Below are 72,089 nucleotides of genomic sequence, written 5' to 3'. Positions count from 1 at the left end.
CTAATTAACTTTTTAATCGTTTGGTTTTTTTTTTGATCATTAATTGAAATAGTCGATATTAACGAATAAAATGATCACATAGGACGGTTGGCCAGTCTCTAATATATATATCTTTGAGTTTGTAATTTTTTGCTAAAAGGTTACTGTTCCGCTGTGGTTAGAATTTAAATTTTAAACATTTTGTCATGTCGCGCTGTGGCTAACCACCCCCTCTCCCATGTGATATTTGGTGACACTTTCAAATACCCCTTTCCCATCCTATCTAAAAATGTCACATATTATTTTATTTTTTCCGTTCAAGTTAACGGCAAAACTCTGTTATTTCAGCAAATAGACAGTTACTCAACTCATCTTACGCGAAAGTCAAAAATAAATGAACAGAATTTATACGTTGTCATAAAAATGTAACTCGACTAATAGGAAACTACTTGTGATATGGATAAAGTTATAATATAATACACATCAAACACGAAATAAAAAACTCAATAGTTTTTGAATACTTTACTTGTGGCTACACACAAAACATTTAAAGAAAATCTATTTTAATAGTATAGTTGTTCAATTTACTTTGACTGAGCGCATTTTCCAGGTAGACTCCTCATACTTTGATGAAATAATTATTATATTAATAATTGTTATAGTTAATATAAACAAGTTATATTTTATTATTGTAGGTATTATATATATCATATTTTAGACAAGATATATAATTGCAAATAATATTATATTATAACAAGTTATATTATATTATAATGCATAATAATATATTATATTATAACGCATAATAATCGCAAACAATATTATATTATAACAAGTTATATTATATTATAACGCATAATAACTTCTATGTTGTTTAGATTTTCTAATAAATGATCCGTCAGGTGTTTTATTAAAAACCCTACAAAATCTACTTTTCGGCTATAAATTAGGTATAAAACTCAAGGTTTTATAGCTAATTTAACTTCTAAGACAAAATCTTCTAAAACACAAAATAGAATTATCAGTGCACTCTTCAGTAGCGACATCGTTTGAACATTTTTCTATACCAAGCAACATAAATTATATTGTATTTTTTGTGCTTTATATCAGGTTGGTAATATATTTGATTTTGTTTCCATCAATGTAACTGCAGGTTTTAGTAAGTTAGGAATACTTTCTTTCCTCAGTATTTTTAATAAGACTTCTATTATTTCACTAGTTAAGTGGCTTCTTTGTTTTACAGCCTATCTTTGTAATTTTTTTGGTTGCTAGTTTCTGTTGAATCAGGTAATTGCTTATTGAGAGATTCACCCTTTGAAAAACTATTATTGAAAAATGTATCAGAAAAAGCGTTCTGATTCAAAAGAAAACTTTCAAATTTTATTGTGATCAGAAATATCAGTATTAGCTTCTTCAACTAATAAGGTTACTGAATTACTTGATGTATCAGTTTCAATAGATGAATTGATGACAGTATCTAAACATTAAGAAAAGTTATGCTTAGAATCCAATGTTTCTAAATCATTTTGGTGTTGTTATTTAAAATAACAGTGTTACCTCAATCTGTAATATTCAGCCTTAGATCAAAGTTATTAGAAATTATCCACACTTACAACAGCAAGAGAAGCCTCGTTAAAGATTAAAGACCCATTAAAGTCATCAACAGGGTGATGATAAAAATGGAAACAAACTAACAACTAATGGATTGCTAATTAAAATAGAACTGGCTAATGTAAATAATAAATAAAACCTAAAACTAATAAAAGTATATGACCACTGCGTTGTAGTTAAAACCTTAAGAAATAATTTAAATTTTGATCCGAAAGTATTTATGGCATGATCATAAAATGTCATTAGCCTTGTTTCAGCAAAAAAAAAAGACATTACTTTATGTCAAATTATCCATATATTTTGTTTTTTGCAAATACGAAAATGTTAATAATGCAAACTTTAAAACTAGTAAATAAATAAGTTTCACTTGTTAACTTTATAGGCAATAATCAGGGTAAATTTTTATCAATAGTTACTAAAAGTAATATTGCTTACTGAAAAGCTTATTGAATACTAATTTATATTTTTAAAATGAAAAACGCGCATCCTGGTAATATTTTAGAGCAAGTACATGCATAACTTTTCAAAATAAAGATAACTTCATATATTGATATTGCCTCATCATAAGCCAAACCTGGTACTCTCAAAATCTTGCAATTCTTAAAGCAGTATGAAAAAACTCAAAAATTAGCAAAAGTAAGGCTTAAAAAGCCATATTTATTGGCATCTCATAGCAGCAGTAACAAGTGGTTGTTGTATATTGTATAGTGTTGTTGTATATATATATATATATATATATATATATATATATATATATATATATATATATATATATATATATATATATATATATATATATATATGTATATATATATATATATCCGTTTTTAACTTTTTATTACCTGTATAAGTATAAATATAAGTGTTTTATAAAAAGGAGATAGTCCACTGTTATTCAAGACGGTAATCCTCTTTTTATGTAAAAACATCCTGGTGGATCTAAAAATAGTTAATGTCCCATCGGATGATCCAGCCAGAAATATGGAAAATGTTTTTGTCAAACTTTTAGATGAATGATTGTTTGAGTTGAAACAATGTGTGGTTGTACTTAAATCTTTGTTTTTGTAAAATTCTTTTTGGTGAATCTTAAAGTTTTCGTAGCGGAAACGCAAAGAAAGATAATATTATTAGTTAACTAAACGATTACCACAATCAACACGACCTTCATATAATGATATTGCCTCATCATTAGCCAAACCTGGTACTCTCAAAATCTTGCAATTCTTAAAGCAGTATCAAAAGACTCAAAAATTAGCAAAAGTAAGGCTTCAAAAACCATATTTATTGGCATCTCATAGCAGCAGTAACAAGTGGTTGTTGTATATTGTGTCAATAAAAATTGTTTGTATTGGTTGGCTTGGTCCATTGATGATTGTCGAATAGTAATCATTCAAAATAATTTTAGGTTATAGTTAGGGTATCTTCGCCTGTGAGTAACAGTCCCCAAAAAATGTTTCTGTCGATAGATTTTTCGGTTTAAGTTATACAATTATTAATTTCGTTCGTATATATTTCTATTTATATATATATATATATATATATATACATACATATATATATATATATATATATATATATATATATATATATATATATATATATATATATATATATATATATATATATATATATATATATATATATATATATATTGTATGTATGCACTAAAATTCCAATTTCAATCCGTTTTCACAATTGAAAATGTAAAAACACTACCGCATTTCCCTAACAGAAATTGAACACAATTAGTTCATTAAAAATAGATTAATCTCGTTCACTCAAACCAGATTCATACAAATTGTATGGTACCGACTTCGCAATTTTATTAGTTATACAAAAGTATGTAAAATCATTAGCTTAACCGTTACCATTTATATTTCAACATTTAATACACCAGTTCGAGCCGCGTTACGGAGTATTTAAAAAAACGACTGGATCAAGTTTAGAAGAGGAAAAATTTCGTTGCTTTTAATTCTTGAATAAACGAAATATAAACATGCAACTAAAACAAAGCCAACTACCATTGAAACAAATATATAACATATACAGTGGGTGCTCATATTATTAGAAACACTGTCTTTTTTTTGAAAATTATGTGTTAAAGGTTATATATTATAGAAATAAAAAGGTTGCAGACTATTTTTTCGTAACTTTTGAGTGTTGCGGTCTATATTTATAACAAAAAACATACTTATTTATATTTTTTTTTAAATAATTCCACTATTGTACAAGCAAAAGATTACATATTGGTGATTTATTTTAGTATTTTGTTATCCCTCCCTTGGCACTTATTACCGCTTCTACACGTCTTGGCATACTTTCTATGCATTTTATTGCATTATTTTGAATAACTATGTTATTGTGCCAGACTTTGATCATCTTTTCAATTAATTGTATTTTGTTGGTGATCATTTCAGAAGCAATTTCCCTTTTCATGATCTCCCACAGATTTTCATTAGGGTTTAAATCTGGTGAGTTTCCAGGCCATGGTAGCTCTGGAATTTTCTTTGCTTTTAGGTACTCTGTAACCTTCTTTGCTTTATGGCATGGGGCAGAATCATGCATAAATGTAAATTTTTGGTTCTTTGGGAACCATTCCTTCAACTGTGGTACCAATCTTGTGTCAAGAACTTTTATGTATTGGTCCTGGCGCATAGTTCCCTCAACAATATATAAGCGCCCTGTTCCATGTCCACTAATGACAGACCATACCATTATACTTAGAGGATGCTTTACACGTTCTAAGATGCAGTCTTTGTGAAATTTTTCTCCAGCTCGTCTACGCTCAAACTGTGATTTGTTCATCAATATCTGGATTGTCGATTCATCCGAGAAACATACCTAAACAACATCAAAAAAACTTATAAGTCAAAGTTGTAATGTAGGCAAATCTCTAAATGGAATGTGTACAACTATAAATGAAGTACTTACATTTTTTCAGTCATCGACGGTAAAATGCCGATGACTTTTAGCCCAAGCAAGGCGTTTTTGTTGCATTGCTAGAGTGAGCTTAGGCTTTTTAGCAGGTCGACAGCATCTAAATCCTTGTTCTTTGAGTCGGCGACGAACTGTCATTGGAGATACTGGTATTCCAGCATCTTGTATTAAAGTGGTTAGTATTCGCCTAGGCTTATTCCTATTTTCTAGGCAAATATCTCGTGTTTTTCTATCGTCTCTTGGCGTTGTTAGCCGTTTTCTACCACAATGTCCTGTTCGTTGAGGAGTATAATCAGCATTTTTGTCGAGATTTTTTTTTATTCGGTTGACTGTTGCCACTGAAACCTTTGTCATTAATGCTATACATCTTTGAGAATAAGAAGTATTCTTCAATAATACTCCAACTTCTCTTTTTTTTGAGGATGAAACATCTTTTGCCTTTCCCATATTGAACAAAACACGTGATTCTAGTAAACCGTTATAGAAGTCAAATTATATGTAAAAATATTGATTTAATCATGTTTAACTGTAAAAAATAGACACATAAACAGAACTCAATAACAAAACAATAAAAAAATCTTTGAAAACTTTAAAAAGAGAGCAATACACAAACAGCACTTCACGCGTCAACAACACAGGTATAATTGCCAAAATTGTCAAAATTCGGGAAAAACCCTATAACTTCCTAATGAGATGAAATGCAATGTTGCCAAACTCCCAGATTAAAGTAAAAGGTACATACATACTATTTGTAAAATAAAAAAAATTATTTTGTTAAAATGTTTTGTTAATTTTGAACTTTATTCACAAAGTTTTTAAAATTTGGTCGTTTTCTAATAATATGAGCACCCACTGTATAATTCAAAATGGATTATGATATAGTATGTAGTATGAAAGTCAAGGAATTGATGTCTTATTTACGTCTTCGTGGTTTGAAAATATCCGGAATGAAAGAAATTCTCGTTGCTTAAGTCTATAGTTCAATAAAAGACAATGTTACATGAAACATGATATATGTACTGAGTTCAAAAGAAAACTTGTCTTATACGATGTTGAATTGCCTTATTCTTTCAAGCTCACTAATGGTTGGTTATCAGAAGACAAAGGTTAAACTTTTTGGCCTACATTATTAAATCCTGATAATTACAGTTACTTATTATTTAACCCTGTTGAAATTGCCAGCAAAGACTTTAGTGAATAAAGCTTACGGTTCTTTAAATGTGGTCGGCTTGGACCTTTATTTTACCATCAAGTTAAAATAGAAATTGAATATCGTTATTTAAAAATAAATTGTAGGAAATCTGAAAAAATAATTGATTCCTTTCACAAGCTATGGATTATTTAAAAAAAAAAAAAAAATGCCTAAATAACTTCTGCACATTGTACTTGTCTGGCTGGGTTGTCGGAGACGTGTTGTTGCAACCCTTTTTCAAATAGAGGTTACTGTTAAAAATGGTTTGACAAATGTAGCTTTATACTAGATAAAATCAGAGTGGCTTCCAAACCGTAGCATAATAGAACCATCAAAAATATGTGACTTAAAAATTAATTGTGATGAATTTGGTCAGCGGGGAAGGACTAGTATCAAATGAAAAGCATAATTACAACCCATTAGTAAACTGTGACTTTAAGCATTTAAATTTAACAAACATACCAAAAGCAATTCAAGCTGTTGCTCATCATAGTATTATAACTTTTTTTGTAGCTAAATCATACATTTATTATATTCAAGATTTAATTGTGACTGCAACTGTTACCAAACCTACAATTTTGACTATGGATGATATATTATAATGTCAGTATATTTTCTTTTAAATTTTCTTTTAGTGAAAACATTAAAACAAATATGACTCAAACAATAGTTACTGATATGGAGCGTATGACTATTGGTCAAAATACAAATGAGCTTTGGTTTAATTTTCGGAAGCGAGTTATAACTGCTTCAAAACCTCATGATATTTAAAAAAAATAAAAATAATTAACATGGGCATTAAAGTTGATATGTAGTTATTACACCAAAGTATTTTAGAGCTAACTTTTGTGAACCCAGATATACCTGCATTGAAGTATGGGAGAGCAATGGAAGTTGAAGCACCAAACCAGTTTTTAGAAGTTATGAAATCTTTTTATCAAAGTTTAACTTTAAATGAATGCGGATTATTTTTAGATTTCGAAATGCCCCTATATTGGTGGAAGCCCTGATAGAATTTTTCAATGTTCATGGTGCCCGCCAGCTTGTTTAGAATTAAAATGTCCATTTTCTATTATCCATAAAACATCAAGAGATCCTAATATATCTCTTCCTTATATAAAAAAAAATGAATAGTTTGTCATTAACAAAAAGCATAGATATTATACTCAATGTCGGACTCAAATGGGAACTGCTCAGATTACAAATTGTATTTTTATGTTATGGACAGCTCATGGGTATAGATTTAATAAAATTGCGTTTGATGAAGCTGGTTGGTTGAATATGAAAGTTGATTTTTTCAAGTACTAAACGATAATTACTTAAAAACTGTCTTTAGGTTTTTCTATTAACTGTCTGTAGGTTTTTCTATTAACTGATTTGAATAAAATTGTAAAACTAAAATCTGTGTTTTAGAAATGATATATATATATTGAAAGTGCACGGTATCCCTTATAAGTCCGGTATCCCTTATAAGTGATTAAAAAAAATTTACAAATTTAGTACTCCTGTGTGTTTAATACAAGGGGGTGGACGTTTAGTAATTTTCTTAAATATTTTTTACCCATTTAAACCCTAATAAGACAATCAGGTTTTTAAAATTGTTGACCTATATAAAAGTCATTCTAGCTATTCTTAATTTGTCAAAAATGAGCTTTTGGTTTATTCCTCACCTTAAGCAACACAGCTCAGAAATTTAAAGTTTAAGTGTACTATCAGAGTACCCCAAAAATGTTAATAATTATAGTAAGTGGGGCATCTAGACACTTCATTTTCATATTTAGAAAAATCTGGGAGGTATCACATTTTTAGAAAATTGATATTGAAAATCTGCTAAAAAGTCATTTTTTTCGTATTTAAAAAATTAAATTTACAGACAGAATAGTTAAGTTACCATAAAATAACTTTATATTCCAACCTTTTATGCTTTTTAAGTTTTGTGTTTATACATCAACATCAATAGACTGCTTTAAGTTGGCGAAAAATGTTTAGATATGCTTGAAATTTATTAAGGAATAAAGTATGCTTAGTAAAGTAGAACATATTATTTGTATACAAGTAATTTAGTAGAATAGTAGAATTGTACTCATGGTTGCTTAATAACCTAATATATAAGCAATAATCATATAATATATACTAAATAAACTATTTTAAAATTTCGTTTATACAAATGTATTTATACTGCCTTTTTAAAAGAATTTCCAAATGTTTTTAACTTAAGATTTTAATAATGATTGTTTTTTTTACAATTGATGTATGTTCAATAACTTATAAATTATTTGACCTGAACACTTCAGCAATTCTTTTGCTTCTTTCCTAATGCTTCTTGTTGTACTGCAAAACTCCAAACTTATTTTTACACTTTTCATAATGGATTGGCGTGATTTAATTAACCATGTGACAGAATTTATTATGCAAAATTGCATAATAAACTCTGCCACATGGTTGACAAATCCCCTCAGAAGGTAAAGTTCTGGTAATAGACCTTCTCTTAGGGATTTGTCTATCTTAAGCAGACAAGGATTAACGACATTTTAAATATATAAAAATAATAATTTTTTATCCTTTTAAAAATGATAAATTTGTGATGAATGATATGTTTTGAAATATTAACTATATACTTATTTATTTATACCATATATTCCTTAATTTTTTTTACCGGAGATCCTGCAGACAATTACAGTTAATCACTCAAAGATTGTAATGTTCTTTACTTTCCAGAAAATAGCTTAGAAGAACCTTCACACCATGCATAGGCATACTTTCCTCTGTGAAACTACAATTTTATATAATAATTCAATTTATAAATATATCGCTGGGTAAAAAAAACCCTTTTCCGAATATAGTGTTTGCTTTCTACGTTTTATTATCTTAAAATTATATAAAAACAACATACCGAAATTCCTAGCAATATGTTGATTAACCTCATGTCAGATGCCAATGAGTACTTACATTCATGCAACTTTAATCTTTCGACTATCTTTGTCATGTTAGAATGAATCTCACCCTTTAACAATAGGTTAAAATAAGTAACGTATTTGGGTATGATCCTATGGAACTGCTATCTTCTGCCTTGTCCTTGGTTTGATCAAATAGATTTACCAATGCTTTCAATACTCCTCCACTTATAAATATCTCTATACATACATAAATATTTTTATATAAATATGTAAAAAAAATATTTTCAAAAATATGTTTTCAAAAAGTTGATTATTAAAATATAATAATGTGTTTTGTCGACCTGCCCTTCATATTTCATTACAAAATCCAAAATTCTTGTAATATCTTTAGTATATACTAGATCTCTCTTCACGCAGCATAATCGTTAACTTTTTCCTTTTCTTGAAATTTAGCAATATAATAGTTCAAAAGCAAGGGTTTTCTCCATGTTTGACTGAAACTCTAAACCACTTTCCTTAAAGTTTTGTACATTTCATTAGACTTAAACTGACTAAGTCCTAAGGTATTTACCAAAGCTTCTACCTTGTTGGTTTGTCAAGACAATTTTTGCATCAACTCGTTATTGAAGAGACCCAAACAATCACGTAGGAAAGTTAAGCAACTAAAATCTATATCTAAATGTAAACTGTTAATACACAGAGAAGATTTTTTAACCTTTATTACACAGAGAAGATTTTTCGGTACTCCAGAAAGTGATCAGAGAAATGAACCTTTCTCTGATCACATTTTGGGGTATCAAGTGTAATATGAAATAAAAAAAAGTGTTTGTTTTAAGAATAATAGTTTATCATAAGATAAACTGTTATTTTCCCTATGCGCGCATCACTGATGATTTAGTAGTGATTCAATACTTATCGTAAGTGGTGATTATGTCCTTACTAAACGTTGATTTTGTAAACTTTTTATCACTAGTGATTGAGTGGTGATTTGTCACTAGTGAATTAGTAGTGATTATCACCGCTGATTTAACACCTATACACTATTGATTTAGTAGTAATTCAATACTAATCGTAAGCGGTGATTAAGTACTTATTCCACAGTGACTTTTTAAACTTTGTATTACCGTAATTGAGTGGGGATTTATCACTAGTAAATATGTAAAGTTGATTACCGTTGATTTAACGCCAAAGTACTCGTGATTTAGTTTAGATATTGTTAATAGTGATAAGGTACTTATTATATATCATTTATGGAATATTTAAAAATATTAATAAATAGCTATTTGAAAGCCAAATTCCAGTGTTTGCAGGGATTGCGATAATTAACATATTTAAAAAGAATCATTCAAAATCCTTAATTTGTTTTTAATGAAACTACAGTTAGACTTCTGAACTTTTATTTCTAAAATAATACAAACATAATACAAAAGAAATATATAATGAAGAAATACAAAATAGTGACGTTTTACAAAAAATAGGATCAAATACGTAAAAATGAAAAACAAACTATAATTAAAAATATTTTCATAACGTTTTATTGTGACTCCTTTAAAATTATAGAGTTGATTATTTAGTTATCATAATCTTTTACACTATCATGCTGACTCCTGACTGCATCTAAAAGAAAAGAAAATTGAACATTGATAAAATTTAGAAAGAAATATTTTAACACAATTTTTTTATTAGAGTATGATGATACATCATAAACAAATTTAAAAAAATTATAGAAGGCATAAATCAGTTTTTTAAGTTAATATAATATAAAGAACAAAAATTAAAAGATATTGTTCATTTATAAAGTTACGAATCAGCAATTAAAATATATTTTTATTAGTTAAAGAAAAACAAATTTTATTTTTATCTTCTCAGTTCGTATATTCAAGGCACCAGCTTGTCGCAACCACTCTCCAATAAAACTGTGGAGTTGAAGATCTTTGGTGTCAGCATGCTGACTACTAACTGCCTCAAAATAAAAAAGATACAGAACTTTAAAACATGAAATTGAAATACCTTTGTGTATTTGAAACGTGACTTAGTCACATTTAATAAAATATGTGTAAACTTGTTCCTTTGTATATATACGTATAATGGCTGAATAAATATTTTTGAATTCCGTGCAAAAATTCCTATTCTTGGCAGTACCCGTTATATTATGTTTCGAAGCAACATCTTTAGTCAAAAGTTTATTCATTGCCTCATAAATACTCTTTTTAGGGTGGATGCCACAAGCACGAGCTAAAACTGCCACCTGTAATAATAATTTCATATATATAATAGCATGATAAATTAACGTAACCAGTAAAAAATCTAGGGGGATGGGGGTATGCATCCCCCTCTGCCAGAATATTTAAAGCATCAGTATAGCCAGCAAAAATCTTGAAAATACTATATCAAATTGCTATGGAAATAAGACATAGGTGACTTGAGATGTAAAAGACATTTACAATAGCATTTTTTATTAGATTTTCATGAATTTTTATTCAAGATTTTGATTTTTAGAATAAATTTAAACTCATTCCACACCTCTACTGTGAGTTCTTGCATCTATCGCTGTTTACTTTTCACGATTTAGTTAAATACTACTGCAACAAAAAAAACAGTGAACATTACCTACCTGTAACAAACTAACAGCGATACAATACGATATTACTAATTAAGATTGCATGAATTTGAAATTTGAAAAAATATCTTTAGCTCGAACTAGATTTTTGACTGACTATAACAGTGTTATAAATTATGTGTTACAAATAATAACAAAACTGATAAAATATACCAATATATGGTAGTGAACATACCAGCTGCAAACACATACTTTTGTCTTCTAATTTACTTTCTAATTTCCACAAATCCTCAACATTGTCAATAGTAATTAAGACAAACGTATTAACATTATCTACCCCTGAATGCTGCAGAACTGAAAACTTTTCAATAAGATCATTTTGGGTTTGCTTGATATCAGATAAATTTTTTTTTATATTTTTTAAAATTTTTATCACATTTTTCTGGAAAACTAAAAATAATGTCTTAAGTTTTGAAATTTTGAAAGTTTGGAAATTTTGAAGTTTGAAATTTTAAGTTACAAAAAGATAAATTATTAAAGTCTACTTATAGATATCTTTCAAGTAAATATTTTTTTTATTAAATATGCAAATAAGAGTTAATAAAAGTAAGAGGATTTAAAAACTAGTTTTAACAACACAACAATAAATACATTTTAGCTTTGAATACATACTGAAGCATATATTCAAAGGAAGTGTTGAGCTTTATTTTCTCAAATTACTCTTAAAATGCTTTTTGGAATAAATTAATAAAGTTCACTATATAACAGTAAATAAATGAATGAGTCATTTCTAATATATATATATATATATATATATATATATATATATATATATATATATATATATATATATATATATATATATATATTTTATATATATATATATATATATATATATATATATATATATATATATATATATATATATATATATGTATATATATATATAAATATAAATATAAATATATATATATGTGTGTGTGTGTGTAAATTATGTTAGTGTATTTTCTAAATAGAGTGCTAAATGTTCTAAGAACAGAGCAATAATAAATTAGTAAAAAGCACTTATCTAACTTTTATCTTCTACTTTAATTAGCTGGATCATGAGGAAGAGTTACTAAATCTAAAAAAAAATTCAATTTATAGAAAAAAATATTTTTCAGGAAGTTATAAATTATTATAAAAAACTTTTTAGTAACTATATTTTTTTTGTTAACGGAAAGTAATTACTAAATAACTTTTTTTGGAATGGGAGTAGTTTAATTTGGTCATTTATTTTTATAATTTTTTAAGAGGTATTTCTTTTCATACCTACATTTAGAAATTAATTCAGATTTTTTATTTAATAAATTTTCTTGATTTGAAATGATTTCAACTTGATGAAACTATTTCAAATTTTTCTTGAAAACATAGCCTACATTTTTTGGAAATGTTATTATAGGCAGGGCCAGATTTTAGAATAGACCAATGTAAATTAAGATTTTTCTTTTTTTCTTTTAAATCCCAAATTTATTTTGACAGCATAGTCTCTTTTGAATATTTTTTGTGTGTGTTATTATATTATTAATATAGTTATTAATATAGTTACATATATATATATATATATATATATATATATATATATATATATATATATATATATACATATACATATATATATATATATATATATATATATATATATATATAAATATATATATATATAAATATATATATATATATATAAATATATATATATATATATATATATATATATAAATATATAGATATATATATATATATATATATATATATATATATATATATATATATGTATAACTGTATTAGTAACTATATATATAAAAATAACTAGGTATTTAAATAGGAATTTTCTTGGTACAAACATTTTGACACTGGATCTTTCATAATGCTCTGGTTTGGACATTTTTATTTTATATATAATATAATATCAGATATTATATTATATATAAAATAAAAACGTCCCAGAGCATTATGAAAAATCCAGAGTCAAAACGTTTGCACCAAAAAAATGCCTAGTTAAATACCTAGAAATCTAGTTATTAGATAAATTAATTGTTTGTATGAAAGCCTAAAAATTTAAGTTTAAAGTTCAACTATATCATCTAGTGATACAGTGGGTGTCATCCAAATATTTACTGCTGCAACTTGCAATAAAAAAGTTTGTTTATTTATATACACAAATTTTATAAGAAAAAATTTTATAATTTTATAATTATTTTATATAAATTTTATAAGTACTATTGTTTGTGTTATGCTGTAAGAGATAAGATTGAAAAGATGGTACTTTAGTTTGAAATTCTGGTTCAATCTCCTAATCAATTCTTTGCCTCTTTTTAGTAATCAAGTTCAGATTTGAAGATCACATCAAGAAAAAAAAAAACTTTAATGTAATTATTGAAAACTACACTTTAAAACATCTGCAAAAATAAACTTCTTAAAACATATCTGATATACTTTAGATGTATATTGTAAAGTCTTGCAAAGATCTTTTTTAGCATAACAAATAATACTCATTGATCTTACTAAATATTATTATCTATACCAAAGTCTAAAAAATTAGTCTCAAAGAAGAAAAATGTATGCACCAGTATTGAAAACAGAATAAAAAAAAACATTTTTGTAGTGATGGTGTAAGTAACGGAAACTTGTTGATTATTGTCTCTTGCTCTTCATCACTGCTGCAAACCAATTTAGGCCTTTTTGGTTCATTGGAAGCAACATCATTATCTATAATAAACAATACAGCTGTTTTTTAGTGTAATACCAAACAAAATAAAGTAAACTAACTTAAAATAACCCAAATCATCAGAATCACCAGAATCACTCAACAAATATGGTAAAACTGTTTGACATTTCGCTTGGAAAGATTATCATCATCTAAATCTTCGTTCGTATCAATGGCTGAGGGGACAAGCTCACATTCAGAAAAGCTGCCTAATATAAAAATAATAAAACATAAAAATGCAAGTACTATCAAATATAAATAATTGTTTCATAAAAGTTGAATATGACTTAAACTTACTTCCCTTTAATAATTTTCAACGGTAATAATTTTATATAAATATAAATATATATATGTATATATATATATATATTTATATATATATATATATATATATATATATATATATATATATATATATATATATATATATGTATATATAAATATATATATATATGTATATATATTTATATATATATATATATATATATATATATATATATATATATATATATATATAAATATATATATATACACATATATATACATATTTATATATATATATATATATATATATATATATATATATATATATATATATAAATATATATATATATATACATATACATGTATATATATATATATATATATATATATATTTATATATATATATAAATATATATATAAATATATATATATATATATATATATATATATATATATATATATATATATATATATATATATATATATATATATATATAATTGAGAAATATATAATTGAGAAATATATAATTGAGAAAGTCATTTTAAACAACAGTTATCATAAAGTTAAACAATTTCATTCATTTTGTTATTTTATGCTACATTGTATAAAAATTTAAGAGTAAAATCGTTATAAAATTAATTTTGAAACCATATATCAAATCTGTTTCAAAATTAGCATCTGCTAAGGTTGTGTCTCTTTTTTGTGCTCAACATTTTTTTTACTCCAGATTCTATTCTTTATCTCTACAAATCTCTAATCCGTCTTTGTATGGAATACTGTTGCCATATCTGGGTCGGATTTTTTAATGATGCCTTTTCTCTTTTAGAGAAGGTGCAAAAATGCATTGCAAACATAGTTTTATTATATCGTCGTAATGTTGCTTTTCTTTCTCTTTTCTACAAATACTATAATGGGCACAGCTCTAAAGAGCTCTTGTACCATCTACTAAAGTTCATTCTTGTGTTACTCGTCATTCAATTAAGTCTCATCCTTTTTCTTTGACTATTCCTAAGTGCTCCAAAAACTCTTATTTGCCTAGTTTTTTTTCTCAAATATTAGTTCTTTGGAATTTGGTACCTTCATCTTGTTTTCCTGATTCATATAATTTGCAATCTTTTAAGTCGTCCGTCAATCGTTATCTTGCTCTAAAAACTTCAATCTTTCTCTGATCCAGTAACTTCCAATTCTAACAGTGGTTGCTTAATAATACTGCTAATAATACTCTTACAGTGGTTGCTTGCAGCCTAGTGCTTGTAGCCTTATGAAGTAAATATGTTGAACAAAAAAAAATTTACTTCAAATATAACAAGACCAAATGTGTAAAAGTAATAATCAAAATTATAGATTTGTAAAATTGTCATTAAGGTCACAGTGGAGAAGAGGAATAAGTACATAGCCTCCTTTATCACAAAGCATCATGATGGCTTTGTGTAACAATGCATTCTGTTTCAATTCAATTTCCTTGCTATTTGACAAAGTTGTTAAGTGGTATATATGAATGACTGAACTTGGTAAAAGACTTTCAAAAAAATTTGTTAGTTTCGAAAACTTAAACAATTTACAAATAAATTTGTTTTCTACAACTTTCTCAACAACTACAAAACCTATTTTGCTGATATAAAAAACTCTATTTTTAAAATTTCTATTAAAGATCACTGTTTTTTTTGTTGGTAATAGATGTATTACTTTACTTTGTTCATCAAGCCTTTTAACAACTTGAGCAATTGTATATGTACCACTATAAATTTTTCTTTTAATTTTTCCAAGGTAATTTTCAAAAGGAAATGCAAATATTTTATTCAATGATACTTTGCGATTTATTACATTATCAGCTAAATGAATAATACTGTACACGTTATAAGATGCAAACAATGGTCCATAAAAAGCAATTGATTCTGTTGTAAACCATTCTAACAAACTTTTTCAGTAAGAAACCATTGAGTTATCTTTAACCATTGTCTCAGATAAAAGAATGTGCATTGCAACTGATAAAGCCAATAAAAGTTTATACTCAACATGCGATATTTTGCCTTTCATAACTACAATTCCTGCATATAATAAAAAAAGGCGAAATTCAGTTGCTTTAAAATCAGAAAATTAATCCAAACTTCAAGGCCAACCTTCAAAGTCTGTTGGTGTGCATTTTCTTATTTCGAGCAACTGCAAAGAAATTTTGCTGTGTACAGAGGAACCTATATTGTTAATATAACTCTTCATAAGTTTATTTGTAACCCCTAGACAAATTAAATGCATGTAGTCAAGTACAAATCCAGTCAACATTGGAATTTCAAGATAGGATAATGGTGATTTACCAATTTGGTGCTCTGAATCAAATTTTTCTTTAAGCTTTTTATCATCTCGTATTAAAGACTTAGTACCTAACAATCTTATTCCTTTATGATACTCACCATGTTCTTCACATCTTTCACAACTGTTATATCCACTATGACTTTTTATACATTTTAAAAATGCTCTGGCTGGTGCATCACATGCAAATGCCTTAATTACCTTCTTTAGGCCTTAATATCCATTTATAAAATAAAATTTTAACTCTGTTACAAACTTTTTGAGGTATTCTTCAAGAACTGTAGGTTTTCCTTTACCATACCATAAAGCAATTGCATATGGACCTTGTGGATTTATAGTACGCAATATAGGCCACATTTGGTTTTTTTTATTATTGTATATTTGAGTGCCATCAACATTTATAATAAGATCAACCTCTGCTGGCTTTTTGAAGAATTTTACATAATTGCTAAGTGCAATTTTTAAAGAAATATAAACAAAATCACCTCCAGCAACGTTTTGAACATCCACACTTTTTAAAGCATTTTTTGAGGAATGTCTTTTATGAAAGAGTTGAAATGTGTTCAACAGCCCATTTATGAAGAATATTTCGAGTCTTGACAGATTTGAGAAACCTCACTTTCTGTATTATTATTTTTTTCGTTATATCCTACTTCTTCATCATCTTCTTCGTCTTCTTTATCTTCGTCGTCTTCTTTATCTTCGTCGTCGTCTTTATTACCTTTTTCCTCTTTATCGTCGTTTTCATTAGCTTCTTCGTCGTCGTCTTCTTTACCTTCTTCTTCTCCGTCTTCTTTACTCTCTTCTTCTTCGTCTTCCTCTTTACCTTCTTCTTCTTCATTAAACAATTTTTTAAAACTTTTATAATCTCGCATGTAGTTTTTCACGTAGTGCTTGCGCTTATTATCTGCCATTTTTTTCGAGACGAGTTATAAACTTTTCGTATTTTGATATATTACTGAACAGTCACTACTTAATAGGCATTGAATCGCCACTAACATAAAATTATTTCGGGATATTTGATTTTTGCGTATAAATAAGTAATGTATTAGTGGTGATAGAGCGGTGAATGAGTGGCGATCACTAGTGATCACTACTAAATCACCGTTGAGCAGTACTAAATCACTAGTGATGCGCGCATACGGTTAAGAATATATATTATAGCTATTTTTACTAAACAAAATTTTACCTGTTCTGAGAATGGTTTTAGCTTCTAGATTTTGCTATTGATCAGAATAAATTTCTTTATGAAGGGAAGAAGCTACCTGCTCCTTTACCTTTTTGGAAATTTTAGAAATACTCTCAGAAAGATTAGTGCTAGCCTATAAAGGTGAACATTTGTGGGGCTTACATTAAGCAATTTCACAGAAGCATATTTGACATAGTTTTAGTGTTGAAATAGTTCCTCTTTTTATACTTTTATTTAATAATCTATTTCTTCCTTGACTGCATATACTGCATAATATCGAGCAATCTCTGATGGTTTGCAAACTAGACAAATCAGCGTTTTTCCTTTTTAGAGTAACTGTGTCTGCAATAGTTTTACCAGCCTTACAAAGATATAAGTTTTTCTTTCAACCTGGGCATATTCCTGTAGAGTAGGCAAATTCTTTTAGTGAAAAAAGGTTTACAGAAAACTTAAACCAGACCTTCCAATTTTTTATTAAATGGAACGCATTTATTGATCTTACCAAGGCAGCAACAGCATATGATCTTTTGAAAATGTACATGATATTCTCTACTTTCCTTCAACAGCATAGTAGCTATAGATTTTATATATTATGTATCTATAATAATACATGGGTATCTATATTAAAATATAGGTATAAGTATCTATAATAATAACAAAAAAAAGCATAGTCAAAAATAAGTGTATTTCTTACAAAATGTTTTTTTGACCAACTCTGAGTATGTGTATAAATTATGTATAAATTATGTATAAATACAAGATTCAGACTTTAAAAAGTTGATATATGAATATTTTTTTAATAAACTTAAACTTTCTGTCAGTTTATTTAGTTTTTTTAAATACGAAAAAAAAGATTTTTTAGCAGATTTTCAATGTCATTTTTATAAAAATGTGATACCTCCAAGATTTTTCTAAATATAAAAATAAAGTGTCCAGATGCCCCACTTCCCATAATTATTAACATTTTTGGGGTACTCCGATAGTAAACTTAAACCTTAAATTTTTGAGCTGTGACAAGCGTATTAAACTATATTTTAATTATGATAAAACAGCTGTTAAAAAATGTGCATTTGATTACAATCCACATAAGAATTAAATTGATTTATGCGTGTTCTGTAAAACAAAAAATTCCCATTTACCTTTATATCAAGATCCCACATTTATAGTTCTGTACTAAAATTCACACACACTTTCGCATTTAGCACGCAAGAGTACTACTAAATTGAAAAAATTCTTAAGAATGAGTTTTTTTTTTATTAAAGCAGGCTTTAACTTTCATAAAGTCGCACATGATAAAATAATATCGTCGATATGATGAAGCATTAAAATAGGTAATACATTTTTTTTGGATTCAAAAAGTTGTTATTCTGTTTATGGCCCTTTCTATGTGGGTTCTTAACTTATTAACATCAGTAGTTTTCTTGTATTCACAAGCAATCATTTGATTCTTTACTCTTGCACCTGGTGGGGCTGATAAGCTGAAATAACGTAACAATAGTACTTCTATTATTTGAGATCCACTCTCTGCTATCGCTTTATCGTTCCTTTCCAACTGATCATACAAACCACTGTCACTTGTAATAAATTTATCTGATGCTCTGCCACCGTAACATTTAGATAGAAAAGTTATGTATCCATTTGTTGCTATACCAATTAACACTTTGACAACGTTATGGTGCTTATAGTCAGACTAAGTCACTACTTGGTTGTAAAGGGTCTTTGGACGTTCAATAAATATTTCAAAGCAATCAAAAATCACTCTACACTTGTGATGCTTTGCTTTCGCAAAGGACTCTGGCAAGTTTTTTTTTTATGACTTCATTTGGCAGCCAAATAATAACTGCTCGTCCGAGAATGTTAGCAATAATTCTAATAAAAGTGGTAAAAGTAGTAGAACACACAGGTTTTGAAATACTTAAACGATCACCAATATCCTAATTTAATAAACCTATGCGCAACCTCATAAGCGTCATTAAAAGATCTTCTCTGAGAAATAAAAGTTTACATTTAGTTATAGATTTTAGTTGCTTAGCTTTCCTACGTGATTGTTTTGGGTCTCTTCAATAACGAGTTGATGGTAAAAATTGCCTTAAGAATTTAAAAACAGCGTTAAAACTTGCAATGAAAGATATGTTAGTACAAAAGTTCGTTATTTTATCATTGTTAACTAATCTTCAAGAGAATTTTTGTGTGGACCTGACTCCACAAAAAAATTCTTTTGGAGATTGGTTAACAATGATATAAATGTTTTTTTTTTTCAATTTTTTTAATAAAGTTCTTCTAGCTTCTTTTTGTTCAGGTTGATCAAAACTTTTATTTATATTTGAAAAAGGGTTCAGTTGGTATTTTATCAACAAAATGATCGGGGCATATTCTGTCAGCAGTTTCGGGTGTTCTTTTTTTAAACTATTTCTTTTTATACTTGGGAAACAATACATTCGAAATGGTAACTCACATCCACACTCGGATAGTATCTTCCCTTGTGTTAAACACACGTTTTATTTTTCTATTTTTCAAGCTTATATAAGCTATTGGTACATCCTAATACAGCACAATTACCTTTTCACTTGAATATTTATTACTAGATCGCAATTGAAGACCACAATAGAAAAAACGGCAGAGTCAAATTTTTATAATTTTTCAGTTATGGCCCTTGGGTAATAAAGCATTGAAAAATGCTTCTTTTAAGCCAAGTTTCAAATGAAAAAACCGACATAGTCTATGGTAAAATGGAATAAGAAAATATGGTATACAATGGAAAAAACAGCAGTGTCCACCAGTGACAAGGAAAGAAAAGGCAGGGTCCATATAATAACGTTATATGTGACTCTGCCGTTTTGATTTCCATTGTGATCTTCATATATTTAATTATTTCATAATTATTATTTGCTACACTTAATGGCTTTTTTAAATTTACTTATTTTAAATTAATACTTTTTGAGCACGTAAACACCTATGCCTCCGCCTTTTTTATTGCTTCCTCGTGGTTGGCTAATTAGTTTGTAGTTTGCCAAACTATAATTAGAATTCAACTCTAGAGGACATTCTGAATCATGCCAAGTCTCTGACAGAGATATGACGTCGAACGTGTAATTTATAATAGATAGAAATTCTTTAAACTTTTCAAAATTTTGCCGCATGCTTCTTATGTTTAAGTGTAATATAGAAAGTAAATTTAAATTTTTTTTGATTTTAAATTCATAAGGATCAAAATAGGGTGTTTTTATTAAGCTCATTTGAGTTCCAGTACACAAGCTCATTTGAGTAACCAGTACACAAAGAATCTATACTAAAACAAATATTGTTACAGACAAGTCAAAAAAGAGAAAGAAAAATGGCAATAAGAAAGACATAGCAAAGAAACAGAGGTTGTCATCTCATGTAAGTGCCCCTGACTGTAAATGTATAAGACTTAAATGCTTTCAAACAGTCAAAGAAGAGAATAGAGCCTTGCTCCTCGAGTCATTCAATGCATTACCAACAAAGGATGCTCAGGTGAGTTCTTCTTTTAAGTTTTAAATTAAACTCTTTAAATATAGTTCTAGACTATTTTTTTATTTATAATACTAGCTCTAGATTTAGGTCTAGACCTAGATTCATAATTTTAATGCACCTGTTATTCCACCATGAACATGTTGATTAAATAAGACAAAGAGTTTCTCATTCTCATTTTCATTCAAATTTAGTTAGGTCTAGAATAGCTAGACCTGTACATCTGAATCATAACCATGGTAGACATCTGGTTGTATTACTGTGTTATGATACCCAAGGCTGGTATTGTATGTTTAATAGGCATTTTTAACTTAGTTTTTTAGTGGGGTGGACCCAATATCACAGTTCATTGTTCTATTTGAACGCAGCATACCAACAAGCCTAGACGTCTATCTAATAAAAAAAAACTTCTTTATAAAATCGATAATTCCATTATGTTCAACTATCTATAGACAATTCTTGATAAAATCGATCATTTTATTATGTTCAACTTTCTGAGTAGGTCCTAGCACAAAGCAGTGAAATTTATTAATTCTAACAAAGTAGGTAGGCTTATATATTTTTAAATTTTATAAAAATGCTTGTGTTTCCAAAGATGTGTGACCGGTTGCGTTAATAATCTTATATTGCTTCTTTTTACAGGATTCCTATCTTGCTTCACTGATCACAGTCGCGGAGATTAGCCGAAAAAGACCTCGAAAGGAAGAGCCTAAAAGTGCAAACAGTCACAGCTATCACTATAAAGTATTCCTGAAGAGTACAGATGATGTTGACCCAGATTCATTTGCCTATGTTTGCTTTCAAGCCTTCATCTCCATCTTTGGAATTAAGAAACGGAGACTTAAGACTATCAAGAGAAGTCTTGCTACTACAGGTAATTTATACTATTAGCAATACTTTTTTGTTTCAGTTTGTGGAATAAAAAAGCTATTTTTTCTTATCATAGTTAATGTAAAAAAAATGCACATTTTTCTATAATCCTTTCTTGTCTATATATTAATATTTTTCAATATTTAAAAAGAAATGTTGAAATTCATAAAGAGTGCTGTTATTCTCTGAACATGTATTTTTATAACTTTTTTTTATTTTTATTTTTATTTTTTTTACTCACCCCAGGCCTGCCTCCTGTTGATGGACGAGGAAAGCATGGCAGTCATCACAAAATATCTGATGAACTGCGGCAGAGAATAAGAGACCACATCTCTTCGTTTAGGGGTCGGCAGTCTCATTACTCACAAGAGAAGACGAGACGGCTGTACCTGCCAGAAGAACTCAGCATCTCCAAGATGTTTGATTTATATCAAGAGAAGTGGCCAGGAGACAGTTTAGTGTATGAGTCATACAGGCTTATATTCAACAACGATTTTAACATTGGCTTTGGGTACCCAAGAACCGACACTTGCTCAGCCTGCGACCAGTTCTTGGCAAAAATAGAAATTGCTACAAAGACTCTTGAATCAGACCCAACAAATGAAGTCCTCATAAGGGACCTGAAGCAGTTAAAATTTCAAAAAGATCTCCACCAGCGAAAGGCTGACACATTCTACCGGAGAAAAAGAGACGCTTAGCGAAGGGCCAAGATTACACCTCATCTTGAGGCCTTTACGTTTGACTACCAAAAAAATGTCAACCTACCCAACAAGTCCACCAATGACTTTTACTACAACAGAAAGCTCACATACCAATCATTTAACATTCACCAACTATCAACTGATGATGTTTTTCTTTACTGCTATGATGAGACTGTCGCTAGGAAAGGTTCAGATGAGGTGGCTTCTTTCCTGTATGACCACATCACAACCAAGGTCAGCGAAGAGGTTACTCACCTTGAACTATTCTGCGATTCCTGCTCAGGACAGAATAAGAACTTTACCCTGATTCGGTATGGTGCACCATAGAAAAAGGTTTACCTCAGTGACAGTGACATTCCCTGAGCGCGGACATTCTTATATGGAGTGTGACAGGGACATGGGTCCAGTAAATACAAAGTCTAGTGCTAGTGTTCCAGAAGACTGGATAAAAATATTTAGTGAAGCACGAAAACATCCTACATCATTTAACGTGACTGATGTTAAACAGGATCTGGTCAAAAACTTCTCCGGCTTTCTAAGGCCATTGTATAAGAAAGGCTGCCCGTTCCCCACGCGCCCCATTCGGGAAATGGTTTTTAACAAGGATGAAGGTCCAGGGACCGTTTGTCACAGAGACTCATGGAACGGTATTTTCTTGAAAACAAACATCATTGTTCCAACGAGAAAAAACAATTTTTCAGTATGCACAGCAGTGCCAGTAGCTTTGTATGAAGACAGACTGGCTATATCAGCTGCAAAGTACAAAGACCTCCAAGTCCTCAAAAAATTTACCACCAATGAGGCATTCTATGATGCTCTGCCGTATGACGATAAAGTTGAGAATGAGGGTCAAGACCAGTGAATGTTCATGCATTTTTTATTTTTTTATTTGTTTAAAATAAAAAAATTTTAAAATTTAATGGTTTTATATAGTTATTTCTTATGTGTTACAATAGAAAAACAGGCAAAGTCGTAATCAACGGAAAAAATAGCAGAGTCCAATCTGAACACATTTTGAAAAAACAAAATTTTCCATGAGCTAACATGATTTTCAGAATATTTATTTGTTAAAATTTGATGCTTAAATGGATGACCTTCCCTTAAAAATTAAAAGAATTGACAGTTTCTCACATAATTTGTAATAAAAAGGTTTCAAACCTTTAATTTAGGTTTTCTCAAAATGTGAAAAATGTGACTCTGCTGTTTTTTCCATTGTGCTCTTCAATTGAGAAAATAAACATTTACCCTATTAAATTTGTTCCAGGACTTTTTTGCGCGATACTATTAATGACAGAACCAAGCTCGAACTCGTGTATTGATCAATCTGAATTACCAGAATCTTTGTAAGAAGACAATGTTACTCCATTATATAAGAAATGCTGCAAAGCGGATCCAGCAAATTATCGTCCAGTTTCCCTCACCTCTGTTGTTTGTAAAATTCTTAAGGAAAAAATTAGAGATAAAATCACAGAACGTTAATCACATGATAATCTTATATCATTTTGTCAAATGAAGTTTGCATTATATTTAAATCATTTTCTCTGGTTAGAATATCAGCAGGATTTTTAGTTCCAGAAACAAAATGCCATTCATCAACTTTCAGGTTAACACGATTTTTAACTCAACATTTCCACTCCATATGTACTCCCTCAATCCACAATAAACAAATTTTTGAGTAGCTCCCGTAGTAAACCTTTTCAATATGGATTACGCCATTTATGGCATTCTTTACAGAACTTATCAAATTACTTAACATCAAACAACCCAAGAGTTTAAATCTTGAAACAGTATGCATTTTTAACGGAGCAACTTCCGCATTTGCTGTAACTAAGTTTACACCAATCATATCTTGAGCTTCGATTCCTATATAACATAATGCTGTATATGCTTGTATTGAACTATCACATAAACGATGAGTTTAAATAGATTTTATTTGTTTAGTTACATCTATAAAAACATGGAACATTTAAACTGCTAAGTTCTTTAAGACCAATTAACCATTTATCCCAATAACTCCGAACATCACCTGGCAAAATCTCATTCCAGTCCATTTTTTCTGTATGAATTCTCTGAAACATCATTTTTGATTGTCTAGTAATCGGTATCAACAGTCCAAGAGGATCATAATTTTTTGAACTGATACTCAATAATGGTCGTTTAGTTTGTGGCAATTTAAGCGCCTCATTCACTAACTCATCAAAATGAAATCAAGTTTATCCAACTCTGTATCCTAATTAATTCTTAACACCCTCTTATGTTTATTAGTGTTAGATAAATAAACTGGAGACTTTATTAAGGTAAATAATTCTTTTCAGTTAGATGCCTACTAATTCAAAGCCACCTTCTTTCATCAACTTGTGAGCTCTTTTAAAAAATTCAAAAGTTTTAGCAACATTATCAAATCCAGTCGTAGAATCATCCACATACAAATCACAAAGAAACTGAGAAAAAAAAAAGTTTTGAACTTTAATTTTTAAAATGTTCTTGTGTTATCGCATTGAGTGGAAATGGGCATGTTAATCCAAAAACAACTCGGTTAAAGCAAAATATTACTTACTCTGGATTTCCACAAATTAATTAAAATGTCAATTTCAAGATTGTTTCTTACTAATCCATTTTTTGCTAGTTGTAAGTTTTTAAAATATCGATAAGTTTTTAAAGTCAGTTTTAAATCTCAATTTTGTAATGAGGAACATAGGAAAGGCAAACAAAGTTCTTCAATAAAAGTATCATCATCTTTAGAATGTTTAAGAATCCTTCATCTAAAGCGAATTGTTTCATTAATACAGTTTCTTGTCGTAATACTTCAAAATTCAGATTCTTTTTTAAGGCTTTAGTACTATATGTTTGCTGATTACAACAATCAAATAATAATCTTGAATACGCTACTTTTTTTGCATCAGTAGTTTTAGTTAAAGCAGTTGCTGTTTGTAGCAATATTTTTTTTTGAACAATTTGCATGATTTGTTACAGTTTTTTTTTACTTGAAATTGTTAGGATTTTTTGGATTTCTTTTTTTTTTTGCTTTAGTTATTATAAATGCTAACATTATGTCTTCCATTACATTTCACACATTTATATGATACAATGCAATTTTTGGCAATGTGCCTTTCTTCCATACAATTAAAGCAACGTCCTTGTTTTCATAGCAAATTTTCCCTACTTTCCCTATTAGTAACACTTTAACATGTGTTAGAAAAATGATTTCTATGACAAACATAGCAAACCAAGGTTTTCTTTTCTATTCTCATGATTTTTTTGAGCGTCGAATTGATTTTGAAAATCAACTTCGTTTCTTTCTGGAATTTTACCAACTGCTAAGCAATGTTCACAAGCAAAAAGTTCTTCATTAAAATTTTATTAAGTTCATTTAAGTTCCAATTTTTATGTTTGAATTTTCTTGATATAATAATTTTTAGTTCTGTTGGAATTCGATCAAATAAAATAATTATAGGCATAGATCCATATGAAGCAGTTTTCATAGACCATACGAAGCAAAAAATATCATCTATTGATTTAATCTTTGGTAGATTAAGTAAGTTGTCCATATTAATTAAAATAAATATTCGAGTATTTCCAAATCGCTGAGTTAACATAGTGATGGCTCTTTCATAAGTACCTGTTGTCAAAGTCAATTCAAAAATTAAATCATAGATACTTCTCTTCAACAATGTTTTTAAATAAGTAAATTTCACAATGTCACTTAAAGTTTTATTATCACCAATAGTTGTTCGAAACTGCTTCAAAAACCCTCTCCAATATAGAATGTTACCATCAAAATTTTCCAACGTAACTTTGAGTAAATTCATATTGTTGTTGTACAAACTAGTCATTGAACTGGATGAATCTTTACCTTTACCTACCTAATTGAGTCTCGTCAAGAAAACGTAAACTTTCGCTAATTTTATTATCAATAGCCTCTTTGTCTTCTATCATCGTTAAAATATTTTTATCCGGTGTTGTTTAATGTATAACTTTAAATTTAGGTTTCCAAACTTGAGTTTAACCTTTCTGCATTGTTTTTAATATACGGAAGCTCTTCTCCTATTCTTGCTACCTGTTGCCGATGTCCACTACTTATCTTTTTCTTTTTATTTAAATTCATACTCATTTTAAAATAAGTTTTATTTGGCCGAGTATATTCTTTCATTTGTTGACTTTAACTTAAGACTTAAAAACTACTAATTCCGCAACAATATCTAATTAGTTTTGAGCTTCACGTCGGGGTCATCATTTAAAATCCACGATCAATGACATTTCAATAAATACAAAACTTAATAAGAACAAATATATCAATAGTATAAATACAACTTAAGTTAATAATACAAACTTCAAAACTCTACATATAAAAACGTGCTCGCGCTACGTCATGCTAGATCCCAGTCTTTCTTCACATAGTTTTTACATTGGTGAATTAACTGCTTTTAAAACCTATTGAATTTTACACAATTGGTCTAATGATGCATAAAATTGACTACAAAAAAATTAATCATACAGCTCAAAAATAATGTCAAATTGATCTAACTTTATAGAAATTAGTATTGATTAGGGTCACTTTTGGCCTTGATGGCCTGAGCCAGATAATTTGGCATTGAGTTTACCAAATTTTGGGTCTCTCCTGTTGTTATATTATCCTGCGCGCTCATAACTTTTTCAAGTCGTCTTTGCGTCTAAATGCTCGGTCGCCAAATAATCTGTCCCAAATACACTTTAAAATTTCTATTGGATTCAAATCCGGACTTTGAGATGGCTATTTCAAAACATTTATATTAATTGTATCAAAGTATACATTCGTTTTCTAAGCGGTTTGTTTCGGATCGTTATCCTGCTGGAGTATGAAATCGTTTCTCATTCTCAATTTTTATATAGATGTTTGCAAGTTGGGTTTGACAATTTCATAACACAATAAAGCATCTATTTTGTCATCAATAAATGTCAATTTCCCCACTCCCTTCCAACTCATGCTACCTCAAACCATCCCATTTCCTCCTCTTTGCTTTACACTAAATTGCATGCAACTCAATTTATAAGCTTTTTCAATTTTTCGCCACACTCTCTGATGAGGAGAGGTTATATTTTGACTCATCTGACCACAAAATGCTTTTCCAATATGATACCAGCATTTTTTCGCACTTCTCTGCAATTTTCAATAGACGTTTGATTTGTTTAGAAGTTAAAAAAGATTTTTTTTGAACTACTCTACCTCTATTATTACCTCTATCATTGTTCTCTAATACAATTTTTATTGTTTGTGGTGTCACTGTGATGTTGTGATTTTCTTGAATTTTTAAAGCTAATTTGGCTGTTGAGATAAATCAATTTTTCCTCCATTAATGATGATATTGCAATCAATTGCACTCGTAGGCAGGAAAAGCAACCCCACACCATTATATTTCCTCCACCGTGTTTCACTGTTTTCGCAGTGAAGCGAGGTGAAAGTTCTTGATTTGATAGTGTTCTTACATACTGCTTTCCATCATAATTAAATAAATTAATCTTAGTTTCATCGCTCCACAAAATAATACGCCATTTTTTGGTCATATATGGTCCCCGCCAAGCAATATGATTTTTTACAAAAAATTTTGTTTTCATAATGTTCTTTCTACCAAGTAATGGTACTTTCCTCGGAGTTCGAGCTGGCAGCTTACTTTCTAAAATCCTTCTTCGAACCGTCCAAACACTAATATTTTCATTAATTTCATTTAACATCTTTGTTGCTGACTTAAATGGGTCTTTTTTTAAAATAATTGTAATGTGATCATCCGTACGCTGACACGTTTTGCGTGGTCTTCCTCTATTCTCACGTGATTTTACTGGTTTTAAGGCATTTTTAACTTTATTTTGAGAACATCCCATCGTAACTTAAATTTCCTTGTAAGTTTTTCTTTGTTTTCTTAAATTTCTAAAAAGTTTTCTTTCTATCGCTGTGCAATGTTTTCCTCATCCCATTTTATATCTAATTCTAATTCAATACAAATATGATATGTTATTATTTTATATAAGTTGCATAAATATTGACCTTACCTTTATATCAACAACAAATAAAAATAATAAAATGTTTTTAATCCTACAGCAAACAGGTTAAAATAAACACACACCTATTTTTTTGCTCCACCAAATTTGTAGGTTAAATGTATAAATAGGGTATTCCCATCAAAAATTTGTAAGATATTGGAAATATACTGCTCTCTGTTATAATAAAATAAGTATAGTTTGTGTAGCAATCAGTTCCTAGACGTCACTTTATAAAATATACTGTAAAATGTCAATTTAAGTGAAATTTATTATTCACACCTATTATTTTGCTCGCCACTGTATGATGCAAAAGAAATACAAACAAGTTGCGTTTTACAAAAAGAAAAGATCAAGCAAATACATAAAAACGAAAAACAAACTATAATCAAAAATTTTATCATAACATTTTATTATGAAAACCCAAATAGCACAAAGACGTTGGCCCAACATTGGATCAACGTCGAAAAATTCATTGATCGAATTTCTGGCGATGTTAACTTTAAACATTTATTAACTTTAAACAGCTATTTAAAAGCGTTAGTAGAAAAAAAAGTTAAAAGTTATTATATAATACAAAGATATTACATTTTTACTTGGGAAATACAGATATATGTTGGCATAAAATACGTTTTTGACTTTTATAACTGTAACTTAAAGTACCTTGTTGGAAACCTTTGGGTTATTGTTATAAAAGTACACATATTCCATTATGAAAGAAATCAAAAGTGTTGCTGATATAAACAGGTATATATTTTTGATGTAGGTTTTTAATTAAGAAATTTTAATTAGTTAAAAAAACTGTAACTTACAATTAAGAAATTTTCATTAATTTTTTTTTTTTTAAAGAAATAATTTCTTTTTTGGCATAAATAGCATACAAATAATATTAAACATTACTATTGTTATTTTTCATAAACCTTTAAACAAAAAAGCTTATTGGACTGTTAGTGTAATCCAATCTTTCCTTTATGCAATTCATTTCTAGTGTACAAATGACCATATAAATAAAGACGCAATGTTAAATATTTCTCTATAATTTTTTTTTAAAGCTGTGAAGAATGCATGTCTTCAGTCAAAATCTTATGTTCTAAATCATGCATATTTAGAAGAATAAACAGCGCATTATTTGCAAGTTCATAATTTGAAGTGAACTAGAACGGTTTTAAGATTTTTTCTAGAAAATATTTTTAAATTATGAGGGTCTGTCCCACACACCAAAACTTTAAAAACATGCTCACATTTTTCGACAATCTTTAAAACACTACAGGATGGAAAGATAAAACCACCTTGATTATTAAAATTTATAAAACTTTTCCATGATCAACTGTAAAATAAAGAATAATCATGATCAGTGGACAAAGTCTTCTGAGAAATTAAAATATTGGCATAAGTCATACATGTAATTTTACTATAAATTTTTCTAACAATGAATCCTGCAATATATCCAAGTATAGCTTCTTTATAAATTGAAGTAGAGACTTATGAAAGACAACCAGCAAGGTCTTTAAAATAGTTAGAATCCTCACTAGATATTATATTTTGTTTAACGAGGAGAATTTTTTTTTCACTTTAATAAAAAGATTGAGTCAGAAGATCTTTGGTCCAAAGTAAGGCAGTTGCTAAATTTTGATCCTATGATAGAATTTCATAATAAAATTCTTTTCAAAGCAGATTTTAACTCGCGTGCATCTGGATTGTTATTGAAACCATTTTTGCCGCGAATACAAGCAAATAATAATTCAACGTGATCTTGTGACACTTTCTATGTTAAAATAAATATAAAAGGATTCTTATGTCTACATAAAAGGTTAATGGATAAATCTCTTACACTTGTGGCTGCTACGATGAAACCACGAATAATTTGTCTAAAGTTCTAAGAAAATTAGTTGTGCCTTATGCATGAATAAAAATTGGATGACCTGAAACCATCAAAAACTCTATAGCATCAGCAACTGCACCACTTAGCGTTTCAGCTGCAATTTTTAACATTCATTTTATGTCTGTGAAACTCAATGTTGTAATTGCCAAGTTTATTTGCAAACTTAAATCCTTCTTTTTCTTGCAGTTTATGCAATGCTTTAATATGATCCCACTTAATATATCGATTTTGTTCATTAACAATGATACCGATACTACACAAAGCGTTTCGAGCTAATTTAAGCATATGACAAGGATCAGGGATATTATATATAGGATGATCATATTCAGGACGGGGAAAATTACCATGTATCTCTATAATTTTACTTCCAAATGAACGCCCAAGATTCTTCATAGCACTAAAGTTGGAAATAAGTCCATCACATGTTATGCTCCAAACATTCAGACTATGAGTAGCGCATAAATCTAAAGCATTTTTAATTAAGCAACTTAAATCTGTTGAGGAAATTTTATCACACAATATGTAGCCTACGGGACATTTCCAATTGCCTTTCAATCCGATAACCATAAAAACAAGTGCTTCTGTTGCTAATTTATCTTGGTCATATACTAGAATATTGTTTCCAAAACAAGCAAAATCCTTCATATGATCCAGTAACATTATCATACCGCAGAGCAGCCCTGATATGCATAGAATCAAATATTGATGCGCATTTTTTGTATGATGAGTCCTCAAAGGTCTTATTTTGTAACAATTTGAAAATCTCCAAAAAAACCCGGGCGAACAATCTACAGATGATGTCCAGTTTGAAAAGGAGCTTACGGCAGGTAATGAGAATTCAGATTTAACAATTCATATGCTCTTGGGGAATAAAAGTGTAGTGCTAAGGCAAATCTTGTAACTCCTTTAGAGTATCTATAATCCCTTTTTTTTGCCTCTATTTTTTAATTCAGATTTCAAAAGTTCTCGAGTCAGTACAGAGAAGTTGTTCTTAAATAATACGGCAACATCAATGAAAATAATTTTTTTCTTCTCTAATTTTTGAATAACTTTGCTAAGTGAAGCAATTTTGTTATTTTTTCGTTTAAGCTTTTGTTTTAATATTTTAATCTCTTTTTCCAAGTAATAGTTTTTTTGGAGAATTTTGTTTAAGTATTTTTTTCTTAATAGTGTTTGTAATTTTAGGGTTAGAGTTAGGCTCAGGCTCTGTTACCTCTTTATTCGAGATATAGCAAAATTATTTTTTTTAATGTTTGATGTATCATCATTATTTAGCTGATTCCGCCTGTTATTTTTGTTCAAAGATACATGAAAGTCAAATATGAAGGCACAATATTTTTTTCAGAACACGTTTCCCATTCTCTTGGCACTCAAAATCTTCTAATTTAAATTGTTTACTGCAGATTCTACTATATTTACTAGGTGTAATTTGTAAATATTTAGCTGCCGTTGCCCATATTTAACAATTTAATCATTCAAATCATTTAGTTTCTTTTCACAGATTTCCTTTGAATTTAATCATTCAAAGGAAATCTGTGAAAAAAAACTAAACTACTTTTATCAAATCAACTTTTACAGTCGTAGACTGAGCAATTATTAACCATATTTATTATTCTAAATAAAAAAGAGTATTATTTTCAAAAAATCTTTTTTTTTTTATATATAAAAACACACACACACACACACACACACACACACACACACACACACACACACACACACACACACACACACATTATCCCAAACTTTATCATATAAAATATTATTTGAATTTATATATATATATATATATATAATATATATATATATATATATATATATAAATATATATATATATATATATATATATATATATATATATATATATATATATATATATATATATATATATATATATATATATATATATATATATATATATATATATATATATATACAGTATCAGACAAAACGAGTGCAACCCAAATATTGCTAATTTAGTTTCTTTATATAAAAGTGCTGCATTTTTTCAATTTAGAGAAATAACTATGTAACTGTTTAGAGACTTTCTTCAGAGACTTTCTTCAGAGACTTTCTTTAGAGACTTTCTTTAGAGAAGTTCTTCAAGTTTTATTCATCACAAAGTTCATTATTTGTACACGAAATTTAATAAATTAATCAAAAGTATTAAAAAATGTTAATTTCCTTCTGGACAAAACAAGTGCAACTCGACAAAATGTTGACCAAGCTGTATTTCTCTATCAATATTTCGTGGCGAATCCTTTGTTGTCGATCACAGCCTTGCATCTTCGAAGCATAGATTCGATCAGGTGATCAATGAAACTTTGTGGAATCGCTGCCCAGGCCTTTTGGATTTGTTCAAACAGTTGATCCTTATTACGAATACCTTCACGATTAATTCTGCGGTTCACGATCTCCCACAGGTTCTCAATAGGGTTGAGATCCGGAGATTGAGGCGGCCAATTCGTCCCCGAAAGGTGGTTGTCTTGAAACCACTGCTTGACTACTTTTGCAGTGTGTTTCGGATCGATGTTTTGCTGAAAAACCCATTTTATTGGCATATTCCATTCAGCACGAGGTAGCATAACATCTTTCAGGATATTTTTATACATTAAACAGTCCATTATTCCATCGTTTTGATGTATTGGACCTAGACCGTTAGCAGAAAAATATCCCCAGACCATTACATTGTCTTCACCATGCTTCACGGTTTAATGGCAGTAACGTAAATCGAGGCGTTTTCCGGCCGGTCGACGTACACGCAAATGCCATCGCTCCCTATGATGTTGAGCTACGATTCATCACTGAACAGGACAGTTTGCCATTTCTGCACATTACAGTCAATATGAGATGTAGCAAACAGGAGTCTTTTCTTCTGGTTTTTAGTGAAATCAGCAGTTTCGTTGCAGGGCGTCGAGAAAATAATCCGACTTCAACGACTTCGACGTTGCACGTCGTCTGATTGTTCGGTCCGAACCAGGCAGCTCTAATTGCTTTTGTATCTCGAATGGTGATATTTAGGGATCTTTCTTGACGGATCTGGCCATCATAGAATCCTCTCTAAAGTGGTGGAACGCGGTCTTCCACCTTTGTTATCTGCTGCCAACTTCCCCGAACAACGAAATTTGGAACATAGTCTTGATACGGTCCATTTGTTCACGCGATATTTATCACAAATATTTTTTGTGACATTCCACCTACGTAATCGCCAATAATTTTCTTTCTTAGTTCCAATCCAAGACTGTCGGTAACTATTTTTGCACTTGAAGTCATAAAAATAATAAAAATAAATAATCACGCTTCTCAAGGCTTACCGTGTTACATTTACCTTGTCATGATACAATAATGCTCTGTGGAACACATCTTGGTTTGATGTGGATTGTATTGATGTAATGAAACACTTGTATTTCACTTCTTGTATTGATTTTTTTTTTGATAAAACACTTTGATGAAACACATTTCGATAAACTGTCTTGATAATACTGACAGATTGACTTCCATATACTGACTGAATTACATGTTGATTTACATGTCTCTTATATAGTAAAATGAACCTGTGTGAACCTGTTCTGGACGATTCTAGATGCTTCTTTTCGATGCTTCTGGAAGCTTCTGGATGCATCTGGATGCTTCTTAATGTTTTTGGATATTTCTGGATGCTACTGAATGCTTCCAGATGCTTCTTCTGGAAACTTCTGGAAGCTTCTGCATGCTTTCGGAAACTTTTGGAAACGTCTTGATACTTCCTTTAATTATTAAAAAACTTCCGTGACGTTGACACGGACCAGACTTAAGAAAATGAAACAAACCAAAAAAGTTGCACTTGTTTTGTTCGCTGCAAAATGGCACTTGTCAACGAAATTCTGCCTGTGTGCTGTCACCTATCAGCTGATTGCTCATGCCATGGCATGCTATGACTCCAGACTCCTGAACTGTTTGCTGTGGTAGTATAGTTCGTTTCGTTTTTAAGACATGTAAAATTAGGAACACTTTTTAGCATTGTTCGATGTTGGTTGCAAATGTTTTGTCCAATACTGTATATATATATTTATATATATATATATATATATAATATATATATATATATATATATATATATATATATATATATATATATATATATATATGTATATATATATTTATATTAATACATATATATATATATATATATATATATATATATATATATATATATATATATATATATATATATATATATATATATATACATATATATATATATATATATATATATATATATATATATATATATATAACTACAAAATTGATAATAAGCAATATAATTAAAAAAGGTATGCCAAGCAAAAAAAACAATAATTGAATTTTTGAAGTTTGCAAAAAGATTTATTTCTTTTTAACAGATATATAAATGATAAAAAAGCACTAGAGGCCTTTCACTATTTTTATCACTAGTGCTATGTTAAATGCTTTATCAAATTTTTTTTATATAACTGTAGAAAGTTAGATAATAGAAAAATTTAATTGCTATATTGTAACTATGAGTTACCATTGTAACATTTTTTTAAAAAAGGAAGTCTAAATTAAATGTGTCATGTTTTTGTTTATGTAAATGACTTTCATATGACAACAAATGTTTTTCACTTTTTAATTCAAGGAAAACAAAGAGTTGGAAAAAAGGTTCTATAGTTTTGTTGTGCAATCTCTAGCATTCAAATACATGATTGTCAAATTGGTCTGTGAATTTTCCTGTTCTGTAACTGGAAATATGACCATTAGTACGGTTTCTTAAATTATTTGTTTTTCCAGTGGAAGTGGATAAACCATTACATGATAAACACTTTAAATAATAAATAACATTTTTGCTATTACAAGTAATGCGACTTTTAATATTCCAAATAGTTCCTTTAGACGTCTAGTTACAATATAGCCATTTAATTTTTCTATTATCTAACTTTCTCCAGTTATATAGAAAAAATTTGATAAAGCATTAAACATAGCACTACTGAAGAAAATAGTGAAAGGCCTCTAGTGCTTTTTTATCATTTATATATTTATTTAAAGGAAATAAATCTTTTATTAAATTTCAAAAATTCAATTATTGTTTTTTTTGCTTGGCGTACCTTTTTCCATTATATATGTATATATATATATATATATATATATTATTATTATATATATATATATATATATATATATATATATATATATATATATATATATACATATATATATATATATATATATATATATATATATATATATATATATATATATATACATATATATATATATATATATATATATATATATGTATATATATATATATATATATTCACACACATATATATATATATATATATATATATATGTATATATATATATATATATATATATATATATGTATATATATATATATATATATATATATATATATATATATATATATATATATATATAGAAAATTAAATGTAACTGACGTTACTTTTAACCTACATTTATAAAATTATCCAATATTAAAAAGTTTCACAAACTCATTCCAATTTGAGCAACTTTTAAACACATTCTCTTATTGACACAATATTGAAAAACTGACACAAATATTTTTTTGTTTTGTTTTATTTTTGCTATTCATTTTCTTTAATATCTTTTAACCAATCAGATGCCGGTGGCAAAACAAGTTATTATCCAATCATTTGCTGGTGGCAAAAAAACTTTGCTTTACTTTTTTTTGGAAAATAGACATCTAGTTAATATATATCATTGGAACCAACTTAAATTAAGCAAATGCATAGGGAAAATCAATATTTGTTGTACTATTTGTACACATATTCAAACAAAATAATGTTCTTCTGGACTGCTAAGCATCCTTACGAATCTTGCATCTTTACTTCACTTGAGACAAACAACAACGTTCGAATGCTCCTCCTTATACAACTTGATAGAAATCTTTGAATTTGCATCTTTCGTTTTATGAGTTTTAGGCATTGCCATAACTGCTGCTAAAATTATAGGTATTCATATATTTTTGTGTGTGTTTATATATATTATTAGCAATTTTTTACACAAAGTTTCGTCAATAAAGACTTTTCAGAAATCTGGAAGGGGGAGGTGGGAAGAGGACTTATTGCTAATTGGATTTCGGAAGAGTCTTTCTTGACAAAATAATGTATAAAAAAGTTAAAATTGATAAGTGGTTTATAGCAATTTTTTATTGCTTTGTTTTTGTAAGAATAAGGTGGGTGATTGCCTCTTCAAAATTTCCAAAACATCCTTTATTTTCATTTTGGTTCTGGCTGACCTTCCTACGCCACTGCATATATATATATATATATATATATATATATATATATATATATATATATATATATATATATATATATATATATATATATATATATATATATATATATATATATATATATATATATATATATATATATATATATATATATATATATATATATATATATATATATATATATATATATATATATATATATATATATATAGATATATATATATATATACATATATATATATATATATATATATATACATATATATATATATATATATATATATATATTTATATGTATATATATATATACACATCAAATATTTAATCTATATTTAAATAAAAAAATAGTTTATAACAAACATATGCAAAATATAAGCACTATATACAAATAAAATGTCCATAAATAAAAATTTAAAATAATTTTTGATATATAACCTCCATAAACATGGCGACAAAATATTATTTTTAAAATAATTACTACTTTTCTTAATATTTTGCTTTCGTTTTTAATGCCACATCGAAACAGAAAATTATTGAAAAATAGTATCAGTATTTTACTGCAAAAGCTAGAAGTAATATGCTTCAAATTTCTCTTTTACAAATAGTATAAGAATTCCGATTACCATACCATATCCCTCTTTGTCAGCTGTTAAAGAAGAATATGGTAATAAATGACGAATTACAAAACAAATACTTGACTAAACATAACTAAAAAAATAATGACACGTGGTAATAAATAAGACAATGAAAAATCAAAATATGCCATAGAAAAAAGTAAAAAAATCTTTTTAAGTCTACAAAAAATTCAACTTTTAAGTCAAATAAGTCAACGTGTAAACTTATAAAAATATGTTATAATAGATTGAGTAAAATTAAAGATTAAGCATATAATTTATAATAAGTTCATAGATAACTGTATCGAATATTGTATTATCATCATCTTTCGTATTATCATTCTTGTTGTTATCTTGAAATAAACTATATTTTGCATATCAGATGCATTCCTTCCGCCTGCGTACTTTACCGTCCTCAGTCCTTGCAATATTTCAATAGACTCATTCATTTGCACGACAGCTGTTTAAAATAAGTTAAATACCATATGCATAAATACGCACTTATCAAATATGATTTATGGTTTGTGAACTTACCTTTTACACAAGGAACAACTTGCAAATCTTTCACATTAGTTTTATTGCAATGCCCTGTCCAGTTCAGTTGCTTAGCTAGATCATTGATAAAAACTTTCTCTAAAACACGCCCTGTGGTGTCATTAATATTTAAGCCTCCTGTTACTCCTAAGTAATTACTTGGGAGTAACAGGAGTAATTACTCTAAAAAATGAATTGAAAAAATGCTTAAAGCTGAAAAGAAATCCATATTTCAGATAAATGTGTAAATAAAATCCTACAACAGTTTGAGCGAATTCCTTATTTTGTATATTTTTTTCTAAGGTTTTAAGATCTAATAAAGTTTTAACAGGTAAATCTATACACTTTGGTAGCTGATTTGTCTTTACTGCAACCAATGCTTGCAAAGCACTAAACATATTTTGTTGCGCTTGAGAAACGCGTAAGAGCTCTTGTGGCATTGTTGCAAGTTTCTCCAAAACTATTTTCAAGGCTGAATTAGGAACAGCTGTTGTAAGAAAAATAATATAAAGCTTAAATCACAAATAAATAAATCGTTAAAGAAATAGTTTCTTCAATAAATTTATTAAATGTTTATCAGTATACTCAATAACCATTAAAAAAAACTGATATAGATTAAAACAAAAACATATACTTGCTTCAGGTGATACATTTTTAACAAAATCAACCAAACTGTTGTTGCAGGCTGTTGAATTAGCAAACAATATTGATTTTTTATCTACGTTTTATCTACAATTACCAAAGGTAATTGTAGATAAAACGTTAAATACCAAAGGTACTTATTAAATGATGATATGCAGAATAAATTATAAAAAAGATTTTCAAATCTTACCATTTTGCAAACAAACAGGGACTTTATAAATGGTGTTTTCAAAAAATCACTAGAACAAGACATCAAGACAAAAATCTTCAAGCGCTAGCACTTGAAGATTTTTTTTTTCTATTTATATAAAAAACAGAAAAAAAATTATTTGTAATTAGTAGTAAAGAGGGTATTAAAATGATAAGGGGGAAAATAGTAAAAAAAACTCCCCATCATCACTTTTATAAGAAGTGTTAAAATAAAGGTCTCTGTACAAAGTTAACAGATTTTAGCTTTATATAAATTGATACTTTAATTAAAAGTTGCCTTTGTTTGACTTGTTTGGAAATGCACAAATATTTAACTATATTTTAGCAATATTATTCAAGAAAGCTAGTAACTTGAATTTTAGTATATTTTGCAATAAGACCAAATACTTTCTAAATATTATTAGTCAAATATATTTGATATAAAAGAATTAAGAAACAATTAGTAATGAATAGACTTAAGTTTTTTTTTTTTTTTGCAGCAGACATAACATGCTTGCACTGTAGTTTGTACTAAAACGTAAATAAAATCTTACCATTTTATTAGAAACTGATATTCCTAAAGACAATGTAGCTGGGAGTAATGATATATTTTTATTTCTAGGTTCATCTTCCTCACTGATATCAGACACAACTTTTTTTCTTGGACTTTTTGAATATCCTGAATTTTCACTTTCTAATTCCAGAAGTATCAAGAAGTATCAAGTTCGGCTTTAGCTATATTAAGCCTTTCTTTATGATAAGTGTCTTTAAAAAAAACACTTTTATAGAAATAAAATACAATAAAAATTAGCATTTAAAATAGTAAAAAGTATTCAACTTTATCTCCTAACCATATAATTTATTAAAATAATTAAATTATTTTTATTTTAATTACCGCAAAAACGCAAACCACGAACATTATTGTTACACTCCCGATCAACTGCTGCATTTTCTTGTTCTTTTGCCGATATCTCAAGTCTTAATGCACAATAAGGTGGCCAGTAACATGAGTTGCCTTCTCCAGGTATCCAAATTGATGGCACAATAGCTACAGAATTTTCAGCTTCAAAATGCACAATAGCAAAAGCCATCTATTATTTGTAAATACTATCTCTAGAATAAATAATTTGTTAGAATAGCTGTAATAGTTTCTTATATTTCATATTAATTTATGAAAAGTTTATAAATATGTGGCAGTACATATATTTAATATGTTTATTTCAAATTATATATTTTTAATATATTTAAAGAATATTAGTGATATTTTTAAAAGCTTCTCTGGCTTTTAAGCCTAATTTGATAATCCTTATTTTTTTAAACAATCAAAATAACTATTAAAAGAATTATAGAAATTGTACCTATATATCATTCATATAGGCCACTTTTCACACAGCGAAGTATTCGCGCGTAGCGAACTTTTTTGTCGATAAGCATGCGCAGATTGAACATTTCTAGCAAATTTGCTGGTTAAACATTTTGCTGCAGCGAAAAAAAAAAGTTGAAATCATTTCGACTTTTTGCGAATCGCCAAAAGCGAAAACTTTAAATATTATAACACGTGATGTCAACATTAAAAAATGCTAAAGTCTACTATATTTAAATAGCGACTGAACTGAAAATTCTAAAACTGGTGTTCTTTTAGATTTTCAAAAAAGTTACCGTTAGCATTGTAAATTCATCAAATAATAAAAAAGAATTAATTCAATAATAGACTTTTTTGTTTAATTAAGCGGTTTATAGTTATTTTGTTATTAGATTGAGCTAAACTTGTTAACAACACTTACTTAAAACCTTAGAAAATGAATACTGTGAAATATAAACATATCAAGTTCAATAAACCAGACACTTAGCATAGCAAATTTAGAAGCCATATAAATGATGTTTTCTTACTTGCAGAGGTATGAAAATATAATGCACTACTGGAAAGGTAGAAGAAGTTTATCTAAAGACTTTTTTCACTACAGGATATAAAAACAATAACATTAAAATATTTAGCATGATAACAGGAGTTTCTGTTAGTGATAGTGATAATACAACAAGAGTTTCTGTTAGTGATAGTGATAATACATTTTTGTGTAGCACTTTGAACTGAATACTCTTCTCATTGCTTTATGGTATTTTAGTGGTTATTTAATTATGAAATGGATAAAACTTCTTTGTTTAAGTTAATGTGGATTATAATTATAATTAACAGGGATATATTGGATGCATTTAAAAATGATATAAATTGAAATTTTCTAACCACGATTTACATAGCTGCTTTAAAGTAGTTGATTGTTCTGAGCTTTTTATTGAAAAACCGTCTAGCTTGTATTTTTCATAATTAAAATTATTTCTCCAACTATTGTGGACTCATGCGGTAGTTAATAGCTATTGTTTGTGCGTCACCGGTTACCAAAAAACATATTGTAACACAAAATCTTTCTGGAGCAGATATAGAATCTCTCATATATGTAGACATTTTTTTTAATCAACGGACACACCCAAGAAAATAGTTCTTCCAATATCGTTGGCGACATTGGAAAATAACGAAAAAACAGTTCGTGGTCAAACAGTTTTAAATCTTTAACAAGAATATTATATTATATTTTTGTTAACGATCTAAATATAATTTTCTTATCCAATATCGCTTCTTTATTTGTTTTGTGATTTGTTTCTTTTATGCAATAACAATTTTAAATGTAATAATTTTGTTTCCAAAAGCATAGAGCGTAAACTTGTTGCTACCATTTTTATTTTTGATAAACAAAAAGTATAGCACGAAATATTAAGTATGTGAAAATCAAAACAGCGTTTCGTTGTGGCGAAAAAATTCGCTTCGCGCGATTTTTTTCGTCGTGTGAAAAACGGTCTTAATATAATAAGTATAAGCAATTTAAAACAAAAAATTATTTAGGAAAGATTTGTAACTACTTAAACAATTAACTTATTGACAATCTTCTTAAACATATAGATTATAAATGAAATAAACAAAACTGAAAAACTGAGTAAGATTTTTATTTAGTAACTGATAGTGAAAGTAAGAAATAATCTGGAAAATATATTTAGATAATATTCAATGAAAAAAATACTATTATAATGCAAAATGGGAATAATAATGCTTGAATTTTTAGAGTTTTATGTCTTACATTTATTTCTCCAGGCATAATAAGAATTCCTTCAAAATGTTATTATATTAAGATTGGAAATTTATTTTTTGAACCTTCTTGTTCTTTACGAAAAACTTGTTTTTCCTGAAGTCGACGTAGTAGTTGTTGGATGGGTGATTGAGGTTTTCGAACAAGTTTTATTGGCCGAGCATATTTTCATATAGGAAACTAATAAATTCATCTAACGGCCCTAAATGTTTTACATCTTGTTCTATATGAACTAATGCACGTTATATACTAAACACTCTTGACCATATAGGTTAGCAGCCTTACTGACAAAATCAACTAATATATTACTGGCAAAATCTGTGCACTCCTTTCAACGCTCAGAACTTGTAAGAATTCTAGAGCCAACATACAGCAACAAAAAATGATTGAGTAAATTTGTTGGTAGAACTCCATCTAATGCAAATGGATCTAAATACAATAGAAACAATCTAAATTCAGTTGCATTTCATTGCATTATATCACTTAAAGCTCTTTGTTTTCTTGCAAACACAAATGGAATATATGCAGCATAGCTCAACAACTTGTCAGACAATTTTGAAACATCTCGTGAACTCATTCTAACATTTAGCGGACCAATTGGCCCTTTCCAATACTCTTCGAGTCTAAGTCTTCGAGTTAAGTGAAACTTGTGTTTCCAATACAAATCTTCACTTAACTCCAAGACATCCTAAATGCTTAAAATCAAGCCCAAACTGAGTTACACCACCTATATTAAGTGGCTTTAAAGCATAAGAACTTTTATGATGGTCTTCATCGGACATTTCATTAAATGAAATATCAGTTCTCAAACGAGCATTTTGTTGAGAGAAAATCACTTTACCAATATAATGACCTGCTTGTAGACAATTCTTACAAGAATTGAAATATATATATATATATATATATATATTTATATATATATATATACATATATATATACATATATATATATATATATATATATATACATATATATATATATATATATATATATATATATATATATATATATATATATATATATATATATATATATATATATATATCCAATCGAATTAAACAGGTTAACCCATTGTTAGATATTCAAATTATTCCAACTTCCGTAGCTAAATTCATATCTCAGTTAAACTATTTTACGGCTTGTGATCCAGACAACATTTTTATCATAGTCTTTCAAAAGTGTTCTCCAGATCTCTTTAATTCTCTCCAAACTATTTAATAAGCTCTTGACTGAGACTTACTTTTTTTGCATGCTGGAAAATGGCATCTGTTGTTCTAATTTTTAAAAACTCTGGTGATTAATCTGACCCTTCTAAATGTTGTCCGACCAGTCTTCTTTCTGTTATTAGCATAGTCTTTGAGTCTTTGATCAACAAATTTCATACATCTCATCTTGAGTCAAACAACTTTCTGTCAGACAATCAATTCTGTTTTCAATCTTTTTGCTCTACAGCTCACTGCTAACTGCTGTGACTGAAAGATTTATTTGTGCATTAGATGGAGGCTAGAACTATTGCTTTATTGCTAAGGTTTTAAAAAAAGTTTGGCATGCTGGTATTTTACATAAGGTTGTTTCATATAAAATATATGGGAAAGATTTTGAGGTTATCAAATCATTTCTTTTTAACCGCTTTATTAACGTCATCCTTGAAGGTCAACGCTGTTCTTTTTTTTAAACTTATGGGGTACCTCAAAATTTTATCCTTTTTCCTGTTTTGTTTCTTTTCAACAATAATGATCTTTTTGACAACCTTACAATCAAAACCAGCTCTTTTACTTTTATTTAGGAATGGCAACCCTCTCACTAAGTCCTCTTTACGTCCAAATTCACCATAAAAACAATCGATTGCTATGTTAACGTCTGTTAAAGTTGCTTCTTATTATCGTGTTTCCCATTATCCTACTCCTGATTATATTCTCAACCTCTTCAAATCTCGTAATTCTCCCTCTATGGAACGCTGTTATTATATTAGAGCTGGTTCTTCTAATGATGCTACTTTTTCTTTTAGACAAGGTCCAAAACGCATTGTAAACATAGTTATACCCGTTCTATCTGCTAAGCTTGAGCCTCTTTCCCATCGTTGTAATGTTGCAAAAGTCCATATTATCCATATACTCCAAGATCTTTTGGGTAAGTTGACCGATCTAAAACATAATCACCTAATTTGTAGTTAAAACTAAATCTCTTATGCATTGGAGCAAGTGTTAACTTATGTGCAAAACTCTTATTTATCTTTTTGTTCGGTTTATTAATAAACAAATATAAATTACGACTCTTATAAAATAATAAATATAATAAACTTCAACTAAAAACTTATAACGCCATCTTTGTTCACTTTTTCAAGGATCGCAGATTCTATTTTTATCTGAAGGAGAGCGATATTGTAAAGGCATTATAAAATTATTTAATACAGTTAGACTAAAATATAAATTTTTGGAATTGATTTAAAATACATTTTTAAAATCGGTTAAAAGTCAATTTAGTGAAAGTATGGGAATCATTTATTTTTTTGAAATAAATTGCAATAAAAATAAAAAGTTATTTATATTCGCTTTCTACTTTTTAATATCATATTATTTAAATAATAAAGGAAGTGAGAAGAGCTAAGAGGACATTTAGATTTCGGAGCTTCGCAACTTAATTTTGCCCCAGAGCTTCGAGCCAGCTTGGTGCGGCCTTGTATGAAAGTAGTTATAAAAATCACAAGTATCAACTAAACAAAAAGAAAAAACTTATAAAAAACATAATCGAAAGATATATTTAGGTATTAATAATGCTTACATGCTATGAATTAGATAAAACCTTAAGAGAGTAAGCAAAAAATCTTGGTAATAGCTTCGACTTTTAGTCAATTTAGTCGACGTTGATGACAACACTAGTTTGAAACCTCTTTAAAACGAGTCTGTAAATATTGATTGAGTACGATTTCTAAGCAAAAGATTTTAGTTCGACATTTGGACAGGTAATACCTACTTTTTAATGTCTTTTTGCTCTAGGCTTTAATCAGTGCTATTTTATGTCCGAAAATCCTTAAACTACATACGTACGAAAATGCAAAAGTTAAGGTTTCTGATCTGGAAATTACTTAACTCTAATACTAAAAAATCTTGAATTCACTCCGTTTCTTTTTTTAATCAAAGTTAGAAAACAAGACTAGTTACAATATATTTAATAATATATTACAGCCGTGACGCAATGTTTTATAGAGTTCTGGTTCAGAACCAAGTGGTCCGTACTTACCCTACTTAGTGGCAAATTGCAACAGTGAACAGGGTAAGTTGCGATACATTACTCCGAAAGTATAAATATTGCTTAGCCCTCGAAAAATATATTTGTAAACATAGTAGGAAGAAATATTGGTGCAATAATTGTACAACATTAGTTATCTTGGACAATATCGGACATGTAACGCAACATTGGGTTACTATTGTTTGTCCATTATTAGTTTGCTAATATTGGTGCGTTCTATAAAGTAATTTATTGCAGTTAGAAAAAATTTATAACCACTGTTATGGTAAACAGTAAAAGCCTTCTATTATGGTAAGATTTGAAGTAAAAAGATATTTCACAAATATTGAATTTAGATAATTAATAGATCAAGACAATAGATCTTTTACAGACTATTCTTTGATCTTTTTTATGAGTTCTATTTATTTGTTTGCTTCTTTTTTTGAACAAAACATCCAAATTTGAGAACAATAAGAAAATCGACTCATAAGTTAAACATTTTAGGTGATATAAGTTTTAATGACCCATTAAGTTAAAATTTAACTAATTTAAAATATGACGAAACTAATAATGCCTTCCTTCAAAAAGAATGTGTTAACAATACAATTGATGTTAAGAATTAAGATCGTTAATGTAACGAGTTAGTTGAAGTTTGTCATCAGTTAAACGTTAAATATTTAGATTTTTAAGAGTGTAATACAACTGAACTAGCTGAACCAACAATTTTATGAATAACCAAATAAATTTTCATTCAAATTGCAAGTTAAAAATATTAAAAAGCAACTTTTCTTGGTCAGTAAAAAAATACATTTCTTTTTTTTAAATTATAGAAATCTAGCACAAAACCAAATGCTCGTTCCGTTATTGCAAAAATAGAACATAAAAAATGTAAAAAATTCATGAAAAATACGTAATGTTGTTAAAGTTTATCCTTACGATAACAATAAAAGTAAGTAAGCAATGCTGATAAAGATTATCCTTTCGATAACCAAACTGACGATTATAATTGGCCAGCAGGAACAACCATATTATGTAGAGACTTTGCCTTAATGGGAGTTAACGGGAAAAAAATGTATAAGTTAGGAAAAGGTAAAGTCAAAGTCTTCCCTGGTGCCACCATAGTTAAAATCTATTTTTTGTGAAAAAGGCGCCGTTTTTTTTATTTTTAATATATAACTAAAAAATATTTAATGTAATAAAAAAAGCAAAACACTCAAAATGCTTACTCGTTTACGCTTGTCGAATTAACATTTGTGTTGCGGGTGCTTTCTCGTAAATCATGAACAATAAGTTTGTTGTAAACAACTTTAATGTAATAGCCATTTTGACGAGGTATCTTCACTTTATCATTTCGAACTTAGTTCTTTTTGAATTTTTTGCGTTGTAAAACTAAAATCTTTGTTTAGAAAAATGTTGAATCCTTTTAATTTTATTGCCTTTCCATCATCGTTTTTTTGTTTTCGTAATCACAGAGCTTTGGGACAATTGTTCGCTCTCGTTTTTCCTTAGATATTCCTATTTGATGAGTCCGTTCAATAATAATAATAATAATAATAATAATAATAATAATAATAATAATAACAATAATAATATTAATAATATTAATAATAATAATAGCTTTTTTAATACCAAGGTTATCCCAGCAAGCATTTTGACGTGGATTCAACGTTGAAAACGCGTTGATTTAGGGACGTTGATGTAAGCATTAAATTGAAAACAAAAAATCAACGTTTCAATATCAATATTAGTTCAAAGTCAATAAATTAACGTTGAATTGACGTTGGTTTACAAACGTTGATTTAGGCGTTGATTTGGAAACAAGAAATCACCGTTGAAATATCAACATCGCTTCAACATCAAAAAAACGTTGGACTGATGTTACGTTTTATAAAGGTTTTTGAAAGATAATTCTTTATTAAAATCAATTTGTTAAAAAGTTTTACAAGTTATGGTAAGATGGTTATTTATCTTTTATCTTCGCATCTACGTTTTAACACGTCATCTTTTACTTCACAGGTATCATCTTTTTGATTTTCTTTATCTATTTCTTACAATAACTTCGTCATCTTCTTTTTTGTGCCTCTAGGATTTCTGTTTACTTCTATTTAAATGATGAGGTGCATACTTCAAGCAGAAGGCTAATTATGATTGAGTTTTTGTATCTTTTGCTTTTGCATAAATGCGTTTATTCGATTCTAGAAAAATAAATGCAAAAATAATCAAAATTAGTCAAGCAAATAAAACCGTAGAAAAAAGAGGAAATAAAATTTTCAATTTATCTTATTGCATATATATACTTAAAGTTTACAACTTTCATGTTAACTGATCTATTTTAATATCTGAATTGTTCAAAGAAAGTTTTACACCTGTTTTTTGTGAATTTAACTAAATTCCTTTGTTTTATACAGGCAGCCATTAAAGAGAAACAAACGCCTAAAATTAAACTTTAGCACTTAAAATCAAAATAATATCCTACCATTTACAGCTTTGTAAATAGCTATTTTTCCATTGGTAATTTCACAGTTATTTTTCCCTTCAAGCCAACCAATTTGAACTTTAATTGAAGTCTGTTTGTCATCAATCTTAAACATGTCAAAAGACAACTTCAACATTTTTCTTTTTAAACAAAATTTAGGTTTATCTGATTTTCTTTACGAAACTATTAAGTATAAGTGATTAAAGAAATGTTTCCAAACAACTCTATTATCTAAAACATTTATTTGTTCAACATTTGTTTCTATTTGTACTTTCTAACTTTGTAAATGAATAAATACCTACTTTATTAGATTTCTCCATAGCCTTGTCTGTGATAACATAACAATCAATACTTTTATTCCTATAAATAAGTATCATAATAACAGCTGAAAACTATAATTCATATAAATAAATATATATATATATATATATATATATATATATATATATATATATATATATATATATATATATATATATATATATATATATATATATATATATATATATATATATATATATATATATATATATATATATATATATATATAGCTCGCTGATTATGTGCTCAGATCTAAATTCACGTCATTCCACACCAGTTCGGGGTCGTAGGTCTTTTTGCTAAAAGCAATAGCTTGTGGGCTTCGGTGACTAATGTGTGCATTTGATCAATTGAATTCCATTCTGTAGGTCTTCCGTCTGACTCTGATGTGCTGGCGCATAAGCGCAAGAAGTGAGTGTGTTTAGCTTTCTATTCACCCGATTTGAAAGTGAACGAAAACATAAGGAGACCATACTAGACAACCTAACGGAACATTTTAATGCACTACATCATCACATCTGTAGACATTAACAATCTATCAAATCAGTAGATCAAATATTTGTTCTTTGTTGAATATGTTCTACAAACAGAGTGACTCGAGCGTTAGTTGTTTCTTTCCGCGTCCCTTAGCGTCAATTCTTCATTCTTCTACTTCACAAAAGTTTTATCCCACTTTACATTTTTTATGATTTTTTAATTTTTTATTCAACAACACCATCTAAAATCTGTTTTTATTTTTACGTTTTCCAGGTCAACGTTGCTGGACGTCTCCGTTGGTCACTTGTTGCGATCTTTGTGTCGTATAAACAATTAAAAATAGTAATATTAGTAATATTAAGTTAACACCTAATGAAAATAATGAAAATAATAATTATTATAATAATAAAAATAAATTTTACAAAAAGCATTATCACAACATAAAAATACAAAAAAAACAAAATTAGTAGTAATAATGATAACAATAATAGTTATAATAATGACAAAAATAATAATATGTTACATATTTTTATAAACACAAATAGCTATATGTACAATGTCAGACAGTTAAAAACAGTGTAAAAAACTGATAAAACGTTATAACTAACACTGAGATTTAACAATTATTCAAATAGAAAACAAGAAAATAAGAAAAATATTAAAGTTAAAAATTATATCTCGAACAATAACGATAATTATAATAACAATAACAATAACAAAAGAGATTAAAAATAAAATAAACTATTTAACATTAAAGTGATACTATCAAAAAGCCAAAACTGATAAAGAAACATAACAAAAACTTAGTTAAAAAAAAACGCTTTAAAAAAAGATATAATTTTATATTGTTAAGTGGGTACACAAACATATATATATATATATACACATAAAGAGATGTATAGATATGCGTACACAGTTTACATACATATATATTTTTTTCATACAGAAACACACATAAGCGTTTTACAGAAATACATAACACTCACATAGAAATGTATACATACACATATAAATATACATTATTAAAAGTTTATACAACTTTAAAAATGTATGACCAACATGAGACAAACTATAAACTATAAAAAAACTAACTATATGAAATATAAACTATACAAAATAAATAATTATAAGAATATTAACAAGACAGGAAAATACAAACATTAAACAAAAAAATACATGATAATAAAAGCAATACGTGAAAATGCCTAATAAACACAATACACAAAGTAAAATAAAAATACACAAAAGCGTTTGAAAAAAAAAATCGAAAAGCTCACAAAAACACAAAAATACAAACAACCAAAAAATTACAGAGCACTTAAAACAGTATAAACAACTACATGATAATATAAAAAATGTATAAAATCATTGTAACAAATTATATTGTTCCGATAATAACTTTATTTAATACTTTTATTTGTGGTACTTTTTAATTTTATATTGTACATCGTTTCTTTTCTTTTTTTTTTATTTACATATATATATATATATATATATATATATATATATATATATATATATATATATATATATATATATATATATATATATATATATATATGTATATATATATATATATATATATATATATATTTTACTTTAGTTAGTTAAATGATTTAAATTGTTTGTGTTGATTTACTTTGTTTATTGTTGTTGTTTGTTTTTTCTACTGTTTTAAAAAAAATTTGATTTTCTCTTTCATTTTTTCTTTTTTTCTTCCTTCGTTTCAAAAAGTACCTCTGCCATATAAATATATATATATATATATTTATATATATATATATATATATATATATATATATATATATATTTATATATATATGTATATATATATGTATATATGTATATATATATATATATATATATGTATATATATATATATATATATATATGTATGTATGTATGTAAATTATGTTAGTGTATTTTACAAATAGAGTGCTCAATGTTCTCAAAGAGCAGAGCAATAATAAATTAGTAAAAAAAACTTATCTAAATTTTATCTTCTACTTTAAGTTTCACCATTGCTGGATCATCAGGAAGAGTCCTCTTGCCATTGCTGGATCATCAGGAAGAGAACTCTTCCTGATGATCCAGCAATGGTGAAACTTATAGTAGAAGATAAAAGTTAGGTAAGTGTTTTTTACTAATTTATATATATATATATACATATATATATGCTTATTTATACATATATATATATATATATATATATATATATATATATATATATATATATATATATATATAAACAATATTTTATATGCTTAAATTTAGATTTTTTACCTCAATTTTATTTTTTGATATTGAATTTATATCAAAAAACATTTTTATAATAAGAAATCAATATTCTTATATTAATAACAAAAATTATCCACTAAGTTAGAAAAGGTGTCAAAAAAGTGTATCACCCCCTAATCATTTTTAAACTTTTCTGTTGTTTAAATTAGTAAAATTGCAGAAAATAAGCCAAAAACAATCAAATTTGATTGACAGAAGTTTTTCTAACTAATTTTTTAGCAAAGTTTGTTTTTGCTTTTAGGTTCCTAATAAGAAAATTACGGCGAACGGATATGAAATTCATGATTCAGTAAAAAAACTGATCCTGGGACACTATAAAAGTGGAAAAAGTTATAAAACTATTTCTAAAATAGTCCAGGTTAAGCCTATTATTGTCGGAAATATCATTAGAAATTATAAAAAAATGGGTACTGTTTCAAGTTTGCCAAGAAAAGGACGCCCAGCTAAGACTACCCAACGCATTGATAGAGAACTTATTCGAATAGTTAAACAAGATCGAGGATTATCTGCACCACAGCTCGCGAAAGATTTACAAACAGATCATGGTATAACTGTAGATCCTCAAACTGTTCGCAATCGCTTGAAAAATCAAGATTTTGTAGGTAGAGTTGCTCCAAAAAAGCTTTTTTTGAGTAAAAAGAATCAAAAGAAAAGACTGGCTTGGGCTAAGAAACATTCAAATTGGACTATTGACCATTGGCAAAGAGTTTTATGGCCCGATGAAAAAAAAATATGTTTGTTTGGTTCTGATGGTATCATAAGCAAATGGAGAAAAAATGGTGAACACCAAAATCCTAAATGTATGAGACCAACTGTCAAGCATGGGGGAGGTGACATTATGCTTTATTATAAAATTTCAATATAATATATACTTCTAATATATATACATATATATATATTAGGATGATTCATATTTGACGAATCCTTGAAAATCGTGTTGGTCCTATCTGAAATGGTTGGTCACCAATATAAAAATAGTTTAAAGTCCAAAAACTTTAATGCCACGTGACTTCGTTGGAAAGAGGAGGGGAGTTATTTAATTTTTATTATAATTCATATTATTTAAAATTACTTTATTTTCTTTAGCAAAGAAAAACATTATTTGGCAATATAAATATAAAAATCATGATATGTAAATATAATTTAATTTATTGCAATGCATAAGTATAGTATATAAATCTATGTTATTTTTTTCTCTATTTTCCTATTGCTTCATACATTAGCTGCAACTGTTCCTTGGTTTCTGACCCACGGGGTCGATCTCGTCTTTGCTGCACAGCTCGTATAAGTTCTTGACGATCATCTTCATTGTGAACATTGTTCACAAACTTTAATACAAGTTTTACAGCACTTTCAGAACAATCATTCACTACTTCAAGTTTAATTACAAAATTGGAGAATCTCTTGAACTGGTCAACTTAGCACCACCTAGGAGCAGGACAGTTTAACCAAAGTTTGTCCTTCATTCTTGTCAGGTTTAATAAGCTGAAGATGAACTAAGAGTTTTCTCCAATTAATGGAGCAAGTCCTGGTGGCTCTTCTTGTTTAAATTTTAACTCGTTTATCAAGTTTGACTTCTCTAAATGCTGAAAATGATCAGGAACTGGTTTGGAGTGTATTGTTTTTGCGATGTTTTCTTTCTCCTAGACCCTACCCTTCCTGACGGGTAGGGTCTAGGAGAGCAAGTGGAACTTAACTTTCTTCTAAGCACTAGGTGTGTCTCTTCATTAACATCGTTTTACTTTCAATTTCGTTTAGAACTCTCTTGGAACAAGAGTCGCGTTTCTCTATATTCTTTGTACTGCACCATTTGCCAATACGCTTATACATCCTGAAATGGTGCCGCTGAGGGCAATGAGGTTTTCAGACACCAGTTAGAATAGAAAATCGAGATAACTTTTTGCCATTGTCTTCAACTCTTTTTTGGGCAGCAGTCAAATCATAGGGCCGATGTGTACTCAATATCTGATTCTTCAAGTAGTAAATGGCTTTTGACATGAACCTAGCATGAGAAACACAGCCTGGAGCTCGAACTTTGAAAAATACTTTAGGATACAGATACACCAGGATAAGTTCTAATAACTCCCTATAATTCCCTCTTGGAAAAATGTCAGTGTTTAATGGATCTTTGCAAAACTGGAAAAATGTCAGTGTTTAATGCATCTTTGCAAAAAAGTGCTTTCTCGGCAGCTTTTTTAACCCCTATTTCGAGCTTTGCAGCATTTTGCTAGATGGTTTTCTTTTATGCCCGCCAAATAGTAGATTGAGACAGTAAAAAGTCTTCAACATTTCCACTAGAACTAACAACCAAATCTGTACACACATGCAGCCAATCTCTGGAGGAAATATTTTTGGAAACTGAATCATGGCAATATCTTTTACAAAATCCTTGGCTAACTGTGGCGTGTCATTACTTGGACCTGGCTAATCGAAATCAAACGAACAATCTGAGTCTATGCTGGTATTTATATCACTTTTTTGGGGAAAAAAGCTCTGTAGTAAAACCATCTCTCTGAAAATACTGTTTAACACTAAGTACTAACTGTGGATTTGTCAATCTTCTCTGTTATCTCTTCTTAATTCTCCGGTTATAAAGTTTGTCTTTTTTACCCAGAGTCATTTTACGACTGGTCTTTTGATCTCTCAAAAATTTCATATCGGTACAATACGCTTATTAAGACAAGTCTTCTTTAGAATATCTTTGATATTTGGTTTAGCAATCCAGAAAACCTTCTTTCCATTTATTTTTTTAGAAATCTTGTCTAGCTTTTCCTGCTTCTTTTGAGTTCTTACACTTATTTTTCTTTAAATTCTCCCGGCTGTTGATCAGTTCAGTGATATGCTTTCTTTAATAATATATATAACAGGTTTAGAAAATATTATATTATCCAAATTTTGAGGTGTGTAACCTGTCCCTATGTTTTTATACACAAACTTGACTGGCGAGGACCTCTAAAGTCACGTGACATTAAATTGTTAGGCTCAAAATAAAAATTCGCATATTGAGTGCAAAAGATCATATGTAATTAGAATTCGCTTATGTTATTGTTATTAGGTTGTGGTGCTTGTATGCTAGCATCTGTAAAAGCGTCATTGGTTTTAAAAATCAAGTTATGTGATGTAGTTGGTTCAAGTTTTTTTTGTTCATAGTCAAAGTCGATTTCGAAGTCATTTGTTTGTGTCTCTTGTTTTTCTGTAAATTCAATTAGGTCATTGATTTTGTTAAAGTCTATTTGTTTACACTCAAAGGCGATTTTAAAGTTAATATTGCTTATTTGTTCGCTGTTATTTTTGGCCAAGTCTTTCCGTTTGCCACGTGTTTTGTCGTTATTTTACTTCTAAATAGATAAGAAATACATGAGTATAAATTTAAAAAAAGGAAAAACGAATTAAAAATATGACTATAAAAAATTTACGTTTAGCTCTAAATCCTTCGAGCTGGCTGTTCGTATTTATCATCATTTTTATACTTAATTGATTTAAATCACTTTTTTGTGTTGTTGTAAGCTTCGATAGCGATGAAAAATTTTTTTGCATTTGCATCGTGTAAGAAAATATTGACTTAATCCAAAAAGAGCACAAAATATTATACTTAAAAGTGATGTGAATAAATGTCTCATGTTACATGAGAATTTCTTTTAAAAAGAGCACATAATGTTATTAAAATGTTGAAAAAAGAGTCTAAATTCTTGTCTTTTAAAAAATAAGAGCACACAATTATACTTTTTTACAAAAATATAAAAAAACTTTATATTTTCTCATATATTTTTCGTGTATAAAAAAACCTTTTGCGATTGAAGAAGGTTATAAAAAAAAATTAGTTAACGCTTTAAAATATTACAAAATATTATTGAGTGTTGAAGTAAAAAGTCATTTATTATAAAATTTAAAAAAAAATTGAATTTATTTAAATTGAATTATATTCTATGAAATGTTTTTTAAAAAAAAAAAAAGAAAGTGTCAATTTTAAAAAGCTTTGTACTCAATGAATAAAAAGTTTTTTTTGGGCATGTTTCCAAAAATTAGAAACGTAGTAAAATGCGGAACTTGATTTGGTAAAATTTTTACTATTTTTTTTGAAACGTTTCCTTTTTTTTTAGAAAAAAATCAATTTTTTTAAAAAAAAATTTCATCCTTGTTTTTAGCATCAAGTTATTGAGCAGTTTATTCAAGAAAAATATACGTTTGAACTTTATTTATCTTATTGTGCTGCTACTTACATGCATGATTATTCAAGTTGTATCGTCAAAGAACAATGTTATCAAAAACTTTTCGACTCTGTTCCCTTTAATAAAACTAGTATTTTGTTCTTTGAAATTTGCAATTCCAAGATTTTTATTGTATTGGTAAGATTTTTTTTTTTTTTTATTGCAATGTTTTTAGAGAAAATGGCAGATTATTTTAAAGGTTTAAATATAAAATATGACTCAATACGCATTATTTCTCAAGTTTTCAAATAATTAAGTTGAATCTCAAAACATGTTTGAAATTTTGATCACCTTGGGAGCGCACAAATCAGTTTATTGCATATTAGAGAAGAAGTTTTTAAAAAAAGTATTTAGAGGAGTTAAACGAGAACGCAATGAAGGACAAAGTTTTTTGCAATATAAGAAGAATTGCAACTTGTTTAATCGATGGAAAAAAGGAAGTGATGAGGGTGAAATAGAATTCTTGGATTCAAGGAGAAGTGAGGTTTTAAGTTATTGGGGTAGTGTGTTTAATGTGATTTGTAAAGATTATAATCATTATAAAATGGATATGGAAACCATGATTGACGATAAATTTTTTGATCGTCTTTATCAATGCTATCGTTATAATAATGATAGTGAATGTAACTATGCTTTTAATGCAGTGCGCTCTGATTTGAAAAAGTTGATTCAGCCCTTTAGAAAATGGAACTGTCATATTGATGATTTAATAGATTTTTTTATCTCGGAAAATCCAGTAGATGTTTTTACCAACACTTTCGGCAAGTTACCCTTGGTGATTACACTTTTAAATGTGGATTATTATGTAATAATTTTGGAATAATGTCAAGTTTCGCATACAATGAAAGAGCATTTTGATCTAATTTTTGAGTGCAGACGAAATTGATCGTTGTAAAAAATAAATATATGGAAATGTTCTAGCGGATCGACAACAATAGAAAAAGTTTTTAAAATATTTAGTTAAAAAAAAAGATTTATTTATTAGCGATAAACATAAAGAAAATTTGACTGTGTTATATCAAGATGTCAATCGTATTTAAAAGAGGAGATCAATGGACAAGATATAATGGGTTAACGAAAATTATTACGGATATGGACGACTGATTATATGAATGTAAATATAATGCCTTTTATTTGAACTGAATATTTTTATTTTCAAGTTTGTTGTATTTACTATTTTTTAAATAATTCATTTTTGAGATAAAAAATAATTTTATAATTTAATGATATAATTAGGCAATTTGAAACATTTATTTGAATAACAAATTGAAACATTCATTTAAATAAAAAAAAATTATTTATTGTTTGTTGTGTTTTTATTAATTAAATAAGCCATTTTAGATTAAAATATTTTTCATAATTTAATGACATGACTAAGCAATTTTTTGATAATTTTCAAATTTTTTTGTTTTTAAATTTTATGATCTTAAATTGTTAAATTAAAAATGAAATTTAACTTTATCATGGAGATGGAGACGCTTAATTGTGGAGTAGAGCATTTATGGGAAAAGTTTTGCATTTTAGAAGTTAGCGTTGTCAATTTTTTTCTAGAGTGTACGAACAATCACCTGCAAATAAGTAAAGAAAAAAAAGAAATGACGAAGAAAAGAATTATTCTGTGCAAATTATGTCCGTTTTAATATAAATAATTCAGATTTTACACTTTAAAGTGAATTTAAATGTTGTAGCACTTTGTTAATTGTAAAAACTATTATTAGTTTGGAAAGTTTGGTGGCGCATAAAGGTCATTTAGAAAAAAAATTCATAACATGGCTGGAATATACTTCATTGGACTTAATCGTATTGGAAAATATTCCTTTAGTGAATAAGGACCCTACTATATTTTTAATTAATCGAGTTTTTAATTGTTGTCAATATGGATACAATAGTAAAATGCATTGCCCTACAGCAATGTTTTTATAAAAAAATTAAAAAGATAATGGTCATATTAAAAGTAAATATTTGATAGCTTTAATTATAAATTAAATAATTTTTCTAACGCAAAAAACAAATTTATAAACTAGTTTATTAATAAAAAGTATAGTCAAATAAATCAAATTATATAAGCAATTATTTTATAAATAATTATTTTTTATAAAAATAATTTTTTATTCTTTTATTTTGTTTATTTTTTTATATATATTATCTTTTTTTGTTTATTTGTTTTATATTATTATTTGTTATATATTATCTTTTTTTTATTTTTTATTGAAAAAAAAAACTGTTAGGTAATGTCTCTTACAAATTGTTTAAAATGTTGTAATTTTTTATTGTAAAAATTGAATTTTGAAGTTGAATAAAAAATGAATGTTTTAAAAATATATTTTTATACTATAATAATACTTACTTTGAATGAATGTTTCAAAATTCATAATGTAGTAATAAATTTTTCAATTCTCTTAGTCCGTTTCTTTGCTCGATAGGCATAGCGTCAAATTGCTCTACATTTCTAAAACTTGAAGTTTTTCCATGACATATCTTAATTGATCCTCTTGTCGGTAAGTGTTCATTAAACCTGATTTGAAACTATCGGGTAAGTTTTCAAAATCTCCATCGGTAAAGAGGGTGTTGCAGGATCTCTATATTGTTCTTTTCGATATCTTTTTTGAATACGTCTATATATTGCCAAGAGTGTGGCGACAGTTTTTTCAAGTTGAGCGAATCTGCTAATCTTTGTAAGGTGACGAGGCGGTTAATAATATTAATATTATTTTTTAAATAGCGCTTTTGCGATTTTAACTCCCAAAGACCAAAAGCAAGTTTCTACAAAAGTAAAAAATTTTCTCAAGGTGACTATGCTATTTTCCTTTATTCTATTATCGCCAGCATATGAAAGTATTGTTTGAGAATTGCATGTATGGTATCGATATCAATGTTTTAGGGGTCGGCGTTAAACCGTTTTGTCATGAGCAAAAAAAGAAAATAGATTATCTACAGTCCGCATAAGAATAAATCGTATTTTTGATAACGATAATTATTATAATAAATATTTACACTTTGTATAAAATGCGTTTGTGTATAATGAAAACAAAAATTAGAGAACTATTCGTCATTGGAATCGCGATAAGAAAAATTTTTTAAATGTTTGGTGTAGTAATAATCGTTATAGTTAAGTGACATTGAACTCAAAGTTTGCGTTAGGGGTTGTGTAATTGCATGCTCAATTAGATCTGGATTTATTTGCACGCTAAGTGGTATTTATTGCAAGAAACTTTTTTTTGCAAAACTATCAAGACAAAGAGACTATTGACATTTAATTTGAGCATCATACGCCAATTGGTTCCATCGTCTGAGCTAAAATCACTATTATAAACAAAAAAATGAGAAACCATTTGAAATCATTACTTCGAAAACTTTCATTATTTTTTTAATGACAGGCATGGAAGAGTAAAAAAATCTGACATGCCATCCACATTGTGTCTTCTTGAACTTTACATATGTGATTGTTGGGATTTTCGATACCGTTTGAAACTCAATACATATTTAAAAGACAGTTGTTATAAGTTTCATTTAAAAGTTTCAATTCTTTTTTTAAAGTAACTCCTCGATCCAGTTCTGCCACATTTTGACTTAAGGAGAAGATTTGAGGTTTCAAATTTCTTCTTATGATATTTGCACATTTAACGTGAAGCTTCGATTTCTTGATTTAAATCATTCACAATTTTTGTCAAAAATGACTTGCGTTGAAAATGTTTATTGTATGTTAAAGTGACCATCGTTTTTCATTTTAACAGCAACATTTTCAAAATCCATTTCTTTAAATTGATCTTGCAACAAACACAAATTGCATGTTTTTGATTGAGTTGATAAAGGATTAATTTCTTCATGTCGAATTCAAAACGTTTACTAGATCGACAATTGTAATTTGTACAATCAAAAACTATATTCGCGTTTGTTTGTATTGAGGTTATTTTTCATTTTCTCGTTTTTTTCTGAATTTAATGATAAGTTGGTTTAATTTGCTTTAGAACAATGCTTGATTTTTTAATAAGAGATCTTATCTTTTTCGATAAGAAAAAACGCAAAAAAAAGATTTTATTAATGTGAAAAATGTTTTAAATAGAACAACTATAAAGATTAAAAACTTGCATACGATATAGACAAAAATTAAAGACAGATTTTTTTTTAAAAAAATTTAAAAAAATGACTCAAGCTGCTCAAACAATTGTTGATTTACAAACAAGATTTTTAAGACTCTTAGAAAAAGAGTTTGGAAAGAAAGATTGAATTGATAGAAATCACGATCACAAACATGCAACATGGAGAAACAATGTGCGTGGACGACTTCTAGCAATTATTAACGCCTTGATTGCTGTTAGCTTACAAGGAAACTGTGTTGATGTTGCAATAAGAACTTATTGAAATGCTTTAGAAGATTGCGTAGATCTCGCTCTGTGCGCACCCCTACCTGAACCACGAAATAGGTATGTTGTATCTAAAATATAAAACTTACAAGTAAGCTTGCCATGTTCAACTTTGGTAGTTTGTGGTTTTGCCGTTTCTATGATGCAATATTGTGATGGATAGGGAGATGACGATAACGGCGCAAGATTTAAAAAAAAAACTATTTTTTAAAAAGCATGTAGCTCAAAACAAAAAAAAGTATTTTGTTAAAAAAAAATTTTCTTTCATATAAAAAAAAAAACATTTTGTTGATATAATTGTTTGTGCAGCGTATCATTTCATTTCTCATTTTGATGTCATTAATAAAAAATAAATACTGTAAATAAAGTTGTCTTTTTGTTTTGGCCTCGCTACAATCGTAATAGAAAGTATTTCCAAAACTTTGATGAAAGTTCAGTCGCACATTATTAAATGATGCTAATAATTCTTGAATCAAATTTCGCAGCGCTCTGCATCTAAAATGAGTATGTTCAAAATGATGTTTGCAGAATAGAGAAATACATATACAATGAGGTGTTAAGCTATCTTGTTTAAATGTGTTGAATGGGATAAGCACGAATAGAGAGTTTGGTGGCATATCTAAAGCTTTTACTTCCCAAAAACCCTTGAGTAATGCATTGTATTGTTTGTCAGGATGAGCGCCTAGAAAATTTGTTCTTGCAATAAGAAAACTATCTGCTACTTTTACTTTGTTTCCCGATATAATCGAATTGGTTATTCGAAAAACCATTTGATTCATAGCTGGTATTTGTTCGGCTGTGATAGGTGGGAATAGCTTCTAGAATGGCTGAAATAATCTGCTCAATTTCAAAAATAATAAAACAATTTAAATTTTGTAACAAAATATCAGTCAATATCAAATCCATCATCAAAATGGTATAGAGTTATGACAAAATTACATGCAGCAGCTGAGCATATGGGTACGATAAATTGTCTATTCTTTAAAACTTGATAATTAGTATGCCCTACTGCTGCATCGGGCAAGATAGGATTCGCCGATGTTGTCATGTGCGCGTAGGTATTAATCAAATTTTATTATCTCGTGAAACCTAATCGCCTATTGTTGGAGTAGCTCCTGCGCTATCAACACGATAATTTGCCATTTGTGGTAGGTAGACATTGTTTAAATCAGATGTAGTATATTTAATTGTTTCATATATGCCCGCTTATCATTTTTTCGCTAATTTTTATGTAATTATTAGCTTTAATTTGGTTGTTAAAACTGAAATTGGGATAAACTTTTATACCGTTGATTATATTGGGCATTGCGTTGGCTCGTAAACCTAATTTTGCTAGAAATGCAGTATCGGCAACTGTAAAAGGCTTTAAACGATTTTCAGTAAAAACTTTATACCAATTGAAAAGGTAAAATGCAAATTCAATGTGATTTGCACTAGATTCTCTCCAGGTTAAATATTAAGTTGAATTTTTTTTTCATGTTCGTGTTGGCATTTGGGTTATATTTCACAAAATTATCGGCCAGGACCTCTGCTTATTGTAGAGACATTTAAAACCTGGTCCATTTTTCCTGATAACTATCCTCTTCTGCTTTTGCTAACTTTAGAGTTATATTGACTAACGACGTAGTTTCAGCGTCTTCTATTTTTTTGCTTATATAAAAAGAAAAAAAAAGGCTTTGTTCTATTTAAGTTAGAGTCAATAAAAAAGATGATATTTTTACTCTTTCAACAACTTTAGTCGTTGCACGAGTTGAGTTGTTGATATTTCTATGTGTTAAAGGCACGTTGAACAACTGCGTAAATACATCCACGTTTGTGAGAAGCTTTTGCAATAGGCATAGGAAAAAATGCGCGTTGAACTGACTTCACTTGCGTTTTGAGTAAAAAGATCTAATACCAACGGTATAGAATCTGAATAGGCGTCGGCTTCAAATCCAAAATCCACATAATAATGAATACTTCTTTAAAAAAATCCATTTTTAATTTCTGTATTTTTTATGTCATCCATGCCTCCTTTATTAAAAACGGGTACTAGTACTTTGGGATCATGCGCGATATATAACTATAAATATCGTTTTTCGCAATTCATATTGATTTTCGCTTAAAATAATAATATTAGCTGTCAAGTCAATTTCTTTGATATGCATAATTCTTCCATCTTTGAGTGTAATTCCATCTTCTGTCGTGTCAATATAATGTTCTAAAGCATCGCCGGACTTAATTTGAAAAAAAAGTCATGAGCAACATAATCTTCTTTATTTTTATTTTTTTTGTTGTTGTTCTTTATTACAACTTTTTAATAATTCATTTTATAGTTTTTATAAATAAAAAAAATAAAAAATCTAAATAGAAGAAAGAAAATACAATAAAAAGATTTTGTAATAAAATAATAAAGAACGCGGAAACTCGAAAAAGACCGCCAGGTCTTGTCACCGAGAACTGCTGAAGTAAAACACTTATTTTAAATTTAAAATAATATAAAAAGTATATACACAAATAACTTTTTTTTTCACATGAAACATTACTCTTCAGAATAAAATAAATAAATAAACTAAAAAATATTTTAAAAGTAAATTAATATATTTGTATTTGAAAAAGTTAGTTTTTAAGATTAAATTTAAAAGAATTTAAAGTACAATTTTGAGAAATATTATTTGGAGCATTTAAAATTACATTGTTCCATAAAAATGGTCCGCGAAAAGAAATACAAAATTTTCCAAAATTAGTTTGAGAAAACGGTTGTCGAATTAAATTATTATTCCTTAATATATATTTATTTCTGTCTTTGTGTAGATATAAATTATGAAAAGAAATAGGCGATAAGTTTGTTTTACATTGAAACATGAAACATAAAATATTAAAAACATTTAGTTCGTATATATTAAGAACTTTCATTTCATATAAAAAAGGTTTGGCATGAGCACAACGGCCTTTAAAATTTATAGGCCGTGCAACATGCTTCTGTTGCCGATAAAGAGATTTAAGTTTTCCTTTATTTGTACTGCCCCAAGCAATATTAGCATAGCTTAAATGGCAATGAATTAGTGAGTAATATAATTGAATTAATGTATGTTTGTTTAATACGCTTCTTGCTTTGTATAAAATCCCTCTACTCTTAGAAATTTTATTACATAAATTTGCAATGTGGTTTGTCCAAGTAAGACTTTCATCAATATACACACCTAAAAATTTTGTCACTATAACCCGTTTAATAAGAATATCATAATAAAAAGATTTGGCATATTAATTGTTTGTTTTTATTAGCTTGATGGAAAAAAATCCATTTAGTTTTAATGATAATTTGTTTAATTTAAACCAATTAGAAACTTTAGCCAGTTCAATGTTCATGTTGTTAAATAATGTTTTTATGTTATTATAAGAGAGAAATAAGTTATAATAAATCTTAAATAGGTTATATAAATCTTCTAAACATAAACTCATTTTTTTTTACAAACTTAGTTTTTCAAAAATTTTGTCTTTCAAATATTCATTCAAATTGGCGTTATATTCTTTTTTACGATCTTTTATATAGGGCGTAATTTCAGAATGTTTCAATATATGCACTTCTTTTTTATTAATTACACTCTCAACTTTAAACAAAACATGTGCACTGTAAAAACTGTTTCCAACATCTTTGTTATTAATCACTTTTACAATGTTATAGATGTTTTCTAGGTCCTATTTGGAAATCACATTAACTTGGTAAGTTTCCAACGCGGATCCGAATGGAAATTCTTTTAATACACTTTCATGCCAACAGTTATAGGTTTTAAAATGGGCAATTTCTTTTTCAATGTTTCATCTTCTATTCAATATAAATTTTGACTTTCAAATGTCAATCTCGCTTTTTTATTATTAATAAAACTGTCTAACATTCGCAAAACTTCGCCTTTTTCATTGTCTAAACTCAACTGTTCTGGAGTGATTCCTGACACTGTACGCTTGGTCTTATTTAATTTTTCTTCCGCTAGTGGTAAGAAATGTGTGCAATCAGTTTATCTGTTAACTTTTTTGTTAATCCTAATTTCTGAAATATCCCTTTCAAACTTTTGAAAGTGCGCTCTGCTATATATGCTTTTTGAAGATTCTTCGATGAAAAATGCGTAGTTTTACTTCCTAAACACCATTGTGCAAAGTTTTTATTATAAAATTAAGTTCGTTTATCCGTTTGCAAATCGACATGTTCCTGTCTATCCATACTTTCAAACAGATTTTTTAACGCCAAAAAATCTCTACCTGTTTTGTCTATGGAAAAAAATACATACCATGACGTTAAGAAATGATACTAAACAAAAAGTTGCAAATCTATTTGATGCAAGGTCGCAAGCGGTTGAGCAAAAACTCAAATTTCCAGAATCATGTTTTAGCAACAATATCAATTTGCAAGCATCCACCACAATCAAAGTTAACGACTACGATGTACCTAAAACAGCGCTTTTAAAAGTAGAAGAGTGAGAATTATATTCTCCAAAAACTCCTCAAGAAACTGATCATTTAACACTCGGCTTGTTAATCCTTCCCTACTGTACATTACAATATGAATGAGCTAATCTAAATATACTGCCAATCCAATGATCATGGTTAATAACAGCATTATTGGTATAACGATAAATGAGATCATTTAAGTACAATTCTACTTGATTTTTTTTTTATGTAAAACTTCTGAAAGCATTTTTTTAGCTATGCAAAAATCGACTGGCGCCAAAATCCAATGTTCCCAAATTTGACCGAGCTAACTAACGCTACTTGTAAGTCAAGAAATTTATAGAGGCTTAAAGGTTTCTTATTGCTGTACAGTCGATTTATTTTTTGTAATAATATTTCAATCTGGTTAAAAAAAAATAAGGACTCGACATCATCTCTTCCCAGTTTTCTTTTTCTAAACAAAATCTTTTTCTTAGAGTGTTAACAATTGCTAACATCGTGTGATTTGACAACATCATAAATTCACAAAAGCAGCCATTTTGAACTGGCGTCTGAATGTGTTTCTAATAAAGATAAAGAATTGCAAAAATTCGAAACAAAAACAAAAGATGTTTTTCCATATTCTCTTAAGGCGTCTTCTGTAAATAATCGCAGCTGAACTTGGATAAAGAAAGCTGATTCATTTTGCTTAAATTTCTAAATAATATATAAACAACCGGCGCGTGAAATTCATCTTCATATTTATAATGATTATGGTTTTTTGCAAGTGCAGCGTTCTCATAAATTCTTTTATCTATTGTTAAACTACAAATAATACATTTAGGATAGCTTTGCTCAAGTAACAACTTTCTTTCGTCCCGAGTTACTCTTAAAGACTTGTTTATATTAAACTTTTGAAGCATAAAATCCACTAGCACATGATATACTCTTAAAGACTTGTTTATATTAAACTTTTGAAGCATAAAATCCACTAGCACATGATATAAATATTAGATATTTATATCATGTGCTTAATTTATGTGCTTAAATCATGTGCATTAATATAGGTAGAGATTTTTTGGCGTTAAAAAATCTGTTTGAAATATTTCAAAATATTTCAAAATATTTCAAATCGCGCAACGACTTCAAATATCGACTGTAGCAAAACTTTTCCATCTTTTTAGTCGTTTCGTTTTTAAAATTGGATTAACGCATTAATGTAAGAGTATTGCCAGTTTTTCAAATAAAAATTCCACCCTCTCTTTTGTGTTAAAAAAGAACATGGTCAAATCACAAACGACATTCCCATTGCAATCATAACCATATACTTCAGAATTCATTTTTTCATTCTTGCAAAACAAATTCACACTGTGGCAATAACATAATAATGTGCCCTCTCGTGTTTCTGTTTCACAATCAAAGGTTATATTAAACGTTATATTAAATTTTTGGCGTTAAAAAATCTGTTTGAAATATTTCAAAATATTTCAAAATATTTCAAGTCGCGCAACGACTTCAAATATCGACTGTAGCAAAACTTTTTTATCTTTTTAGTCGTTTCGTTTTTAAAATTGGATTAACGCATTAATGTAAGAGTATTGCCAGTTTTTCAAATAAAAATTCCACCCTCTCTTTTGTGTTAAAAAAGAACATGGTCAAATCACAAACGACATTCCCATTGCAATCATAACCATATACTTCAGAATTCATTTTTTCATTCTTCCAAAACAAATTCACACTGTGGCAATAACATAATAATGTGCCCTCTCGAGTTTCTGTTTCACAATCAAAGGTTATATTAAACGGAAAACTATTTCTCAACTGATGAAATAACGTTTTTTGAGGTTCATAATATTGTTTGTAATTTCCATATGCGGGCTTCTCTTTTTTATAAAATCCTTCACAATTTTTATGTGCATCTAAATGCGAAAAAATATTTTGACACAAGTCACAAACTTTAGAAATAATTACGTGCTTATTTTCGAATCTATATTAAAATCGTCGTGAAAATGTAAATTTTTTTTCCATCCAAAACCAATAATTGAATAGTTTTTTGTCTTTTTAAAAGCTCGTTTGCTTCTTCTGTTTCACTTTCACAAGTAAAGATTCTATGTCGGTGTGCCTCTACACGAGTCATTTAACGACTTTTGTATATCTTTGTAAAACGCTTGCTGGCCACTTGCAAAAAAGAAGCCTTTTTATCGAACTTTAAATAAACCCTTATTGGTTTAGCGAGCCACTTTTATATGACAACATTGTACTTACTGAAAACGGGACATTCCATAATGTTCTGCAATAAAGATTTTAATTTGTCCCAACTTACATTTAATTTGTCCCAGCTTACACAAAACTATTATTTCTCACCATCAGCAATGCCTGCTGAGTCTCGTCACTATCACTAGCAGCATAACTTTATAACATTTTTTCGTCAAAACTTTCATACAAATCTTTATAAGAAAACAATTGTTTTTTATCTGAACCAAGGAGATTAAAAGACTCATTTAAAAACAAAAACCATTTTCGAGCATATAGGAAAAATCAAGACAGCGTCTCTTGATTTCAAAACTACTCATTTGGGACGAAGGAAAACGATATTATTTGGCGCGTTTTTTCTTCTGTAAAAACCGATTAACATAAGCAAGCGATCGATCGCAGAATGGATCATCAGTCAACCGACATTCAGAAATATTTCTCTTTTTTTAAAAATTTACAAACAATTTTCAAATTTTGTTTAGAAAGCGGATCGTCGCACAAATTTTTATTGTGTTTGTGTATTGACCTTTTTAATATCCGAATATAGTTCTTCTTTTAATAATATGATCCAATAATGGAATCCTTCAAATAAACAAAAAGTTCAAGACTTACGCCACCTATAATTTAAGCTTGAAACGGTGACAAATTGAACAAAACGAAATAACTGTCGATATACGATGTATGACGACTGCCCTCTGCGTTCACATGCACAATCTTTACCATTTTTTTAGAAACTTTCATAGGTCGCACAAAATGAGCAGTTGATCTATAAATCGATTTAATAAGCTTATATTCTTTTGTATGTGCTTTATAAAACATAACGGTAGAAACAAAACCTACTAAAAAAATTTCAACTCTCCACCTTTTGCCTTTTAGTTCGATCAAACTCATTTATAAATTTACTTCTTGCCTTTAATTTCTATAAACATGCGAATATCATCCGAATTCATTTGATCAGAAAATATTTGCGAAACGTCCGTCCCAAATGTTTCGTCCGGATACTTTTTAAATGTCCACCATATTTTTTTGTAGCATGCATTATTTTGATATTTTACTTTGCGAATTTCTTTCCTCAAATTTCATATCTTTTAACTGAAAAAATTCATCATGATTAGAAAAGAGAAACAAGAGAATTTTTTGAAAAAACTTCTTTTATGAACGACATCCATATCGGAATAATGTCTAGCAGACTTGAACACAAAATACAAGACAGTTCTAAAAAAAAAAAAGATTTAATAAAGACAGTTTCTGAATTCGTTTTAGAACTATTATCTGAAAATATAATGTGCTTACTATTTATAGAATATAAAACTATTCAAAAGAATACGAGTTAATAAAATCAAAAACCAAGAAAACAAAGAAAAAAAGGACTGAGACAAAAGTGTACTGAAAATAAAATTTATTGTTTAATGGTTTCACAGTTCAGATCAAACAATTATTTTATGTTCTTTAATCTTACCTATATTTTTTTTTGTATTTTGCAGAGACCATGTCCAAGTATGCCGAGAATGAACAAAAAAATTGCTTTGGAGATTTCCTGATAAAGCGTCGGTGATCATAAAAGACTAAACCACGACAATAGTTTTAATAACTAATTTTGATAGTCATTATTTGATAATAATGAAAACTATTTCGCAAATCATTACATAAAATCTGGAAGAAAACATATCGAAGATACATCCTTAAACTGAATCAATGCATTTATAAACCTCCAAACTTGAATGTTTTTTATTGCTCAAACCAAACCCTTTTTCACCTTTTTTTGAAGGTGGCAATTCGACTTTTTCCACAATAATAATTTAGGCACAAATGTATTTCTTAAAATCAGCTGTGCAGCAGCAACGTTATGTGATACAGTATAGTCAAGTTGTTTTTATAAGAAGGACAACGATTTCTCCTCTGTAATCAGCATCTATACAACCACCTTCTACTAGAATTTTTTGACTCGCAAAATATTATCTGTAAGTAATTTGCCCATAATAACCATCAGGAATAGCAAGTCTAACTCCAGTGCCATTTTTGTATCTTCTTTTTTAACCAAAGTCACATCTCCAGTTGCATAAAGGTCCATTCCAATACTTTCAGGTGAACCTCTTGTCGGCGCTATTGCGTTTGGATTTAATGACATTATCATTTTTCTGTTTTTTTTCTTGAAACAAAATAACAATTTGATAAAAAAAAGTGAATATCACAAAGTAATTATGAAAAAATAACAGTGGAAATAAAAAAAATTAAAGTTTTTTTAAAAAATAATGTCAACTTAATAATAAAAACATTTATAAAAAATATCTATCTTATAATAAAATCATTTTAAAAAAATATTTTCAAAAGTTTTTTTTTCAAATTAATCTAATTCTGGATAAAATAGAACAATATAGTTTTTCTAAAAAATTTTACCATTGTTTAACTTTTGCAATCGGAGATGTTGCACTATTTCGCGCAGTGCATGCATAATGTCTAGGTTTGGAAGGAATAGTATGTCGAACGGAATAGAGATCTCATAGAAATATCTTTTTTTTTTGTTTTTTTCTTAAAACGAATAACTATTTGATAAAAAATGAATATCATAAAGTAATTATTAAAAATTATTGGAAACATAATAAAAAAATAATTTTAATTTAATCAAATTTTGAATAAAAATACAACAAACTTCTTCTTCTCAAAATATCAGCCAAAGAAATAAAAGTCAAATTACATTAATCATTATGCGTCACATATTTTCGCTTTAAATAAAATAACCATTGTTTATTACCTTTTTTCAAATAACAATTACCCCGCATTAATTCCTCATTTAAAAAAGCAACGACGTTCTGATGAAAGTCATATTCTTCTAAAATCGTATGTCTGCTGTTACTCATTTGCATTTCTTAATGTGCTTTCTTTTTTAAATACAACTCATGCAAATAAACGTAACGAAATACTTTCCATATCTTTTCATGCTTATAAATAGGAGATAAACAAACACAAAGAACTTTAACATGCGAAAACTGTCTAGGTAATCTCCACATTTGAATTTCATATGAATGATCTAAAGATTCCCAAGAAGGGGGAAACATATTCGACTAAAAGCTATTGTTGCCAGGCAATTGTACTTTATCCAAATACATAACCAATTGATCGAAATCTTTTTTAATCATTTTTCCGCATAAAAAAATTTTTCAATGCTCTATATTGCTTTAGCAAATATTTTAAATGTCTTGTATAAAATCTACCCATTCATTTATCTCACTGTATTTGCAAGAATTCATGTCATTATACATGCCATTTACAATAAGTTACTTGAGATATATAAAATCATCAATGTCTATTACATCTTTATGGTTGCAATTTAAAATAAAATCTTTTATCTTGCACATCTGCTGCATATCCTCATTGCGTACAAACTTGCATACAACTTTTTAATAATATTTGTTTATATGAATTTATTGATTGACTTTTTAACTTAAGCATCTAAAAAGAAAACTTTGATTACTTTTTTTTCATTGCTGATTCCTCATTTAAATCCTCTTTAGTTTTTATGACACTATTGGAAGCATTTCTGAAATGCAAATGAGTATAATCTTGTTTATATCTTTTTATTTTCCCTTCAACATCTGTTACATAATATATCATACTGGCTACTCTTACACTCATTTCATATATTACCTACAAAAACAAATAGTTATCATTATAAATGTTTTATAATATTTAAACATAATTTAATGTTTTTAATAATTTAAAAATGTTTTCTTTTTTAAATATTAGGAAAAAACGAACATGTTTTAATGTAGTTGTACTGAAAAATTTGTTACTGTAAAAAGTAACAAATTTTTCTCAATCATATAACGGGCTTATATATTTTGAAAATCATTGATTGTGTATAAATATTTTAACAAGTTTTTTTATAATTATTGTCCACATTAAATATTACAAACATGTATAGCCAAATTCAAAATGAATGCTTAAATCTTTTTTCAAACAATCTATGGATTCATCACAAATACGATCGAAAGTTGAGATATCTTCTTTGCCAAGGAAATTATTTGATTTCGATTTCAAAAAACTAACAAATAATTGCAAACTACCAATGCTAACCGATTTACTGTTATTTTCTTTTTCCATTGAATCCACTACTTTTATGAAATCCTTATCATCAACAACAAAAAAACTCCTAGTCGTGCTTTTACTTTACATTCCTCATTTAAATTAGAGTATAAACAGTTTCTCTTCAAAATACAATACCAAATCAATCCAACATAGCACTTATCCATGAGAAGTAAAAACAACGGAACATTGCCATAACAATAAGACAATAATACATAAAAAAACATTTATTGAACCAAAACTATAGCACCAGGCGGTTCAAGAATCAAATCGGCCAACAAGTCAACTCTATCAAATTCTTTTAAATACGATTTCGATCCTCTGATAACATTAGCAAGATATTCATACAACGAAATCTCACTATAATAATGATTTCGCCACTGATCAGAAAAGCGCTCTTTAAAGGTAATATTGATTTTTCTACTCTTATATTTTCCACATGTGCAACGCGTAGCGCAAAGTTATCGAATTCTAAAGTCTTTTTTTTGTTCTTCATATCGCCTTTATTTTTCAAAGCCATTTATTTCATTTTTTTACAGAAGTAAATCATAAAAATGTTTTCAATTTGTTTTCGTGTCAACTGATTATCATTTGTACTCGTCAACAGATTTTCAGAAACTAAAAAATACTTATCAAAAAGGTTGTCCATATATTCTATCTTTTGATGTTTGTTCTTTCTTAATACTTCAAAGCTATTTCAAATATAGTTTGCTTGTTGTCAATAAGCAAAATATATTCCAAAAAACTACAAGGTTTATAGTGACATTCATCAAATTGAAAACACAACTCACCAGAATGAGTAATTAAAATATTTTTAATTATGCCTTCCATATTTTTTATAATCCTAAAATTGAAAGAAAACTTGTAATATCATTATTACCAATTCATATCATCTGAAATATCATTTATTTCCAATGATAAATAACAGATAAAGACATTTAAGAGACAACACAAATTTTTAAAATACATTTTTAAAATGAAATCTATTTTAGTAGTACAATTGAAAAAAATATTTAATAAAATACAATTAAGTTAATAGCGCAATTGAAAAAAGAGCATTTAATTTTTGGATTATTAGAATATGTTTTTAAGGTTAAAACTGAGAAAAAAAGTGAAAAAATTGTGAAAAAAATAGATTAAAAACACTTTTTTTTTTTTTAAATCTTCATTAAATAAAAAATATAAATATCAAATAAAAAAAATTAATTTAATAAGGAAAAGTATTCTAAAAATTAAAATCCATTAAAATAAAAAGCTTTTGATTAACTTTATAGTTTTCTTCACCTTTCTTCAGTTGTAAAAATTCGAGATGGTTTGTTTAAAGCGCTTGTAGCGTGCCTATTGTTTCAACAACCAACCCATTAGAAAAACTGATCCTTTTGAATAAATCCATTATGTTTTTTGTCTTTTTACTAAAAATTATGTCTTTTTTGTCTTTTTACTAAAAATCTATTATGTTTTTTGTCTTTTTAATTTACTAAAAATATATATTCAAAAAAGTTAAAATCGAAATGTTTTTTTCAATTTCAATTTAGCAAATTTTCAATTTTTACTGTAATGTCCTCGATCATGATCATTGACATTGGTTAACATTTTTTATCTAGAAAAATTTTTCTTAAACTAATCGCTCTGAACTTTCTGAAAAAATTTAAAAAATTAAAAAAAAATGTTTCGCGGAAAATAATCCCAATGGCTAGATCCATATATAGGCATTTTCTTCACATTCTCTACATATTCAAAATATATTGACCTTTCCTTCACAATCTCTACTTATTCAAAATAAAATAACGATATAATAAGCATCTTATAATAAAATCAACTTTAACAAATTAATAAATTAAACTTTTAAAAAAAAAATTATTAAGAAAAAAAATCAAAAAAATTTAAACATACATTTACAAATGTTATACGGCGATACAAAGCTCAAAGGAATTTATTTT

The sequence above is a fragment of the Hydra vulgaris genome, chromosome 14 (assembly GCF_038396675.1).
Source record: "Hydra vulgaris chromosome 14, alternate assembly HydraT2T_AEP".
NCBI classification, from domain to species: Eukaryota; Metazoa; Cnidaria; class Hydrozoa; order Anthoathecata; family Hydridae; genus Hydra; species Hydra vulgaris.
The sequence above is the reverse complement of the archived record's forward strand: the minus strand, read 5'-3'. Positions refer to the sequence as shown.